Genomic DNA, 72,089 nt, shown 5'->3' with positions numbered 1-72,089 from the left:
TTTTGAGAAGTCTCTTATGAATCTCCGGTATAAACCGGCATGCCCGAGGAATCTCCTGATTGCCTTGACTGAGGTGGGAGGTGGCAGTTTTGCTATCACGTCAACTTTAGCACGATCTACCTCGATTCCTTTACTTGATACCCAGTGTCCCAAGACTATGCCCTCTTGTACCATGAAATGGCACTTCTCCCAATTAAGAACCAGGTTAGGCTCAATACATCGTTTCAACACTCGGGTCAGATTTATAAGGCACTCGTCGAACAAGTTCCCCACTACTGAGAAATCATCCATGAACACCTCCATTATGTCTTAGACCATGTCAGTGAATATGGCCATCATGCACCTTTAGAATATGGCGGGAGCATTGCATAGGCCAAAAGGCATATTCCGAAAAGCATAAATGTCATAAGGGCAAGTGAAGAAGGTCTTCTCTCTGTCCTCTAGTGCAATGGAAATTTGATTGTACCCAGAGTACCCATCCAGAAAACAGAAGTGAGACCTCCCTACCAATTTGTCTAGCATCTGATCAATGAAGGGAAGTGGGAAGTGGTCTTTCCGGGTGGCCATATTCAATTTTCTGTAGTCCATGCAAATTCTCCAGCCTGTGACGATTCTTGTAGAGATCAGCTCATTGTTATCATTTTTTACCACCGTCATGCCACCCTTCTTAGGCACACATTGCACCAGGCTAACCCAGTTGCTATCAGAGATTGGGAAAATAATTCCCTCATCCAACCAATTTATCACTTCTTTCTTCACCACTTCCTTTATGTTGGGGTTCAGCCTTCTTTGGTGTTCCCTGGAAGGTTTGTATTCCTCTTCCAGCAGAATTTTATGCATACAATAGGCTGGGTGGATCCCCTTTATGTCTGCCACGGTCCATCCAATGGCAGACTTACACTCCTTGAGCACCTGCAAAAGTTGTTGTGCCTGTACATCTAACAAACTAGATGAGATAATAATAGGTAATGTGGAGTTAGGCCCTAGGAATTCATACCTGAGATGGGCAGGCAGTGGCTTTAATTCCAGCTTTGGTTGTTCTTCTATGGATGGCTTGACTAGAGGAGTTCCTCTATTTTCTAAATGCAGGGGCTCGAATTCAAGAGTTCTATCCCAAAACCCTCTACCCTTTAAAGTCAACACCCATTCTGCGAGTTCTTCCCCCTTCACCTCATCCAAAGTTACCAAACATGCAGCAAGGGGGTCCTCAATAGTTAGCGTCTCATCATAAGCTTCTACGATTACATCTACGGCATCAATAAGAGAACAATTGGCGAAATCACTTGGTCGCCTCATAGATTTTTGCACATTGAATGTTATCTCCTCATCGTTCAACCTCATCTTGAGCTCCCTAGTCTCACAATAAATGAGAGTTATCCCAGTGGCCAAGAACGGCCTTCCCAAAATTATGGGAATTTCTTCATCTACCTTGCAATCTAGAATCACAAAATCTGCAGGGAACACAAATTTCCCTACCTGGATCAACACATCATCCAAGATACCAGAGGGTCTTTTCACGGTCTTGTCAGCCAGCTGCAACAACATAGAAGTGGGTCTAGCTCTTCTAATCCCCAACCTCTTATAGATCGCCAGGGGCATGAGATTTATGCTAGCCCCCAAATCACAAAGTGCTTTGGCGAAAGCAAAGTTACCAATGGTGCAGGGAATTGTGAAACTCCCTGGGTCAGATAACTTCTCAGCAATTGGTCTAGTCACCATCGCACTGCAGGTCTGAGTAAGAGTCACTGTTGCCAAGTCTTGGAAATCAAATTTTTGGGACATCAAGTCCTTCATCATTTTTGCATAACCAGGCATCTCCTTCAAAGCATCAATTAATGGAATGTTTACCTGGATTTGTTTCAGCATCTCCAAGAATTTCTTGTATTGCTCCTCTTTTTGGTACTTAGCCAGCCTCTGAGGGAATGGTGCATGGGGTCTCTTCTTCCCACTAATGTGGGTATTTTCTTTGTCAGCTACCACCTCAACTATCGGTTCCTAGCTGTCTCAACTTCTTTTTCAGCCTCAATCTGGGTGTTATGTTCTTACTGGGCAAGTTGTACTGTCACCTATGTCAGTCTCGTTAACTCATCTAGCTTAATGGGCACTGGTACAAGTGTCTCAGCCTATCTGCTTTCTCGAGCCCTCTCTTGCTCTAAGTCTAAGTCTCTGTCATTACGTAGACTCACTGCCATCAGCTGCTTCGGGCCTTGATCTTTTGGATTTATCTGAGTGTCTGCAGGTGGTGTCCTATGAGGACGAGTATTCAAAGACATTGAAATCTGGCCCATCTGCACTTCAATATTCTTGATAGCTGACTCATGTGCATCTACTCTTTCACTGATTTTTGCATTTGACCCAATAACCTGTTACATTATTGCCTCGAGTCTAGCAAACCCATCTTTATGTCTTCCACCATGCTATTGCTGAGGAGAATGATACCCCTGCTGCTGATTTTGATTATTATATCCTTGTGGCCTTTGATAAGGCGCCATATTATTGTGAGGTCTCATACCTCCCATGTTTCCATTGTTGAGTTGTGGCTGGACTGTCCTGTACGAAAGATTTTGTTGGCCCCAAGTTTGACCACCCTGTCTCTGGCCTCCATAATTAGACACATAATTCATGTCCTCATGGTAGTGATGATAATCAATTTCTGCATTCCACTGGTTACCAATTGGTTGACTAATGCAAGATGTGCATAAGCCCCCATTGGTAGTATCTACAATGTGTATCTGCTGCTTCTGCTCTGACTCTTCCACCTTTTTGGTGAGTATACTCATCTGTGTCATTAACGTGGCCATGTTTTTAGCAAGAGTGTTGGATGGATCTAAGGGCATTGAGTGAACTACTGGAGTGATAGGTGCATTCCTGGTTGTCCATCCCGAATTCTGTGCCATCTTGTCAAGCAGACTCTAGCTTTCTCTCCATGTTTTGCTCAAAAATGCTCCACCAGCTGAAGCATCAACATTACCCTTCATGCCATTTGCCAAACCCATGTAAAACCGCTACCCCAACATCTGATATGGAATACCGTGGTGCGGACATATAACCAACATCCCTTTGAATCGTTCCCATGTTTCTTGTAGTGTCTCTATTGGTCTCTGTCTGAAACTCAGAATTTCATCAATTTGTTAAGCAGTCTTGTTGGGTGGATGAAACTTGTTCACAAATTGCTTGACCAACTCCTCCCAAGTCGTTATGGAATTAATGGGAAGTGAGTTTAGCCAGGTTTGGGCAGCTCCCGTCACTGAGAATGGAAACAACAACAACTTTATTGCTTCCTGAGTTACGTTGGGCTGCCTTTGAGTTTTGCAAATTGATAGGAAATTCTTCAAGTGTTGTTGAGGATCTTCGATTTGTGACCCCGAGAATAGTCCCTTGTTTTGCAACAAGTGCAGCATGTTGTTTGAGATTTGAAACGATTTAGCCTGTATCTGCGGGACTAAAATCGTTGTGGCCAAGTTCTCTGCTGTGGGTTGTGCCTAGTCATATAGCGCAGCCTCTGGCACAAGAGGTGCCACCGGTGCTAATGGCGCAGCTAGGTCTACTACGTGATCCCCCATGTCTGGTTCAAATTGTTCAGTTGTTTGTTGTTGTTGTTTGTTTTTCTGGTTGGCCCGATTCAAGGTCTTGAAAACTTTCACGGGATCTGATAATGCTTCAAATACTTCACCAGTTCTCGATGAGTTTCTAGGCATGCATTTGTACAACCAAGTCAACAAACAGTAAAATTTCAATGTATAGATTGGATATAGAGAAAACTGACTACACTAAGATTTTTGTACTTCTTTCAATTGTAATTGATAACACCGTTAGTTCCCCGGAAACGGCGCCAAAATTTGATCACGCCCAACTATACCTTATAAAAAGGACAAACGGACGTCGCAAATGTAATCTGAGTATTTCGCCCAGAGTCGAACCCACCAGGAATTAACCTATCAATTACTCTTGTCAGACTCACTAAATTCTATGTAATCAACTTCCCAAACGTTTTGAATCACAATTGAGGATATTTTTACTAACTATGACAGACTGCAATTAAGTAAATAAAGACTAACTATGATTAAGTTGTAAACAATTAAGAGAAGGATCTAAGGTTGTGATTTCCCTATTGATGGAATCCCTTCCGGTTATGTTTCATATAGATTTGCCTAACCGTCTCTATCGATCATGAGCACTCTTATTATCGTAAATCTCTCCCGAGTAATCACGACAATTTACTAGACGCACTCTCCCGAGTTACGCTAGCTGGCTTTTAATACAGCTCACTTTAGATCGCACCCAAAGCTTCGTTATTCCTAATTTCGCCTTTAAACCCTCGGTTATTGATCCCTCATATACTTTGGGAGTGGTGTTATTCAACAATTACCTAAATATGCACTCTCTCCCGAGTAATACATACTAAATAGGCACAGCTAATTGAGGATCATATCACTTAACTACAACAAGAACATAGTTGACACAAATAGAGATTAAACTAAACAAACTATATTAACATAACAAGAAGTTCATCCTTCAATAGGTTCCATCAAAACCTTAGACTAAATATTTAGCTACTCATACTAGTGTTCATCTTAACAAAAGCCAAATTCATCACAAATGGTAAAATACAAAAAGGGAGAAAGGAAAAACTCTATGTTGAAGTCTCCTCATTGCCTCTTGCTTTCCTCTCTTGAACTCAACTATCCAAACCTTGATAATCTTCCTTTGGGCGAGCTGGACCTCTTTTAGGTTTTGTGGAATTGCCCCCAAACTTCCAAGTTTACCCTTGAACTTTATTTTTCTGAAACTGGGCTAGCGCGGTCGCGCTAATGACCGCGCATATGGCCTACCATCCTGCCTTGAACTCCTAGGCTAGCGCGGTCGCGCTAGTGGACGCGCTAGTCTGGGTCATCATTTCAGCCTTTATTTCTCTCTTCTTTCCACGTACTCAGCTCTGAAGGGCTTCCCTTGCTTCAATCTAGCTCCAATTACAGTTCTAAGTCCTCATACATGCAACTCGCTCCTGCAAAACATGAAATTCGCAATTAGAGCCAATTTATCATCATTTAACTATCCTATAACAGTGAAATATAGTCAAGCTAGGGCATAAACAGTCGCCAAATTACATGAATCTAGCCTATTATCAAAAGACGACGGAGTTTGGGGATGAGCAACTTGAAGAGTCTGTCACCTTTTTTTTCATTGTATTTCAATGTATCTCGCTGTATTTTCATGTATTTTATTGTATTCACTATCTTTTTTTTTCATTGTATTTCAATGTATCTCGCTGTATTCCATGTATATCATTGTATTCACTGTCTCGTTGTATTCCATGAATGTATTCATATTTTTTTTAAGTAATATAATTTATGTATATATGCATTCAAATGTATCTGCAGTATGTATTCATATGTTTTTGCACTATAAATAAATCTCGAATTTTATTGGTTGAAAACAGAAACACCCACGAACGATATCAACAGAAAAGGGAAGGATTAGAAACTCAGCGATTGCTCTGTTTTATTGTAGTTGGGAAAAATATTCAGCACATTTCGCGTCAAATACAGATTATGGGTGATGTAATTGAGTTAGTCGAGTTATATTAGGAGTCTATTGTGTTAATTGATTCACTTTCCATTTAAAAACAACTGAATAAACCACGATTTGCGCTATTTACGTTACTGTATTCACAAATACATATCGTGAATACAGTCGAATACAATAATTGTCTAGCTGGAATCACCTGTTTCACGTCGAGTTTTGCTACTGTATTAATGAATACAGTAGCTTAAATACATCGAATACACTCTAAAAAAACTAAAAACATAACTATAGAAAGTAATATAGTAAATGATAGCTACAACTAGCTAATAACCACTAAACAATAGTGGTTTGTGAAAATTTCTCTAAAAGATTAGGGTTTGTTTGAAGTGACCCCACATTCATGCTCTTAGTAAACATGTGCTTACAACTCCATTATAAGAGGATTAAGAATTCAGAAAGACAAAAAAGACATAGAATTTTATCAATTAATTAGGTGTCATCCATTTTGACCAATATTTTTTGAATTATGTAATGTGTTCATGTCTTTCCTTTGACTCCTCACAATTCTTAAAACCTGCAAAAATAAGCACACTGACAAAAGACAAGACAATTACTTTTCATTATATGTAGTTTTTTGAACTAAGCCTGTTAATCGGGCCGGGCTGACCCATTTTCAGCCCGATTCAGCTGCTACTATTCATAATTGGGCGGATTGAGATGGGTTGGCAGGAGGGGCGGGTTGTGGATGTTCATGTTCTGGTTAACGGTGCACCAAACCTGCTAAGTCTGTGACCCGTTAACGGGTTGTTAACGGGCTGCAACCCGTTATGAGCTCGTTTACCGTTGCTGAATTTTTTTTAAAAAAAATATTTGGACCATTGCCGACGGTCAAATTGAGAAATGACCGTTGGGGAACGGCCAAATTTTGCAGAAATGGCCATTTCGGCCTCCCCCATTAAAAAAATAGCCCTCCCACCCCTAATAATTAAAAAAATTACATTTTTAACCTTTTAAAACCTATAAATAGTCCTGCTTCTTCTTTATTTTTTTCTCACAATTCACTCTCTTTTTAGTTACTACTCTAATTCTCTCTTGATATTATTGTTCTTAAATTCTCAATTCAAGACTTCAAGTTAAATCATGCCCCGTACTTCTAGAGTGCGCTCATATGTTTACACTTTGAGGTGGTAGAAGAAAATGAAGAAGCTCAGAAAGTAAAGTGCAAGAACAGTGGTCTAGTCTTAAATCTTCGTCCAAAGTGTGGCACGGGCTCTTTAAGGAGGCATATCAAGAGTTGTCTTGAACGTACTCCACAAATTCGTATTTAAGTTGATTTGAGACAATTTGTGTTATTTTAAAATTATTAGACGTATTTATGCTTAATGTTTTAGTTTGTTAGATTAATTTAAATTTTGAAGTATTATTAATTTATTATGCATGAAAATTTAGTTTTACTCTTTTTTCGTTCAATTTTATAAATAATTTGCCTATTGGCCTTATTTGTAGCCACTTACTTTCTAATTTCAATTTTATAATTTTAAAATACAAATTTCAAATTTAAAACTTAAAACTTAAAACTTTAAACTTCAAAGTTTAATTCTAAGCCTTAAAAGTTTGCAAATATTTAAGTATCAATAATATTGAATAAGAAAAATAAAATTTAAAAAGTAGCCCGGTCCGTCCGAACCCGCTAGGGACCGAACCCGAACAGGCCCTAAAAAACCAGAAATTTCCAAACCCGCCCCCAGCCCGCTAAACAGCCCGCCCGCTAACCAAACGGGCTGGAGTTTTTCCCGTTCAGCCCGTCTCAGCCTGCCCGATAAACACCTATAGTTTTTTCCCACCAAATAAGGACAATCTCTACATTCCAGAAAGAATCTCTTTACTATTTTTTTACTAATAAGCCCATAATTTAATATTGGCATGGTCCCATTAATGTTCACTTTTTAAATATAATTTCTTAGTTTTGAGGATTATTTATCTTACCGTAAAATCTATATCCTTATTATTCTTTTTGATTAGTACTAATTAAGTACTTATCTTTTTACATTTCAAATATTGTCAATACTAAGTGAATATTTTGTAATAAGGTATAATAGTTCTAATTTCAAGATACACAAGAATCTGTACTACTTTAAAAATCAGATGCATTATTAATAGCAAAAAAAATTATAAGAGAACTTTAATCTGATTGACTTTTAAAAAAGTATAAATGACTAAATTTTTTGAACTGTTTTTCTTCTGATAATTTGCTATACTATCCATTATGAACTAATCATGTCTTCTTTCAAATAAAGGCAAAACCTCTATTAAAAAGGACAACAAATAAAAGATACCTTGAAAAAATAAAAATGTCATATTTAAAACTACACGAGAAATTTAATCAATTCTTGAAACACCAAATATATTTTAATAGGGATATTAACATTTGTGGCGCCTTTGTTATTGGTAAAATTTAATTTTAACTCATGTAGTATCTGAATAAGCATATTTAGCATTCAATTCATAAAAATATATGTTTTGGTTCCTCTATATAGAAAATATGTTACATTAAAACTATTTTTACAACTATATTATCATTAAATATGGAGTCATGGCACAAATTTAAAGTGAAAGATGGATTGTCAAATGAAAATTCACAAGTAGCAAGATCAAAAGTGCACATTCAATTGATTGAAAGTTGAATTTTCTTAGCCAGAAACATCACAAGTAATCAACACTAGAATTTATGGATGGTTGAGTGACTAAAAATACAAACTTCCCTATCTTATAGCCCATATTGCCGAGCTTTTTTTCCGGTTAAAAGTAATATTTTTATTCTAAAATTAAGGTATTTGATCAAAATTTTAGAAGAAAAATAATGTTTTTAAGTAGAAGCAGAAAAAATAGTTTTTCCGCAAAAAAGTAGTTTTAAGAAAAACGCACCTAAAACGCTTTTTAAAATTTTGTCCAAACATTAATTACTGTTCAACAACACTCGACTGAGTTGGTTGGGTGAGTGATTTTCCATATGGGAGACCTGGGATCGATTCCCCTCACGAGTAGCCTCCTTAGATCTCGTTGTGTCAGGCTTACGGGTGCTTATCGGGCGGATCAAGCAAATATTCATGCTTAATGGTTCGGCTTATCGGTATCGGTTTATAAATGTAGTAAACCGTTAGCCAACCAATAGGACGTCTCGGATTAACGATTATTGGCTAAATCAATTAAACAATAATAAAGAAGTAGAGAACTAGAGATAAGGAAAAATTTAGGTCTAGATTTATTTATATTATATTTCTTAATCCAAATGACATGCAGTATCTAATACAAGATGAGTAACAACTTGTTTGGATGGCTGTTACCTATTGTATCGTATCGTATTATTGCTTTAAATACAATATTTATTTTAATTGTTACTTAAATTTTATTGTATCGTATCGTTAAATCTATCATTACATAACGATAAAATGTGCCACTTTATGTAACGATCGATTTAGTGTGGTCACGTCGTTTCCTTGTGTTTTTATTGTATCGTATCGTTAAATCTATCATAACGTAACGATGAAATATGTCACTTTATGTAACGACCGATTTGGTGTGGTCGCATCGTTTCCTTGTGTTTTTCTCACAATCTCATCCTTCATTATTATTAAATAATTTTATTTAATTATTTACCATACCTTTTTATATATCGTATCAATTTTTCTTTATAATATTGCAAGTTTATTCATCATATTACTGGTACATGATACCATAAAACGACGGCAAAACGACACAATCCATCCAAATATTGTATTCATCAAACGATACAGTACAGTACAATACAATACGATATGATACATTATGAAACGCTATGTAACAACCATCAAAACAAACCATAAATATGTGGTATGGATAAAAAAATCGTCAACTTAACTAAAAGAAGAAAAAAATATTATTACGAGGAAAACAAGTTAGTTAACTAGTACACAAACAAATCTCTTTCTTATCTCAAAGAAAAATCCATGTGACATGCAATCCACGTCTGGCCAAATCCATGTTTGAACTTTGAAGAGCTGACTGCTGAGTGAGACGATTGCTGCTAGTATTGAATTGAGAAATTACGGATTTAGGGTTTCAAGTAGTATATATAGGAGTATATATAAAGATAAAAATTCTTAACGGGTTAACAGTTTATCCAATAAAGAAATTGAGTAATTCACCCCCAAATCGTTAAATTATTAATCATAAAATTTTAATCTGTTCACCAGCCATTACCCCGATAACTCAATATCAATAAGCCAATAAAGCAATTTTACAGTTCAGTTAATTGTTATGGTTCGGTTTTGAATAGCCATAATCGAGCTTGCCTAATGCGATTTATATCTCCTGTATGAGTTGCGAGCTATTGCATAGTGAGCAAGTTACCCCGCGGGTTATGGAAATTTACCAAAAAAAACTAATTAATCAAATACAAGCTGCTTTTTACTAATTTGAGAATAGTACTTTTCAAAATAAACTAAGAGCCCGTTTGGATGGGTTTGTTAAGTGACTTTTAAGCCGAAAACCATAAGTTAAGAATTTTAACTTTTGGATTTTAGCTTATTTTTGTCATTTTAGCTTAAAAATAAGTGCTTAAAATCACTTTTTTACTTTATTCAAACATTACAAAATGGCTTAAAAACACTTTTGACTTAAAAGCACCTAAAATAAGCACATCCAAACGGGCTCTAATTTTGAAAGCTTGGCCAAATATGGTATTATTAATAGGAATTTTTACCTCCTATAACAAATGTTGATACATTATTTATTTTAAATAATACAATAATCTGTCCAGTTCTAATCTCATATTTCACTCTATGAATACAGTTGAATACACTCAAATATAACAACTAATTAATTGGACTTTCCTGATTCATGCCTATTTTTGCTACTGTATTTATGAATACAATAGCTTAAATATATTAAATACATCTTATAACCATAAAAAAAGTATCTATAATCCATAATATAGCAAATAGTAGTAGGCAAAATACATAAGTTACCCCCTGAATTATGGACGAAATCCCTGTTACACACTTTTTGCAGACGAAAATTACCTTACGCACTGAACCTTTTCAAAGTGTGCCTAATACACACTACTTTGCCTACGTGGCCAGCGCGTGTTTTACCAACAAAATAAGGCGTGTGAATAAATAAAAATATATATATGATGTTTTATTTGAACGATTCAGATCTAACAAACTTTATCTAACGGGTCAAATTGATTTTCCTTTTTCTTTTCTTTCTTTTATTCCTTTTTCTTTTACTTTGTTTTGTTCATTCTTCAACGAAACAAAAGGTTCTCCCATGTTTGTCTTCAACAATCCCCCGTATCTCCAGAACGGCCTTTGTTTGTTTTCTTGTGAAGAGTCCAATAATGAAGCTTGATGGTCTATGAAATTTTAAAGGTAGAGAGATAGTATTTTTTGGAAGAGAGATATTTTAGGTTTCTGCAAATTAATGGAGATTGATTGATGAGAAGGTGAATCTATGGTCGATGTTGTCTTTAATTAGAGCATTCACTGCTCTTAGTTTAGCCACCGCCTTGGCCACCAACGGCAGTCCTCCTCTGCCCTCTATGGTGGTTCTTGCCATCCTTGATTTTTATGAAGAATAAAATGAAATTTAAAGATTTTAGCGGAAAGATAATAAGTTCGACAGTAAATGTGTAGGCCTTCTTACTTAAAGAAGTTAATCCAGATTATTATTATGGGATTCTTTTAGAGTGAAAGAAAAATAATTTTAATGGAGATATGAGGTTAGAGATGATGCTGTGCTGGTAGTAGAGAACTTCACATAGCTGATTTTTGATTGAAGAATAGTGGTCGGAGATGGAAGGTAAGATTTGATGGTGGTTGATCGAAGAGAAGGCAACCATGGTGATGGATTTAATGAAGAAGATGGGATCTAATTATAATTTAAACTTTTTTTTAATAAGTTAATGACACGTGTCACTATTTGATTGGAGCGTGAAATTACACATGTTTTGGAAAATTGGTCAAGAAAAAAATAATGTGTATTAGACACACTTCTAAAAGATTGGATGTGTAAAAAGTTGCCCATGGTCGAGAAATGTATAACAAGGATTTGGGTGCAAGGTCAATGGATAAACTATGTATTTTGCCATAATAATATTTATAGATGGCTCTCTCAATATAATCCGCTTGTTTTGGTGTTTTGCCGTTTCCTCTTACTTCCCCCAAAACCCAAACCCAAAAAGAAAAAACCCTTCTCTTTTGTTCCCGCTTTGTCTCTCTCTCTCTATATACCTGTCTCTATCTTCACTGCTATCTATGCGCACACAGATAAATAGATAGATATAAACAGTAGAAGCAAAGGATTATTAGGGTTTATTGTTTTACTGTTTGGGGTTTATCTTTATCACTCTGTTGTGTGAATACTAACAACAGTAGTTGAAGCGGTGACTGTGAAATGCGCCAAAAGGATGCAGAAATTGTTAAGCAGAAACCCATCATTACAATTACCCCCTCCAATCCTATCCCTTAACGTTCTTTCTTACCCCATAACCATAGGGTTTTACAAAAACCCACTTTCTGCTAACCCAAAACTCAGCCCTAAAACAATGGCTTCTTCTTCTTCTTCAGCCGCCCTCCACCATTTCACTAATCCATTTTCCGGAGGTTTTCGGAATATTTCTACTGATTCTAAGTCGGTTGTTCCTAGGGTTAATAGTTGCCGCATGTGTAGGTGTTCTCTTGATACTACTGCGCCGGTGAGGGCTTGGGTTGTGCTGAAGCAGAGTAGGACTAGTGCCGCCTGGTTCGGCATCCTGGCTGCTTCGGCTTCGGACAAGGGTGTTCCGGTGACTTCCGGTGAAGAGGAGAAGGATTTAGAAAATGGGGTTGTTGAGGAGAATGTTGTTAATGGTTCTTCAGAGGAAGAGGAGAAGACGGGGGTGGGTAGGTTGGCGAGGCGGCAGAGGGCGGGTGTTGGGGGAGGAGGAGGTGGAGGTGGAGGAGGGGTTCTTGCTAGTCCAGATTTGCTAACAATACCGGGTGTTGGGCCAAGGAATTTGAGGAAGTTGGTGCAGAAGGGTTTTATGGGTGTTGATCAGCTCAAGCAGCTCTACAGAGATAAGGTAATACGGTTAAGCTGCTGAGAAGCCAAATATCTAATGATGCTTGCCTTGTGCTTATATTTTGTGGTTGGTTCCTTAAGTGTATAGTGTTCTCCTTTGAAATGTTAAAAAATTAAGATGTTTAACTTCATTGATGAGGTTAAATTGAAGGTTCTTTTAGTTTGTTGTATAGGCTTGCATGCTGGTTTCGGAATAAGTGTGGGATTTATTCTGAAGGTGCTTTTGTATGACTGAGAAAATTTATCCGGAAATTTTGTCTATCATGAAGTCATTTTTTGGTGTTCAGTTATTGGAATTATATTTTCTAAAAAAAATAATTTCTATAAAGGGGAAGAGTGGCTTCCCTCACTTGTGGGCGGAGATCGTTTCCTTTGCGAATTATTTTCTATCAGTTGTTCTGCATGGCATAGACAGCCCTGTTTTGTGATGTTGTGATTTGCTAGGACTGCGTGTTTCTGAATGTCCAATCCAATTATTTTCTTTCACTTGACCAATTTGGATAGCCAATATGGTCTCTGTTTTGCAGTTATTATTGGGCTGTATTGGAATTACAGGCTGAAGTACTTAGCTTAAAAGAAAGTATGTACTAATATTTAATGTGCGGGTGATGTGAAGGAAACTGTGCAGCTTGTTTGATTGTAAATTTGATGTGCTTTGTTATAATAAGGCCTTCTTTTGGCTTCTCTGCAGTTCTTTGGAAAATCCAATGAGAAGATGGTTGAGTTCTTGCAAAGCTCAGTCGGAATCATTCACAGAAACCATGCTGAGAGTATCACCACATTTATCAAAAAGAGCGTGGATGAAGAGTTGAAGGAGAAGAACCCAGATTCTGATGTGAAGTCAGCACAAAAGAAACGACTTACTTTCTGTGTTGAGGGAAACATTAGTGTTGGAAAAACAACCTTTCTGCAGAGAATAGCTAATGAGACACTTGAATTACAAGATCTTGTTGAAATAGTTCCTGAGCCTATTGACAAGTGGCAGGATATTGGACCAGATCACTTTAACATATTAGATGCATTCTATGCGGAGCCACAACGATATGCTTACACATTTCAGAACTATGTTTTTGTTACAAGAGTTATGCAGGAGAGAGAATCATCTGGTGGTATCAGGCCCCTCAGGTTGATGGAGAGAAGTGTGTTCAGTGACAGGATGGTAATTTTCTAACCTTACTAAGCTTGTAAAGATGCTCATTGATTGGCATCTTCTTGCTTGATCTTTGATTGTCTGGCTGTAGCTTAACCCCTAGGACAATGTATGTTTTAGGCCATTACAGTTGCACAGTTCCACATCTTTTAATGGGTAGGCACTTCATCAAGACTGACATGGAAGTATAGACTTGCCATATAAATATACATATTCTGATTAATCTTTAATGACAGTGGACAGTACACACAAATACTCCATCTATTTAACAAGACTTGCTGGTGTTTGGAGCACGATGATCGAACCATCTAATATTCAGGGTGGATTTGAACATCAATCCCTTAGGTTCTTTTTTTGTGGTAGGAAATTTACATATTTATAAACTACATCAAGGTACTGTAAATCATCCTCATAGGGAAAAAATTAAGGTACCATCAATCACTATATTAAATCATCCTTATTGGGAAAAAAAATTTAAGGTACCATCAATCACTATATTGTAATTAAATGCCTAAAAAGATATTTGAAGTAGTCGAGGTGACAATATTTTTGACCCAAACGGAAATGCTGTATAAAATCATAGAGAGAGACAGTATTTGACAAATATCTGATTTACGTGCTATGCTTAAGAACTTGCACTGGGAGTTGATTTTCGCACCATACACACCTACTATACTTAACCGATCCGAACTAATGTGAAATTGAGGCATTGTTGTTGTTGTTGTTGTTTTTTTTTTCTTTGTTGTATGCAATGTACTATCCCTGATTATTACAAGGGCTACTGTATGATGCCTAATTTTTTGATAAAGGTCTTTGTAAGAGCTGTTCATGAAGCAAACTGGATGAATGAGATGGAGATCAGCATTTATGACTCATGGTTTGACCCAGTTGTTTCAACTTTGCCTGGACTGATTCCTGATGGATTTATTTACCTTAGAGCAAGCCCTGATACATGTCACAAGAGAATGATGTTGCGTAAGAGAGAAGAGGAAGGTGGAGTTTCCTTGGAATATCTACGAGACTTGCATGAAAAGCATGAAAGCTGGCTTTTCCCATTTGAAAGCGGAAATCATGGGGTATTGTCTGTTAGTCAGCTACCCCTAAACTTTGATAAATCTGTTCCCCCAGAAATAAGGGACCGTGTTTTTTATCTAGAGGGCAATCACATGCACCCAAGTATTCAAAAGGTACTTCCCCATGAATGTAACTTCAGTTCATGGACATCCGTTTCTTTTTCTTTCTGATAAAGCAGTTCCTGTACATTTTTGTGACATACAGCATTGTGTTTAACTGTCTGTTTTGATGCAGGTTCCTGCTTTGGTTCTTGACTGCGAGCCTAACATTGACTTTAACAGAGATGTTGATGCAAAGAGGGAGTATGTGAACTTTCCTTTATTTTCTGTAAATGTTTATAAAATATCTCTTTCACTTAACAGTATACTCACTAAGAGGATATCATCTTTTTTTGTTATGAAAATATAGAAAAAAGGACACCGTCTTTCCCTGCAGTTTAATTTAGCATGTCTATTGAGGCAAACAGTTTCTTTTTTAGCAGTTGCCAACTGCTGTTTATGTAACTCATGTTAGTGCTGACCATTTTATCGTTCTTCACACCTTAGTTGCTGTTCAATATTAACATAATGTGTTCAAGTGTTACCTAGATCACCGAGCTGCGGATTTAATGTTGGTTGTTGGATCCAGCAAATATCAGAAACAGTTTAATCCCTGTTTAATCTTTTAATAAGCCATACATGTCAAGTACTCTTAAGATGTTTCTGTAGGGTGGATGATGGGTATATCAATGATTGACAACAGCAGCAACTTGTAGGGTTATTGCGCAACAGGGGACTTGACGTGGATTAAAAATAGGCAGGACAGTTGTGAGGAATGCAGACAGTGCAAGAGGGCTGGTTTCTCTTTCCCTGAGAAGTAGGGCTAGAGGAATCCTTTTTTTTGGGGGGGGGGAGGGAGGGTGTATTACCTTTCTTACACTCAATAGGGTCTTGCATCCTTTAACATTCGATCACTAAAAAAGAGGACGAAAGAGAGTATATCTTCGATCCTGCAAAACTTATCCCCAGAAAAAGGATTTCTGTCCTCTGAGGAGTTCTCCTTCATAGTATTCTGGAATCTGATATTCTACATCTAACAAATTCGTACAGATAATTGTTGCTTTCTGATGTCTTTAGTCCTTGATGTGTCGGAGTGTATTATAGACACCTAAAAACTTGTTAAAGCAATACTGCACCGAACCATTAAATAATACTTTTTTAAGCTCGTAAGTTCTTCTAATAGCTGACTTTAACACATCTTTTTGGAGTGCTGTCGTAAGTTTGTGTTTTCCTGTGCTGTGTTTCTGTACTATTGTTTACCCCATCCTTGTCTTTCTTTTGCTTCGTATGTGAGCTACAATGGTCTTTATGTTTTATTTAACCGTCATCCTATTTGAAGGTATGCTCGCCAAGTTGCTGATTTTTTCGAATTCGTAAAGAAAAAGAAAGAAGATACACCAGAAGCTGGAGAAGAAATACCAAAGGGTAATCAAGCACCACTTTTGCTGCCTCAAAATGGAGGTTTGTGGGTACCTGATGGCAAGTTCTCAGAATCGGCACTAAAATCCTTGGATTTCAGACGAAACATGTCGTTCATGTCTCACTAGCGCACACTGCTCCTACTTGCAAAATCCAGATGTTGCTGAACGGAATGTGTTTATTTTCTCCTTGTAAAAATATGTGTTTGACTACTCAAGTTTTTAACCTGCAGTAGTGTAGGAGTAGGTTGTATGTGGATGTTGCTAGGATGCTGTTTAAAGCTTTGTTTTGTGGGAAGGCAGTGGAGTTGCTTCTTTTCCTTTGCAGGTTTGAGATTTGAGTGCATATCCAGGCTAACATGGCTCTCTATATGCAGCAAAGTAATTATGGATTTGAAATTTAAGTAATGCCATTAAGTCAGGTTTCCTAATTATTTGTAGCATTTTGAAACTATTCTACTCGGAAGATAGATATTTTTCAACTTTGTCCAACATTTTCCCTATTATCTCGTAATATTTTAATTGTAAGTTTTGTAACACCGATGTCACGAGGTCCTCATTGCTTCTGGACTGAACCTGCCTATTCTATTCATTTTGGTGGACTAAAGGAAAATTTTGAGAAGTGCTGAACCCAGTAAAGGAACAATTAGAGGGTTTCTTAGGAAATGTTAAATAGTAAAAGTTTTTTCCTAGTAATCTCAGTCGCTTTTACGTTCTTTTTTTTTTTGGTTATTTTGCTGTGGAATAATCTACCTCTTAATAGCCTGCTTGGCCAAGCTTTTCCAACTTCAAAAATATTTTTCCCAAAAATAAGTACTTTTTTTTAAATGAAGTTGAGATATTTGACAAGCGTTTAGAAGAAAAAAAAAGTACTTTTAAGTAGAAGCAGAAGCAGTTTTGGAGAAGCAGAAAAAAATAGCTTTACATCAAAGTATTTTTTTGAAAACCACTTTTGAAAAAATACACTTAGAAGTATTTTTTGAAAACCACTTTTGAAAAAATACACTTAGAAGTATTTTTTTAAAAGTTTGGCTAAACGCTAATTGCTGCTGAAAAATACTTTTCAAATTAATTAGCTGAACACAAACTGTTTTTCACCAAAAGTACTTTATTGAAAAATACTTTTCAAAATAAACTAATTTTAGAAGCTTGGCCAAACAAGCTATAAACAAGGAACAACAAAGAACCAACAATTAAACACCCTTAGGGGTCGTTTGGTTTGAAAACAACTTATGCTGAGATTAATTATATTGAGATTAGTTATCTTGGTAATATTTTTTTTATTGACTGTTTGGTATGTTGTATTACTTCTGTGAACTGAGATAACTTATCCTGGGATTACTATTCTATCCTCTGACGGGTATCAGTTATCCTGGTACTATATTTAATCGTGGAATAACTTATTACAGGATTAGTAACTAAACAAGGGATAATGTGGTATTAAATTTTTATTCCAAAATTATTTTTGCTTATCCATTGTACCAAACATCCCCTAAGATATTTTGTGAGATAAAGCAGCTGAACTCTTCATTGCCTTTCGCCTACGTGCAATTTTATGCAAATTGCAGATCAGGAATGCAGATGCATTATCATAGAGCAAACCAGATTTCATAGCACAAAAGCTGAAAGTATACCAATTGAGTACAATAAAAGCATAGGTTGAAACGGAGAGGTATGTAGGATTTAAATTGGCGTAATGACTTCCTGACCACTTAAACTTATAGGGCTTTTGAAAGTTGATATACGGACTTTGAATTTTCTCATTTGAACACTCCAACTCATGATTCCCTTAACTAATAAACACATTTGACCTTTGAGCCTACACGCGTATATTACACATACACAAACATGTCCATCCAGTCAGCAAATGACCAATGGAATTATTACACGTCAAGGGCGCGAAAACAAACCTCAACTGATTAGGGTCCCCCCTCTTTTAATCAATAGATCGACCAAAAAGACGCTCATTTCGTCTTTTTCCTCTCTCTAACCAACCCTGCCCTCTTAACCCTAGGTTAGTAATGGCCTGAAAAATCAGTCACCCCTTCCAAAATCGATCATAATCACTTACCCATTATAGTGTTTTCATTTATTATCTATTAATATCGTTCTGATCGAGTTTCGTTTGGTCTGTGCTTTCGATTCCAGTCACATTATAGGATTTGAAGGTTAGTTTATCTCTTTTCTCTTTTGTCATCTAATTTCTTATGAAATAATGTGTGCAGTGTGTGATAGTCAAAGCTACTTTTGTCTGCATACACAAATTGTCTGTTGTTATTTGGGATTTTATATTATGGTTTTGGGGAAAACAATCGAATATTCACTTTACTTTAGGGATTTTGTCTTTTTCATGACTGATCTGGCATTTAGGGTTAAAAAATTAGGGGTTTTTTGCATATCAAAATATTCTTGTCTCCCACTTTGATAAAGTTTATGGATTTTAGGGTTAAAGTGTATCTTACTTGGCCCTTTTTTTTATATAGGTTTCAATGACTGTCTATGTGAAATTACAGTTTGATCATCTAGGGTGGTTAGTGGCTGACACATTTATGAGCTATGTAAATGGGCAAATTTGGCCAGTTGTTCTTCGGGCTGACATTGATGAATTGCATATAATTCATTTTAATGAGTGGACTAAGGATATGGTGTACTTAACAATAGATAAATATGCATGTAAAATAAACCAAAAAGGAGAATTTAGATTTCTGAAATATGATGCTGATGCGTTAACTTTGGTAAAGACCTTAAGGATGGGGATTTTATTGATGTGTATATATGTCACACAATTAATACACCATGTGTTGAATTGGATCTAGATGAAATTTTAAGTAGTGGTGGTATAAATGTGGATCCCACCAATGTTCATCCATGTGGCTTTAATAAAATGCCACACGGGCAAACATGTGATGTTAATGTCAGGGTAATACACTCACCTAACAATGATATAAATAGGGGTAATGACACTCATGGGAAGGGTAAAGAGAGGGTTGCTGTTATAGAAAAGAATATAGAAGAGTCTAGTGAAGATGAAGGTGAGTTCTACAAGTTTTATTTAGCAACTGATTTTGAGGGTGATGCTAAGGGCGATGAGGGTGATGAGGGAAGTATTGAGAGTGAGGATGGTGATTATGAGGCTATTTCTGATGATGATGATGATGATGATACAGATAAGTCATTATATGATGTCGATGAGGATATTATTGGAGAGACAAGTGACCTAGAACCTGAAGTTGTTGCTGCTAGACAGGCTAAAGTGAATGAAAAGAGTAGTAAATTAAGATCTAGTAAAGTTAATACTGATGAGATACCTAGTGGACCTGTAGGTATAGATCCTGATTTTAAAGACAGGTATAAAAATAGGGGTTCCAAATATGCTGGGAAGTTGGGAGGGGATGAGTAATATTTGGACAGTTCAGATTCAGGTAGTGAGGATACAGATGATGAAGTAGTTAAAGAAGATGGGGTGCATAACCCTCAACCAAGAAGATACATCAGCAGGGTATACTTTGATCCTACTTGCAAGAAAATTTATTTCCGATAGAAAATGGTTTTTGAAAGTGTTAAACAGTTCAGAACTGCTTTGCAAGATTATTTTGAACAAAGAAAAGTTCAAATTAAGTTGAAGCCTAATGAGCAACATAGGGTTAGGGAAAAATGTGTGAACTCAACAAGATGTAGATGGCATATTTTGGGAAGCTTGGAGGGACACACAGGGAATTTTATTGTCAGCAGCTACTATCATGTTCATAAGTGTTTCAGAGCAACCAGAAACAAGATGGCTAATACAGCATGGGTAGCTAAACATTTCAAGGACAAGATTATCAACCAACCTGAAATAAAGCTTAGGAAGTTGCAAGATTTGATTTGGATAAAGTATGGTGTGTATATGGGAAATTCCATATGTGCCAAGGCTAGACATCAGGTCATGTGTAAGTATTTAGGTGATTACAAGCAGGATTTTGCTAGAATATATGATTATGCTAACATGCTGAGGTCTACAAACCCTGGCAGCATTGTTGTTGTGAAGACTTCAAAGGATACCTGGTAAAGAGGTGTTTATGGGGATATGCATTTGTCTACATGCTTGCAAAGTAGGTTGGTTGGAAGGATGTAGAAATGTTATTGGTTTTGATGGAGTATTTTTGAAGGGTGTGTAAAGGTGAGCTACTATCATGTATTGGTAAAGATGGTAACAACCAAATGCACCATGTTGCCTGGGCAGTGGTTGAAAAGGAGACAAAAAACATATGGTCATGATTTTTTAGGTGCCCGATGCATGATTTGCAGCTCACAAAATCCCAAGGTGAAGGGCTGACCATCATTTCTGATATGCAGAAGGTATATATTTCACCCATATTCTTCCTATAATTACTTTATATATGTTTATGATATTTTAACTCTTTTTCTTGTTGCTTAAGGGACTTTTCAATCTGTGGTTGAGTTGATGCCAAATGCTGAGCACAGAATGTGTGCAAGACACATATGGGGCAACTTGAAACAAAAGTGAAGAAAGAAGGAAGAAGTTCTGGGCCTACACAAGAGCTTTATTTGAAGCATATTTGAAGGCTAAGATAGATGAGTTGGAAAAATTGGGTGATAGTAAGATCATTAAGGATTTACTGAGATACTCCAAACAATGTTGGTGTAGAGCATTCTTTAAAGATTGGAGTAAATGTGATTCTGTGGACAACAATATGTGTGAGACTTTTAACAGTTGGATCATGTCTGCTAGGTACAAGTCTATCATAACCATGTTAGAAGAGATTAGAGTGAAGGTGATTGAGAGGATGACTATCATGAGAGAATTTGCAACAAGGTGGATTTCTGATGTATCTCCTATGGCAATGGGGTACATAGAGGAACAATCTCAATATTCAATTAAGCATGAATTTAAATGGAATGGGGACACTGGGTATGAGATACAACATGGGGTTTACAAATATATTGTTGACTTTTTCAATGATACATGCACATGCAGATCATGGCAGCTCAAAGGAATACTATGCTCCTATGCAATACGTGCAATGTTTTTAAGAGATTTGAGCTTGCTGACTATGTTGTTCACTGATACAGGAAAGAAACATACTTGAAGGGTTTCAGTTGTTACATACAGCCAGTAACCAACATGGAGATGTGGCCATTAACTCAGAATCACACTGCCGAGCCTCCTGTAATTACTAAGATTCCCAATAGGCCTAAGAAAAATAGAAAAAGAGCTCAAGATGAACTTACAAAGAAGTTTGGTAAGAGATCAAGTAAAGGGGCACTAATGACATGCTCTCATTGTAAGACAGTAGGCCATAACAAGAAGGGGTGTCCTATCCTGGTAAACGATCAGATAATGCAGTCATTTTTTTTCTGATTGTGACTTGTATTTTGGTTGTTTCTATAACTCATTTTATTTTTTTGGAAATTTCAGAAAGGACAAGGATCTAGAACTGCAGGTACAATTAAATGCTAATGCTACTCAACCATCTCAGGTTGCTCAAAGAACAACTCAACTATCAGTTGCTGCAAGTGATTCTGGAACTGCTTGGATTAGAAATACTCAACCATCAGCTGTTGCAAATGGATCTGGAACTGCTGCTACCAGAAATACTAAACCATCAGTCATTGCAAGTGCATCTAGGGGTGTGCATTCGAATCGGTTTATCAATAAATCAAATCGATTATTTGTTATCGATTTCGATTTCGAAATTTTTCTTATCGAGTTATCAATTTCGATTTTGTCCTCTTCGGTTATCGGTTTATCGATAAACCAATAAGATATACAAAAAAAAATTTACCCTTATTCTATAATAGCCTTTCCTTTTCCCTAAGTCCCTAACCCTATTATTTCATCTACCACATTTAAGAAATGATCATATTTAAAGCTCAAGGGAATAAAGTTCAAATTAATGGAAAATAGAATTAGTCGTGATGATGTATTTTTTGATACAGTTGGAGTGTTGGTGGCATACATTTGATCCCTTACTTTAGTTTCGTTGCATGTGCTTGTTGACACAATTTTTATGTTATAAACGGTGTTCGTCTTATTTTAGCTTATTTTTGTCTATATTAGTTAGGCGTGTTTATAGCAATATACTTTCCGTGGAATCCCGCAAATTTTCTTATTGGTGTAATCGATAACCGAATTGATAAGCCCCAAAAATCGATAAATCGAAATCGAAAAAATCGAAACCTTGTTGAAACGATAACGATAAGCATATGTATAAATCGATAATCGATAAGTAATTATCGATAAGGGTCAAAATCGAATGAACACCTTTAAGTGCATCTGTAAGTATTCATTTTTTACTTTAGTTAAGTTGTATTAGGACCATAATTTTTGAATTATTAGACAGTACTTTATCTTATATGAGGATACTAAAAGTATGAGATCAAGGACTTCTGAGAATATTTTATCTATTGTTAGAGGAAGGCCAAGAGCTATCGGACTTCAAGGAAGACCAAGAACTACCGAATTTGGAATTTTTTTAATGATTCAGGAACAATGATAGAAAGGGTTTGTGATTTGGATTTGGATTTGGATTTTTATTTAGATATTAGTAGTTTGGGTGTTAATTTGACTTCCTATGCAATGTGGATCAAGAGACAGGGTACTTTCTGCTCCTACAAAAATAGTGGATGTTAAGCAGACCAATATTGATCTTGGATACAGTGCACCTGGACTAAGGTGGCAAGGAAGAAATGATATAACACAAAGGCAACTTCAACAACAGTTGAGGAGAAGACAAACTCAAGCAAGCCTTAGCTAACCTCAAGTCCATTCCTCATCTCAGCCAAGCCAGTCTCCATGTCCAAACTTGAGCCAATTTCAGCAAAACATCAACCAATCTCAACCATAATGATCTGCTGAATGTTTGTTTTGTGATAGCTTAAGATTGTTAGTTGCAGAACTAAATTTGTAGGTTAACTATGGATGTTTAACTATGACTTTTATTTTGGCACAATGTTTAAACTGTTTCTGCTACTAAATAATTTTCAATAGCTAATTTTGCCAACCAAGAAAGTTGTTCGAACTTGGTTGTTTATATATGTCTGCTTGTTTATGTTAAAATTGCTTTTCATTCCACAAAAATATATCATACATTTTGTCATTATCATTGTACATAGGGTTATGAAGACACTGATTAGTACTAACTAGACGAAGAAGGAAATTACAATTATTAGTGCTAATACAACAACTAGTTAAAATGATCTTCACCCTCTTCCTACGCTATGGTCGATCTCTCACTCTAATTCTTGATAATAGACCTAAAATCACTTGTTTATAGTGATCTGGAAGAGATGGGTCAAACCACCTAATAAGATTACAAGAATTTTTTCGACCATGATTTGAGCATCCATAAAACCTTCTTTCTGGATTTGTTGGCTTACAAGTGATGCAAAACTTAGCTTCAACTCCACAATGACAAAATACAGGACTTTACATCATTTTCACAGTCTGAAAAAAGAAAAAATAAATAAATAAAGCTTCAGATTTTAGAAAAATGAAGGAATGGAGCTTCAAATTCTATATAATAGAGGGATAATGTATTTTACAATGAATGAATAAGAACACACTAAAATAGACACCATTTTGGACCGTTGGGCGTTGGGAAGAGGGCTCTCACGCTCCTAAACGTCGTGTTCCTCACGCAACAGGCTGATTAGGACCAATTGACGCCACATGAACATGGTCAACGGTCAAATGGATTTATAAATTAAGGGAATCATGAGTTTGAGTGTTCAAATGAGAAAAATCCAAAGTTCATGTATCGGCTTTCAAAAGCCCTACAAGTCTAATTGGACAGGAAGCCATTATAAATTGGATGAGATTATACTCTTGCACCCATTACGCTATTAAAATTAAGAGTTCAACTTTTAATATTTTTGAGATTTTAATGATATTTTAAACGTTTATATTTACATTCCATGTCTAAAGACTCTAAACTATACACTGACTTGTTTCTTGATTTTCTGTAATTTGGTATTAAATTTAAAAACATAAATCGACATATTTGATTTGATTTGGTTAAACAAAAATGAAGAGAAACCGAGACTAAAATGTGCGTGTGGTGTGTGTTGGTTTATAGATTTTTGTAGTAATTTTATATATTTTTCGAACAAAATTAGAAGCCAATAGATTAAAGAGAAACTACCAGTTATGTCAGCCCATAAGTAATTTAGTACAAAAATTAGTCAATTCAGAAAATACTACCAATATTAGCCAATAAACTATTTGAAGTTAAAAAAAATCAAATTTTTGCTTTCTTTTGACTGGGTGTTGTTGGAATAGATTGAGCACATCTTGAAGAGTCTGAATCTAAGTTTTGGGATGATTTGGTGGAGTTTTGAGGTGGTTTGAATTGAAAATTGGAAGTGGAATATGAACATGAAAAAAGATGATGTGTATCACACTATAATCATTTGTGTACCACATACATATCATATATGTATCAAATGTGTATCACATGTATCTCCATATATGTATGTGAAATATATGCGTGATACATGTTTGATATATATGTTGCATGAAAAAAGTTAACTCGATTTTAACTAAGAATTTTGATATCAAATCAATCCAAATTACCTCCAAACTTCCTCCAATATTGTATATTGATTCATCTACATATTTTCAATGAATTTCAATCATATCCATTGAAAAAAGCCCTTTTTTCTTAGGTTTTGAAATTTTGTATTTTTTTCTTTGTGTTTCATCACCTTGTTTGCTACCTCATCCATTAAATTTCATTTTCGCCTTGCATCTAATGTTGTTGACCACGTTTAAAAATATGGAAGGAGATCTTGCGTGTGATTCTTGGAGAGAAAGAATCCTTTATTTACGTGGATTTTCAATTTTTGTATGCGCTTGGCTAAACTTTGTAAATCTAAATTTATGACTAGAGGTTGATAAGTTTGAGCTTCTTTTGGACATTTCTGTAAGATTCTTTAAATTAAAACCGACAAACAAACAAAAATAGAAACTAATAAATTATCATAAGAGTCTGTTTGGAAGGACACCTTGTATATGAATTAGTTAGTGCAACTACTATCCAACCTAGTAATTATTATACAATACATAAGTTACATAAACATATATGTTTGCCACAACGTAATTACAATATAATTTTATGTGTCATGTTGGAGGGCACAAGTGAAATTACATAGTTAAATATTTTTATTTTAAATTAAAGTTAATAATATAAATGATTATTTTTTAAAGATAAGTGAATATACCTTAATGCGTGACAAATATATATATATATATGCATACAAGAAATATTAGATTTTATTTATTGCCGTATTAGATATTTAAAATACATATTATAAAAATATACATTTTGTAATTATAAATTTGACAAATAAGAATAAAAAAAAATTAAAACTCTCATCTTAGGATTATACAATGTATCATCAGCTCTCGTTTGAGAATTGGAGAGCTAATTGTTACACTCAATTATACCAATTCCATGCTGATCTGACTCTAAACAAATTGATGCCATTTAGTGGTTTAATTTTTTTTCCTTTTTTTTTTGGGGGGGGGGGGGGGGGGGGGGGACTATATATATAACAAAACATCTACTTGAGAAATCACAGGCAAGTATTCAACCATGCGCATATGCTTCACACAGCCACAAAACTTGGACTAGGGACACAATATCTTTGAAATTATATACAGCAAAATGTTTCCATATTCCTTGCATTTACATACACCTCATTTGCGTCATGACTGACTTTCCTGTAACTATTAAATGATGCGGATAATAAATACTTTCTTTTCCCTTTATATAACTGATCATTCGTGCCGTAACACCAACTTAACAATCGAGACAGAAAAACTAAATTCCCAGATCAAATGAAGGAGAGCTTCCGCCATCAGGAATTTGTGTAATAGGTATTGAATTCACTGTATTCTGAACCAAGGACTGTGATTTATTTCTAAGCATTCTAGTAGCCTCTTCTTCCACTGCATCAAGATCGATACTTCGTGTAAAAGGTATTGAAGTCACTGCATTCTGAACCAAGGACTGTGATTTATTTCTAAGAATTCTAGCAGCCTCTGCTTCCATTGCATCAAGATCGATACTTTGAAAGAACTGGTCATCATCAAATGGATCACCAACTTCATTCTTTGCTGCTTCTTCCAAAAGATGTGAGTTTACACCAACAGCTTTAGAATGACGAGAGAACTCGTCGTGTAAATTGACAACGGGCAGTGAAGTTGCCTGATAATAGCTTAACTTTCTTTTCCGGCTCTCTAACTTGCTATTGTTTTCTCTCAAAGAGCAAGTGGTTGAGCATGGTACTGCTTCTGGTGCGATTCTGTTAATAATTTGCTGAAAGTTCGAGGAATTTCTCGTTATTGACTTTGGGTCAGTTTGAGGTATGTGATGATTTTCTGTCCCAGATGAGCTCTTGCTTTCATCTGTTCTGCTAGTTGGAACCACAGAATCAGGAGTATAATCGGTTGAAAGGTTTGGAATCGGTGACTGAGTGAGCAATGAACGCCTGTGATTAAAGATTGGCTTAGGTCCAGACATCAAGGCAAGCAGCCGTGATCATCAGATGATCTATGACTTCATAAAAATATTACTAAAAGGGAATCTATCTCCCTGATAAAAATGGTACTTTGTCAATAATGAAGCAATTTAATGTAACATTCAAGAAAGTGCTAGAAGAATATATTCGTTAATTCTTCACAACATTTAAAGCACTTCGCATGAATGATCACACGCATTTGCTCCATCTGAAATAGATTGATCTTTTCTCTTTCTTCAGTTTACAACATTCAAGAAAGAGGGAAGGACAAGAAATGATATATGTATAGCTGAAGATTCAGTAAGTATATGCACAAATATATCATGGAGTGCAATTAACAGTTTAAAACATAAAGAATCAGCATCCAAGCTTTCTTGAGTCACAAAATCTTCTCTAAACAAAGTCAGATATCGAGCTCATGCCCCTGTATCCGTGTGAACATAGTTTTGCTTCCTAACATGATACATGTTTCAGGTGCCATTACCTTCAATTAAGGTGGATTATGATTAAGCAAATCTGAATCTATGTTGCGCGGATTCTCCAAAATGCTGCCACGCCTGTGTCAAATCCTCTAAAAATACACTACTTTTGAAGGATCCAACACGCTCCCGACGACATTTTCGGAGAGTCGGAGCAACATAGATCTGAATGATTTTTCTAGTCCTAGATTTTAGCCTAGCTATTTAAATCATCATTTTCTCTACTTAGTGTTGCGTATTCGCTCTCATCCAAAACAGCCAAATGAAATAATCAGTTTAGTCATTAAATTTAGTAATTAGGGAAGCGGCTAGAGCGGTGTTAGGATCAAGAAGGGATATTCTGGTGGACACAAATGGGACTGGTGGTAGAATGGGGAGGTCCAAGGAAAAGCGGAAGCCAAGAAAGCGGCGTATTTGAATGGAAAGCATAGATAAGGAGAAGAAGAGGACGAATAGGAAGTGGTAAAAGAAAGCAAAGAAAGAGGCGAAGATAGCAATTACGACGGCTAAAATTGCAGCATTTGGACTTCTGTATGAGGAGCTTAGGGGCAAAGGCGAGGACAAGAAACTGTTTAGGTTAGCAAAGATGAGGGAGAGGAAGACCTGTGACTTGGACCAAGTGAAGTGCATCAAAGACGAAGAAGGCAAAGTATCTGTGGAAGAGGCACATATTAGACGAAGATGACATGCATGCTTCCATAAACTATTGAACGAGGAGAGAGACAGGAACATTGTGCTTGGTGAGTCAGAGCACTCCGAGAATCGGCGAGATTTTGGACATTGTAGGCGTATTAAGATTTAGGAAATAGAGGGGACGATGCGTAAGATGAGCAGAGGTAGAGCAATTGGGTCAGACAAAATCCCTATAAAATTTTAGAGGAATGCGGCCGAGCAGGCTTGGAATGGCTTACCAAGTTATTTAATGTCATTTTCAGGACGAAGAAGATGCCCGAAGAATGGATACTAGAATAAGGGTGATATCTAAAATTGCAACAACTACAGGGGTATCAAGTTGTTGAGTAAGTATGAAAGTTTGGGAGAAGGTGGTGGAAGTGAGGATGACGAGAAGTGTGTCTATTTCCGAGAACCAGTTTGGATTCATGTTGGGGCGGTCGACTACGAAAATCATTCATCTTGCGAGGAGATTGGTGTAGCAGTATGGGGAGAGGAAAGATGACTTGTATATGGTATTCATTAACCTTGAAAAAAGCTTAGGATAAAGTCCAGAAAGAGGTTTTATGGAGATGTCTGGAGGTTAGCCGTGTGCCGGTAATGTATACTAGGATGATTAAGGACATGTATGAGGGTGCTAAGACCCAGTGAGGATTGTGAGAGGGGACTCGAAACACTTCCCAGTTATGATGGGGTTGTACCAAGGATCAGCTCTTAGCCCGTTTTTATTTGCCTTGGCGATAGATGTGTTGATACGACATATTCGAGGGGAGGTGCCATGGTGCATGTTATTCGCATATGACATAGTACTGATTGACGAGATGTGAGGTGGGGTTAACGCATGGTTGGAGCTTTGGAGATAGACCCTAGAGTCTAAAGGTTTCAAGTTAAGCAGGACCAAAACAGAATACTTGGAATCCAAGTTCAGTGATGGGACTTATGAAGCGGATGCGGACGTGAATCTTGATACACAAATCATCCCCAAGAGAGGTAGTTTCAAGTATCTTGGGTTTAATTCAAGGGGACGGGGAGATTGACGAGGATATGACACATCATACTGGAACGGGATGGATGAAATTGAGGCTCGCATCTAGTATTTTGTGCGATAAGAATGTGCCACCAAGACTTAAGGGCAAGTTCTACTAAGTGGCGGTTAGACCGATTATATTATATGGGGCTAAGAGTTGGTCAATCAAGAGCTCTCATGTCCAGAGGAAGAAAGTAGCAGAAACGAGGATGATGAAATGGATATGTGGGCATACCAGGAGATGAGAATAGAAATGAAGTTATTCGGGACAAGGTGGGAGTGGCCCCCCGTGGAGGACAAAATGCGAAAATCGAGGTTGTGATAGTTCGAGCACGTGAAAAGGAGAAGTATAGATGCCCCTGTTAGAAGTTGTGAGAGGCTGACCATGACAAGTCTGAGGAGAGGTAGAGGTAGGCCAAAGTAGTACTAGGAAGAGGTGATTAAGCAGGACATGGCGCTGCTTCACTTATCGAGTACATAATCCTTGATAGGAAGGTGTGGAAGTTGAGATTAGGGAAAAAAGTTGGTCGGTAGTCGAGAGTTTATCCTATCCTTACCAGTAGTATTAGTACTATTCTTGTATTATCATATTCTTAGATATCTATTACTATATGTTGTTTTGTTTGCTTCAGTTATCTTATCATTCTGTTGTTAATGTTTGTTGCTACTGCTTCCTATTTTTTCCTTTTCTTGAGCCGAGGGTCTATCGGAAACAGCCTCTCTACCTTCATCAGGTAGGAGTAGATCTACGTACACACTACCCTACCGAAATCCTACTTGTGGGATTACACTGGGTTTGTTGTTGTTGTTGTTGTTGTTGTTGCACTTCGGATTTCTGAACCAAAACCATTATGAGCATCATTAAATTCCTAGCGAACTACAAGAATCCCCCAGAAATGCTGATGATAGAGAATGTCAGATTGAAGTTTGAGTACTTTATCACCAGCTATCAAATTATAAATTTCAGCCAAGAAGTTCGTCGCCACATCCTTCAAAACTTCACATATTGAAGTGTTTTGTTTCATTGAAGTCCATGTTGCTGATATGTTCTTAAGCACAAAAACATCAGTGCTTATAATCTCTTCTTAATTCTGAAGTAAGAACTGCAAATTATTTATAACTTGAGTAAAAGAAATTATGTTCCAATACAGAGCGCAGGAACATCAGTCCCAAGCAGGTAGAAACTGCACACATTGAATAACCTGACCTTTCAACTGAGCTTGTTCCATTTCCATTTACTTGTAGTTAAGCTATTTTGAAAGTCGGTCATATGAGATGCTTAGTCTCATCATGCATTCACCCCCTAATATTCTTACACTGATTTGTTTGTTTAAACCTAATGATCAGATAACACCATTTTAGTTCAAAATAGGACAGTTTCACTCCCAAAAATGAAGAGCGGATATTTTATCACTTTAAATTTTCAAAGGAATCAATATTAAAAACACCCAGAAAAGGGAGAAAACATGTAAAATGAAACAGAAAATAAAGAGATAAACTTAATAAAAACCTGTAAATCGCTATCATATCAACTTCACCAGCCTCGGCTTGACTATCTGCCGCTGTTGGATTTATCTTGTCATCTATGAAACTATCATCATATGAACTGTAATCCTGCTTATCCTCCTCATCATCGGATACTGAAACTTCTGAAGACACCCTGTGTAAGAACCATTATTTTAGAAGCATATCAGGAGAAGTGCATGAGGCAGATGAAATTCATTATAAGTATAAAAATTGACTAGTAACCGATCTATGATGGTTATTTTGTTTTGGGCCATTAATTGCAGTAAGGATACTCTAAACATCAATGGGCTGCAGAACAAACTCAATGGGCATTGGACATGTCAATTGCGCCATTAATTATGCAATCTTTTTCATAATCTAAGATGTAACACTAGCCCTGTTGCATGTTCTGGTGCATCTTAGTCATGTAGAAAAGTTATGTTTTAACACTAATCTTTCTTTTCCTTTCTGTAAAGTAAAAGGGCATATTAGTATTTAGAAAACTTTCAGAGCACAAAACAAAATTGTGGAAAAGTATAGGAGATGAATATAGGAATGCGCAAACATAAATTTGGTGTAAGAAACTTTATCAAGACGCCCCGTTTCCACTCCCTATTCCCTAAAAAACAAGTTTGAAGCTCTACCCCTAATTCTATAATGCATGTGTCTAGGATGATAAAATAAAAACTAAATAAATCACAAAGGAAAAGGAAAGGTTTTCTGACAGGTTGCTATAATGAACGTGAAATAGAGGTCTCAGGCTGTCTGTTCATCAAAGACGATGATGGTGAAAACCTATCACCAATCATAAGTTATCTTCTGACGTTACCTCTGGAGCAACATCACATTTACTTCATCATACTGCAAGTTTCTGTCTGTCTTTTACAGCTTTAATATCTTACACCCTGAAAACCACGTTCTAAGGCTGTTCATATTTTAAGTCACCAAAATAATCCTTTTCCCATTTGTTTACAGCACTTGTGTGATAAGAATGTGCCGCGGAGACTTAAAGGTAAGTTCTATAAGGTTGTAGTTAGACCGACTATGTTATATGGAGCAGAGTGTTGGCCGGTCAAAAACTCTCATACCTAAAAGCTAAAAGTAGCTGAGATGAGGATGTTGAGGTGGATGTGTGGGCATACCCGGTTGGATAAGATTAGGAATGAAGTTATTCGGGAAAAGGTGGGAGTGGCCCTGGAGGATAAGATACGGGAGGCGAGGTTGAGATGGTTCGGGCATGCTAAGAGGAGAAATATATAAGCCCCAGTTAGAAGGTGCGAGCGGTTAGCCTCGGTGGGTAGTACGAGGGGTAGAGGTAGGCGTAAGAAGTCTTGGGGAGAGATTATTAGGCGGGACATGGCGCAGCTGGAGCTGACTGAGGACATGGCCCTAGACAAGAGGGTGTGGAGGTCAAAGATTAGGGTAGAAGGTTCGTAGGTAGTCGAGCGTTTCTCTTTGTCTTACTCAGTTCGCTAGCTTTTAGTGTTAGTATGATATTTTTTATTCATAGATGGCTATTACTACCTAGAGTTTGACTGCATTCTTGGATTCGATCTTGTCTCATCTTGTTGTTATTCCTAGTTGTTGCGATTACCTTTTCTTTTTCAGTCGTTCTCTAGCTGAGGGTCTATCGGAAACAATCTCTCTGCCCTTCTAGGGGTAGGGGTAAGGCTGCGTACCTCTTACCCTTCCCATACCCAACTCTTGGGATACTACTGGGTTTGCTGTTGTTGTTGTTGTTGTTTATTTGACTCGGTTTCTTGTGAATTTCATAACAAGGTCTCGGAGAGGATGTTGGCAATGCTAAAAAGTCTGGAGGTCTCTATTTCTCGGAGGATGGAAACAATTCAGTTAACAAAAATCTATTTGTTTGAACTCCATTTTTATTGAGAATAAGGTTATGCTTTGGCATTATAGACTTGGTCATCCTAGTTTTTATTATTTGAAGCTTTTGTTTCAGTGTGAATTTCGTAAAATGGCAAAACATCGACGCTCTATTTTTCCCTCTCATAAATATCATGCCTCAAAACCATTTAATCTTATCCATAATGATGTTTGAGACCATCTAGGGTTTTGACAAATAATGGAAAACGATGGTTTGTGAGTTTTATTGATGATCACACTAAGCTAAGCTGGGTTTATCATTTAAAAGAAAAAATAGAGGTAAAAAATGTATTCGAGATTTTTTATGCTATGATTGAAACATAATTTCAAGAGAAAATCCATATTTTTAGGAGTGATAATAGCAGGGAGTTTTTAATGAGCAATTAGGAACTTTTTTTGTTAAATAAAGGAATAATTCATCAAAGTTCATGCCCTGATACGCCCCAAAAAAATGTGGTTGTCGAGAGAAAGAATAAACACTTATTGGAAGTATAAACACTTATTGGAAGTAACTAGAGCCCTATTGTTTACTACTAGAGTTCCACAATATTTATGGGAAGAAGCTCTTTTGACAACCACCTATTTGATAAATAGGATGCCATCTAAAGCTCTTAGTTTTAGAACTCCCTTTAGCCTATTCAAAGATAAATTTACTACATCTAGGCTAACTACTGATTTGCCATTAAAGTGTTTGGCTGTAGTGCTTTCGTTCACAACCATGATCATAATAAGAGCAAACTAGAACCTCGTTCAAGAAAATGTGTTTTTATAGGCTATGCTCCAAATCAAAAAGGGTATAAGTGTTATGATACGAATACAACAAAGATTGTGGTTACTATGGATGTTACTTTTTTTTTGAATCCCAACCTTTTCTTGGCACTCATCTTCGGGGAGAGAAGTTTGTAGAAGAATATTTGTTTTGCAATAATGAAGGAATGAGTCAAAATAAAAAAGAACTGGGTTACCTGATAAACATGGTATTGGCGGTGAAGCAGAGTACAAACCTATGGCTCATGGAATCTGTGAGATGATTTGGCTTAAGAAAATAATGGAGGAACTTAGAAGATTGTGACAATAAAGCTGCCATAAACATTTCCCACAATCCATTCAACATGATAAAACAAAACATATTGAGGTGGATAGGCATTTCATCAAGGAGAAACTCGAAGAAGGAAGCCTATGCTTCCCATTTGTGCCAACTGATCAACAGACATCAGATATTTTTACTAAGGGGTTGTTTAAACCAAGATTTGAAAGTCTTGTAAGAAAGTTAGGCATGTCAGATATCTACATGTCAGCTTGAGGGGGAGTGTTGATTTGTAATATCTGATTATGGTTATATATGATCAAATCAAATCAGATATGTCGATTTGTATTATCTGATTATTGATCATATAAGATCAAGATAAGCTAAGTTAGGAAAGTTTCAGATTTTTAGGGATTAGATTAGATTAGAAATACCCCTTTGTCTGGAATCAGAAGATTATTTCCTTTTTTATTGATTTGTTTTCTCCTAAAAATGTGTACTCTTTGAAAGAATAAAACATACTATCCCGATACCAAAACTAACAAATGCTATTACGTATTTGAGGGCCATATTGCCCGTAATAGTATTCTAGCAAGTCAGAAGAATGGAAGATAAGTACTTGTTGACACTATATGTATCCCATTAACCCATAATTTATGCAGTCTTGTTGACACAAGGCATGATAGCCATAGCCCATAAACCATGCACTGAGTGCAGGTGCAGAATCTAGATGATACCACAGGAAATTGCTAACCATACTTTCCTTAGTACTTGGATAGTAGCTATTCAACAGTAGGTACCATTCTTGAGGATAGAAGAATATCTCAGTTTCATCCTAAACAATATCTCCTGCACAGGTTAAGAATTTCATGCAATTTTTCAGGGGGAGTAATATACTTCTCAATATCCTTATGTGCTACTTATCTTAAGATCTGTTGTTAGAAACTTACTTTTTCCCTATGATATTTGAGGAACTTCTACATCTCCCTCTTCCAGAGTGAACAACAGTCAGATAGGGAAAAAGACAAAACTGGGAAAAGTATTATGAGACTGAGGGAGGAATAAGACATAAAAGAAAGGAATGCCCTGTAGAGACACAATAAACAAAGAAGAGGAGCAAAGAGCTCAAGATTTCAATTGAGACATCAGTTTTTCACACCCCCAAGACTCAAAAAGAACGAAACAGCTAAGTACCCCGTTCTTATGAAGAGTGAATACGAAAGAATAAGAACAAATTCAATTAAGTTCCATTGCTCCTTGGTGAAATCAAATGAAGACAATACAACTTATAGTACCAGATTATACCATGGTCGAGTACTACCACCAGCAAGGCCAGCATATTGACTATGCAATCCATCTATGTGTTTATTTCATGAAGTGAGCTAACTAGCACCAATTAATAGGAGCATGAGATTTCCAGTTCTCTAAGAATGAACTTACTCAGCTTCCTCTTCAATGAAGTCTGTCACAATGTTTGGCTGCCGTTTCTCACCTGATGGCAATAGCAGATACATCAATATCCTTTTTTTTTTATCAACATAAACATACTTCCCAAATGACATAGAATACAAAATCCTTTAAAAGGTTGTAGGAAAATGAATAGCTAATTGAAACCCACTAGCATTGAAATCCAGGAATGATTAGCAGCAAGCATGCTTTTTTTTTTTTGCTAGAAAAGTAAAACATCCAAGTTACCTATAGCTCTTCCGTGCTTGAAACCAGTATGACTGTCAGTGCCACAAGGAGCTGTTCGTTTTCGGGAAGTACCAGTTTTTTGCTTGTCTGGAGGTTTTCTTCTAGGAAGATCACCGTGTTTGCGCAATCTTCTAAACTTCGGTTTTTGTCCAACACTCTCTGATTTGTCTGTAGAGCCAAGTTGCCAGTCTTTGCTACAGCTTTTGCTTGATAAGTTTGCCATAGGAGTTTGATTATCTTCAGCAATTAGACAAGTGTACTTGCAACTTCTCGGTTCATTACTCTGAATGTTTTGTATAGGAGTTGACATTGCATTATCTTTTCCAAAGGTGCTAATGCCACCTGCAGTCTTTTCATTCTGTTCTGACGATTCTTTTGGTGTTGAAACAAGGTCTTTAACCATGAACTGTGCACCTTTATCCTTTAATACCCCTGCAAAAGAAAAGATAAAACTTTTATAGTAACAAAAAGATACTGTAAAAAAAATATAAGCGCGTAGTTCTATAAAAGACTTTGTGTAAGGAAAAGAAAGAGACCATCAGTTATAGGAGATTCAGTTATAGGAGATTCCGGGACAAACTCGATATCACTAAAGTTGGTTAGACGTGGACTAAGCTCCATATCTCCAAACTCTTTGTCTGGCTCATCATCTACTATTGACGTCCCACAAATTTGAACTTCCAGACTCTCACTGATGCTCTTACCTTCTGGTTTTACCTTGTGATCTGGACTTTGAAAATTCTTCTCGCAGAGATCAAATATCTTCTGTTGCTGTGCATTAGACACACAGATTCTTGATGCTTCCAAATTAATTTTTTCTGCACTTGTCTGAGTAGCAGAAAAGTCTTTTACTCCATCAGTCTTTTCCTCCAGCTCATTCGCTGAAACCTTACCATGAAGGGAATCTTTTTTTCGCAGGTTGAACTTTTCAAATAATCTGGTGTTTGTAAACTTAGAAACCAAAGTTTCTTTTAAAAAAAGTTGGGCAACAGATGAGACTATAACCCTCCCCTGATCATCAACACTTACAAACTCCGAGCCAAATAGGAAGGCATGTGCATGAGAGCTTTCCCCTTGAAATATGTCCAGTAAAAGCGTCTTTTTACTATTTGGACTTTGCAGGGGTACAGACTCCTTCTGTTGTTCTGTTTTACAGTAATCTTCAGCAGAACAGCCTGTATGAATCTGAATAATATTAGCTATGAAAACAACATATATCTTTTTTTTGAGAATGGTAACACTAAAGTACAACATACATCTGAATTCTTTTTCTGGACTATTCTTGTTTCTCTTCTATTTTCTTTTGTTTGATGTAGAAAACATCAGAAAATAAACAATGCTCTTAAATTATAAGAAGCAGGATCGAGGAAAAATTAGCATAGTTTTTCAGTGTTATTTGGCCTTCTCGCCTCTAATTCACCCAGCAAAGAGAAACATGAGCTTGTTCATGAAAACATACCAATGGTAGCTTCAGCTGTTTGGATAACGCCTTAACATATTACAGACATGGATTATGCATGGACAATGAAGAACAGCCAGCTAGTTAATAGCAATATTTCATGTGTTAAAGATCATTATAGCACCAGAACCAGATTCTAAATAATCGAGGAACAAAAGAAGAGCTAGAATTTTTTTTTTTTTGGTTACATTGTAGGGGGAAAAAATAGGGAGGGATTACAAGGTGGGAAATCGAACTCTCACCAATAAGGTGAAAGTTCAGGTAGCCAACCAACTAAGCTACTAAGATTCCCCGAGCTAGTCTATGAGAGGATTGAAGATATCCTTTTTTATAAGTAGGTTGAAGAGGACACTTTTATTTATAAGTGGATTGAAGAGGATAATCACAACCACCTTTGCAAAAGAAACAGATACGCAAACAGACTTAAAATGCTTTTGGAAGTTAATGTTAATTCGTAGATAAAACGCAAACAATAGGTTGAATAACTTCAATGTTTCGTACACTGAAATTAACCCCAGGTTTAAATGGAATATGTAAAATTGTGATCGAACAGATAGTGCAGACTGGACCACAATTCTTCTCCATACTGGCACCATAATTCAGAATAATTTTTTTTTTTTTTTGGGGGGGGTGGGGGGGGGGTGGGGGGTTGTTTCTTGCGCAGCTTTCGCTAGAAGAAATCTGTCTTTATTTTATTGGCATAAATAACAAAAGTGCAACCTCCATCTTTTCCACGTATCCATTAAATTATAATGGATACTAAGACAACAAGGTGCTATTATATTGAAATTGGCTGGAGATAATCTGCTGCACCATGTAAAACTGGTGGAAAATTGTTGAAAAGACGTCATATGGAAGGGCAAATTAACATATCACGGCATTATTTGTACTAAATTGAATCGTTGAATATGAATTCCATTTAATGAAAAGAAACATATAATTTCGGTCAGACTCAGTGGTAATGTAGAGCCAGTGAAGTAATAGATTATCAAACATCAATCAGTAAAATGTTCAAAATGCTGATAGTTTTGGTGATGAAGCTATAGAGTATGTGTATATTACCTTTCAGATTTTCTTCACATGGTTTGGTGGCTTCAACTTTCATAGATAAATTTTCAAAAGTTTCATCCTGAGCCATCAAAGAGAAGTGATTCAATTTTCAGTTATTCTACAAATAATAAAGTTAAGCAAATATCAGCATAAGAACCTCATTGATAGAAGCTTTGATATCTCGAGGAAAAGATATTTCTTGCAAATGTTGCATGGCATCTATTAGCATCACTGTTCTAAATGAATGCGCCACTCTGTGCACTTTGGAAGGAAATGCCTGAGAATGACGGAAGGCAATAAGTGATGGCCTCCATGCGTCCCGAGTCTCCTGACCAGAAAACTTGAAATATTTCGCAAGCAAGTTTGCTTCTTCATCACTTAATTTGTTCAGCAATGCAGACACTTGAATGGGGCTAACATCTTTTATGTTCTTTCCACGAGGAACAAACTGTGGAATTGATAGCTTGAGGAACTGGACTTTTGGTTTAAAAATATGTGGAATCTACAATAGACAAATATAAAGACTTAAGAAGGTATAGTTTCCTTGAAGCTGATGAGAAAATCTGTTGATATGATGTACCATCCTTGGACTGGAATAAAATGAAAAGCGAATTCGCCCATTTCTCATGTCTTTGATAATGGCCTTGCCGCTTGTTTGCTTTTGTAAGTAACCTTTTAACTCTCTTCCTTCGTGAGCTAAAACTAGTAGAACTTCATTAAGGAAATCTATTGAAATAAAGACAAAAACTGGGTTCCAGGAACTGAATATGCAAGTACAGAGAAAAAAGTTTGGTCTTAAAGAATTTCAAAAGAAGAAGAAAAGGAAAATCCTAACAAGATGAAAAGGATATCAACTCGTCCTTCATGTTTCCTTCCAGTTCTGCCCATGCGTTGAATCATTCTCAAAGGTGATATGTTAGCATCAAAGCATATGACAAGATCTACTTCCATGATATCCAGACCTTCTTCACCAATTGATGTTGCAACAATGACATTGTATTCACCAGTCCGAAATTTCTACATGAAAAAGTCAACTCAAGCAAGGTCGATTGTCTAGTGACAATAAGAGGAGAGCAAAAGAATTACCTCCAAAACAGCCTGTTGATTCTTTTGCGATTGGCCTTTTGATGCTTTGCCTGCAAAGGAAGTTCATGAAATAATACTATGAGAACTGCAGATCCTTAGAACTAAAAATGAAAGAAATAAATAACTATAACATAAAAATATGAAGATATTCTTCCTCCAGTTTAGTGATGAGACTACCAATGTGAAACCAGTCTGAGGACTGAAGATAATAAGTGTTTCACATGGTAAGCGAGATATGAGCACCAAAAACAGGAAACAAGAGTTGTCAAAGGCAAAAAGCACAAAAAAGCGCAAAGGCTTTGATGGAGCTTTAAGCGTAAAGTGCAATTAAAGCATGGGCTTGCGACCAAGGCCCTAATGAGGAATACGTGTGTGCGTATGTTATGCACACAAAAAAATCATTATAAAGACAAAACAATTTACTTGAACAAAAGAATCGAAAAAACTATAATTAAGAGAAATATATGAGGTAAAATACTGTCAACCATATGATTTATAGCCCGTTTGGCCGAGCTGCAAAAATCAGCTTATTTTGAGAAGTGCTTTTTTTCAAAAGTGCTTTTCTCAAAAGTACTTTTGGTGAAAAGCAGTTTGTGTTTGGCTAATTAGTTTGAAAAGCACTTCTGAGCAGCAATTAGTGTTTGGCCAAGCTTTAAAAAACTGCTTCTAAGTGTATTTTTCTCAAAAAAGTGCTTTGGGAGAGAAGATACTTTTTTCTGCTTCTCCAAAACTGCTTATGCTTCTCCTCAAAAGCACTTTTTTTCCTTCCAAAAGCTTGGCCAAACACCTCAATTTTTGGCCAAAAGTGCTTTTTGGCCCAAAAAAAGCACTTTTGGCCAAAAAGAAGCTTGGCCAAACAGGCTATTAGATGCAAAAATGCAATTTTCCGACTTGTTTTCTTCTTCTTTTTTTTTTGAAAAAGGTAACATAGTTGTATATTGATATAAGACTTCACTAAAATTGTGAAGCCACCCATAATTACAAAAAAGGGTGCCCTAGCAAAAAGTAGGCACTCCTAGTCCTCCTTCATCTTCTTCTTATAAGGACTCTAATACATCTAAAATGGATTCATGATCCTCCAAAAGCTGACCTTTACACCAAAAATAAAAAAGAGCAAAATATTTCATCTTAATCTTCTGAATGTTGCTAAACTTATCTTCAAAACATCTTTGGTTCCTCTCTTCCCAAACTGTCCACCATATGCATGCTAGGACAATCCTCCATCTCTCCCCTTCTCTAGAAAGTGTGCCCATTTTACTCCAGCTTGCCAGAATATCAAGGACTCTTCCTGGCATTGCCCATTGAATTCCCCTCAGACTGATGAAGATTCTCCATATCTTAGTGGTGAACTTGCAATGCAAAAAAAGATAGTGAATTGTCTCTGCCTCCTCTTCACATAGATAACATTTGGAACATAATTGGAATCCTCTTCTAGTTAGATTGTCATGAGTTAGCACTGTTTCTCTTGCCAGTAACCATGTGAAGCATGTCACCTTGTATTGGATTTTAACTTTCCAGATCATCTTCTATGGCCAGCATTCCACCTGATTATTGGTCTGGTTAAACTCCTTGTAAGCATTTTTAACCGAGAACTTCCCTTGACTATTGCCTTGCCAATTGATCATGTCTTGATCTTGGTTTGAGCAGATGCCACTGAACTGCTGCAAAGAACTGTAGAATTCCACAACTCGGTCAATCTCCCAATCATTTAACAGTCTTCTGAATGTGAGGTTCCAACCTTGGTTTGACCATACCTCTTCTATAGTTGCATTCTGTTGTTGACATAAATTGAAAATTTCAGGGAAGAGCCCCTTTAGAGGTCCTTGTCCTAGCCAATTGTCCTCCCATAGTGAGATCTTCCTACCATTTCCAAATTTGAACTTTGCCTTATTGATTAATTTTGGGCATAGGTTCCTAATTGATCTCCACAGACTGACTCCATATCGCCTCCTTACTGTTTTGGTTGTCCAGCTTCCTTCCTTTCCATATTTTTCCCTAATCACTTATGTCCACAATGTTTGTTCATCTGCTGCAAACTTCCACAACCACTTCATCATCAGGCTCTGATTCTGGATTTTCAGATTTTTGATCCCCAAACCCCCTGATTTTTAGTTTGTAATTAGATCACCCCACTTAACCAGGTGGAACTTCTTTTTCTCACAATTACCTTCCCATAGAAAGTTTCTTCTAAGGGCATCAATTCTGTTCACTACACTAGCTGACATTGGGAATAAAGACATCATATATGTAGGCATGGCATCTAGAACAGAATTAATCAAGATCAATCTCTCTCCCATTGACAGATATTGGTTCTTCCAGTTTGTCAATTTCTTTTCACATTTCTCCAATACATTATTTCATATTCCTTTTGATTTACTCTTGGCTCCCAAAGGCATTCCCAAGTATACTGTAGGCAAAACCCCCACCTTCCCCCCCCCCCAAAACATTTGCCAGACTTTGTATATCCATTACCTTATTAACCGGATAAATAAGGCTTTTTTACCAGTTAATGTGCAATCCAGAAGTGGCTTCAAACAGGATGAATACCACTCTTAGGACTTTCATTTGCTCTCTTTCTGCTTCACAGAAAACCAAAGTATCATCTGCATATTGTAAATGGGAAATCCTTTTATTGTTGTCTGTTCTATTGGTCATTTTAAATCTCCTTATCCAGTTGTTTGTCTATGCTTTCTTCAGTATTTCATTCAGTCCCTCCATGGCTAAGATAAATAGAAAAGGGGAGAGAAGGTCCCCTTGCTTTAGCCCCCTTTGTGGGAAAAATCCAACTGGAGCTCCATTAATAAGGACTGAGAAGCTCACAGTAGTTATGCAGTTTGTTATCCAGCTAGTCCACCTCCTTCCAAATCCCATCCTTCTTAGAATTTCTAGAAGGTACTTCCAGTTCAAATGATCATATGCCTTCTCTATATCCAGCTTACATAGGATCTCAGGTTCTTTGCTTGAAGTACTTGTGTCTATGCACTCATTAGCTATTAGAACATCATCAATGATCTGTCTTCCCCTAATGAATGCCATTTGTTGATGATCCACCAGCTTTTGACCACCTTCTTATGTCTTTCAGTTAATAGCTTGGAGATAATCTTGTAAATGCTATTGATCAAACTTATTGGTCTGAAATCTTTTAACTCTTTTGCCCCTGCCTTCTTAGGAATCAATCCTACAAAGGTAGCATTCATACTTTTTTCAAATACTCCTTGCTCATAAAAGTTTTGGATTGCTGCTACAACTTCCTTTTTTACCACATCCCAACAATTGTTGAAGCAAGCCATTGAAAATCCATCTGGTCCTGGTGCTTTGTCCCATGCGCATGCCTTAACATTGTCCCATATTTCCTGTTCTCCAAATGGGCTTTGCAACATTAAATTGTCCTCCTCTGTGATCATTTGGTTGATGTTATTGGGTCCTATTGGTCTCCATTCTTCTTCTGTGTACAACTTCTTATAGTATCTGATAACCTCCCTTTTGATGTCTTCTGGAGACTGTAAAGTTTCCCCTTCTACCAACAGTTGATCTATGTTATTGTATCTTCTATGAGCATTAGCTATTCTGTGAAAGAACTTGGTGTTCCTGTCTCCCTCTATTAACCATAGAGCCCTGGACCTTTGCCTCCATGCTACTTCTTCATTACTAGCAATCTCCTCAAACTCCAAGGATAATAAGTTCTTTGAGAGGATCTCTTCTTTAGTCAGGCTCCTATGATTATGAATTCCTTCCAGTTCTGCAAGTTGGCTGAGGACACTTGCCTTCTGCAAAGCTAGGTTGCCTTGCAAGGTTCTACTTCATTCTTTGAGCTTGTTCTTTAGAGCTTGGAGTTTGGAGACCAGTATAAAGTCTGGCCTCCCTTCACAGTTAAAAGAATTCCACCATTCTTCAATTCTTTCTTTAAATCTCTCAGTTTATAACCACCAGTTTTCAAACTTGAAATATGATTTGACTGGTTCCCAGCTTCCACATTTGAGCATCAATGGAAAGTGATCTGATTTCTCCCTTTGCATCACATGTTGTTTGATGCTTCTAAAATCTTCATTCCATTCAGTGGAAATCAAAAATCTATCCAGTCTAGCTGCAATAACATGTTTGTCCCCTTTCTTCCAAGTGTATTCCCCCTTGCTAACTGAATATCTACCAACGCCATATCTTCAATGAAATTTGAGAAATCCATCATTCCTCTTGAAATTCTGGTGCAATTCTTTTTTTCCAAAGGATATCTCACAGTGTTAAAATCCCCACACACCACCCATGGACCAAAAAAGAGGCCCCTTGCCCCTGCCAAATCCCACCACACTTCTTCCCTTTTCCTTCTATCATTAGGAGCATATACAGCTGATATATGCCATATATAATCCTGAGATTTGCCTAAAAATTTACATGTAAGAGTATGTGAGGTGAGGTGAGGACTGTCCAAGACCATATAAGGAGACCAAGATACCCATAACCCACCGATGTAGGACACAACTCAACATCTCCCCCCCCTCCCACCTAGGCCTGCAACTAGAGCGTGGACAATATAAATGGGGGCCCAACATCTATAACAATAAATTGGGATGGGCATGGCTCTGAATCACTGGACGAGTAAGTTGTCCTAAAGAAGTTTTGTCAAAAAGTGGCCGGAATGGCTCACATGTGCCGGAAAAGTAGCTCGTCGGAACCCTAATTCTGACGGCGCGTGGAGGAGCGTGAGGAACTTTCTGTCGAACAAAATGGTAGTGTTGGTTTTTGTACGACACTTATCGATAAGGAGATAACACAAATCAATTTTGAGTCGTCAACCGAAAAGATGCACGGTGACCGACTTTTTGTTCCGATAGGACTGGAATTTCTAGGGTTTGGTCGTACAAGGGTTTCGAATCCCATGGTGGTACTAGTATATGTACAGTACCACTATAGCAGTGATGAACCATGGGAACAAAACGAAGCTGCCGGAAAATTGCACGGCGATGAGATCTTTCTTCCCGGATGTCACTGGAATGACGCACAACGATAATTTTCTCACTGAAGCTCTGATACCATGATAAGAATGGACCTTGGGCCTAACTCAACCCCAAAAGCTAGCTTGTGAGGTGAAGACTGTCCAAGACCATATAATGTGACCAAGATACCCATGACCCACCGATGTGGGACATAACTCAACAACTATAATTCCCCCTCTAGTCCCACTAGCCTCCAATTGAGTATATTTCACCCACCTGTGACCCCAAAGTTCTCTAACAATCTCCCTAATATCCCCTTCAATTTTAGATTCTTGAAGACAAACTATATCTGCTTTCCACTCTAGTAACTAGCTTTTAATAACTCTCCTTTTCCTTACCCTATTCAGCCCCCTCACATTCCATGATAATATGTTTACTAACATTAAATCTGACTGATAATGATTCCCCCTACTTCTTGTCACATTGCTCTTGAAATTACTTCCTAGTCCTAGGCCTTTTAATTCTTTGATTCCCTTTTTCTTTGGTGTCTAGTTCACTGGTGATACTTCTTTCCCTTTATTTACTTGTCTTTTGCTGTCAATTTTCATGAACAATTCCAAAGCTTCTCTTTCGCAACCATTGAAGTCCAACCCAAATTCTTTACTGAGTTTTATGATGTTCTGGTGCACTCAAATAAATGCTTCAAACTCTAGGTCTTCTTCAAGCTCTAGAGACTGTTGGTTTAGAGGCACTGCTTCTTCTATTGCCCATGCATCACACCTATCTGTAACTGCTTCTTGTATTTGCATGTTGCTGCACTTCTCTGTTTCTACTGATGTTCCTTCATTCCTGCCTCGGTTACTGTTTCATTATCCTCGATCAGCACCATCTGATTTCTTCCTTCTTCCTCTTCTTCCTTTCCCTTTTCTTGCTCTCCTTCTTATGTTATTTCATTGTTGATTTTGTCTCTTAAATCCTTCGCCAGCACTAGAATGTGGTCTTCCTTAAGAGGCTCGAACTGGATGGCTTTTAATTCTTCATTAAAGGGGTCAGTTCTGGACCTTGCTGTGGGCTTATTAAAAACCTTTTCTTCAGAAATTGTTTGGGCCAATAAATCAGGGCCCATTTTCTTTAAAGCAGCAGTCTATTTGGCCTTGTTATAAGAGTTTAAAAAGTCACATGACATGTCACGTGAGGTACTAGGTTTAGACGAAGTAACCTCGTGTCATGTCATTACTTTATAACCTCGAGCCCCTCCCTCTGTACTTTTGTTGCACTCTATTACCCGCTGGTTCAAGCCTTTATCTTCTCCATTTTCACCAGTGGTGGTTCTCGTCGGCGATTCACACCAAATCTGCATTTCGAAGACCATTCCTTCAAATTCCACCTTCATCATTTTAGGGATTGAAGAACCATCTCATTTGACCTTTATTCTTGCCCATTTCAAGTGGTTTTTTAATTCCGTTTACTCCTCTGTTTCAACTCAACCGCCACAGACATCTCCGATTTCTTTGAACATTGTTTGAGACCAAAGATGGAGGGGAAGCCCCACTATCCTTATCCATGCGTGCGTTATTTTTGCAAAAGTTGGAATTGTTCCCAACGTTGGACACCACCATTGAAGCTTCACTTTGAGTTTCTTCCAGAACCATTCTATTTTCAGAACTTGGTCGGTTGTTGCTTTTGATGGGAATTCAAAGAGGAATATGTGCTTGTCCATCTCGTATATGTTGATTTCCTTTATTTGCTTCCAAGAATTAGAGGCACATTTTCGAACCTCCGATAAAGTTGCCATTTCTGGGCTACCTTCTGGAAAGAACCCTACCAAATACCTACCCAGCAGCTCACTGTGCTTATAATTTCCAGATATATGAATGATGCCTCCATCTTCATTAACTCTTGCATCATTTATTTCTCTACCTACCCATTTATGGCTCCTGACAATGTTGGAATATTGGAGTCCTTCAACCTCTATAAGCATTAAAGACATTTCTCCTCACCCCCCCCCGGTAAATGAACCTTTCTATCTTCATTGCAATATCTAGCCATTCAATACCCTGCATTGAATGCTACCTCTGGAACAATAATGACCGATCTTCCCCTACCTATTACCCTAATGATGTCAATATAACGACCATACCTGTTGAAATTTCTTGCACAGTATGTCTCTGATGTTTGATCTTTGCCTTTTCACCTTTTCACATAATTCCCTTTCACCTTTGACGCTTCTTTCATGTTTCACATAACCAAAACATTATTTTTCTGTTAAATGTAGTCCTTCTGATTAGGTTCCTTCCATGTTCTATCCATTCAAACCATTCTTCAGCACTTGTTGTACGTCTCTCTATCTCGTATGATTTGAACTCCACCGCAAAGTATATAATGTTTTCCTTCATACTAATGCTGATTTGGATAAAATAAAATCTAGTTTACTCAATGAAACAGTAGGATATATTTGGATTTTAAGAAAGAAGAGGATGTTCCGGCAAGATCAGGACGCCGAAAAGTTTCTCTACAATCCTAGAAAGTAGGAGAGAGAGTGTCCTAGGGGACTGTGCCTGGGAGCATTTAGTTGAACAAACAACAAATGAGATGTCCGACTTGTTTTCTGATACTAAATTTCTAATTTCTTATATACCTAAAGTTGAACAAACAACAAATGAGATGTCCGACTTGTTTTCTGATACTAAATTTCTAATTTCTTATATACCTAATCACTAAAAAATTCGCTCATAAAGTTTTGTTAACAATTAATATAATTACATCGCCAGATACTTATCATCTAGTGTTGCCCTCTTAAAGACGATCCATGGGCTATTAGGCATTTGCCTTAGTACCTCGGTTCATGTACCGAAGGGCCCTATCTGAGCGTCACCTAACTTCGGCACTAAACGCATCTCAAGTGAGCCTTTTACAACACTGAGGCTACAAACTTTGTCATAAAGATTAAAGCACAGAAACTAAATTTCGCTCACACTTATCATAGCTTATTTTGGCTACATCATGCATTCCGGCAGCATATAACGTCATTCTGTTACTCTTCTGTTTTGAAGGGGAGGGAAAGAGAATTAGTTATACTGCATAGCTGTATCATCAAGCTTAGAGGACTCATTCTTAAATTCTGTAGCTCAAGCATATTGGTTGTGGGCCTTGCACCAAAGCTCACACCACTACCAAAAGATGCAGTTCTATCATGTAGTAACTTGTAGCACACAGGAAAATAGCAATAAATATGTGGTACTTTAGAGCAGATGTTTAGAAAATTGTAATTATGATAGAAGACCAACTTATACCATCAAAAATAGCAGCCACTGCTATGTAAAACCTTGAATTCCAGCAGACATGGTAATAATAACAAACACATAAGGAGAAATTACCAGTCCACCTCTTAACGTTATTGACATGAACAGTCTGACAGCATTTTTCGAAGAGGAAATATCCGTTGTCTAACGAAGAAAAAGATGAAGTACCAATGCAGTAGGAAGTTGATCCACTGAAATGTATAGGGCAGGGTTACCTGAGCTTTGGCCAATGAACTCAGTAGCTTTAACAAAATCTGGTAAACTCCTCAAAGCAAGCAATATGTCACTGCAACCAAAATCAGGCCTTCAGAATTCAAAAGTAAAAAGAATCCAACTGCTGCAATCAAGTAATTGAAGTGTGAGAATGGATCTGATGTAGGCTTCACCTGACACTTTGTCTAAAATTTGAGAAAACAATAACCCTTGAACTTTTAGGATCATTGTTATCTGCAACAGATGGACAAATATCAAAGAAAATACGAAAACAGGAGTGCTATATTTACTATGAGCAAGTCCAGAGTCCAAACGAGAAATTATGAAAAAGATAAAAGAAAATCCTAAATAATTAACTACCATCGGCTTGATTATGATAAATTCCAGCATCATAAAAAACTACATCTTCTATCAAATTTAAGGAGGTAGAAGCCCTAGAACTATAGTTGACTATATGAAGAAGGACTATGAAAAATAAGGTCCGCGAATTGGTAATAACATTATAAAACTATTAGTTACTTAGTATCTGATATTACAAGGACCCCACACTTTCCATAGCATAGACTAAAGCCAATCTCTGTCAATTGACAATCTGCACTTGAAATGACATTTCCTCTTGCTAATTTAGAGCCCACTCAGAAAAGGTTGAGTGAGATACCTATTCGCTGCATTCCAAATATAAATCGCTAGCCAATATTTGACTGTACTCTAGTTTGCACCATAAGCTACAAATGAACTTCAAATCCACAATAGCAAACAATAATGCTTCATATTCACTTCTGTCAGTCAACTTGACTTTGGTTTGTCATTTTCTAGTGGGCAAATATACCCCCGAAGCTGATACTCCACCAAAACATGTGCATAAGACATTCATGGTTCGTCTTTTAACGTGAAAATCAATGTTCATTAAAGAATTATTACAAAATCATATATCTATGGCCTAAATTTCTTCTATGGTTGTTTTGGCGACCTTAAGGCTCCCGCTCAGGGAACAAAGTTATCAGCAGACAACATTTATCTTTTGATGACATAAGACAACCACACCTCAGTCCCAAACATGTTTGGGGTTTATCTTTTATTGACATGGTTCAACAATTTTACGAACAGCTAAGACTGTAACAAAAGAAACAAGTTAAAATGTTGGCTTTGTGAAAGAGGGAAATGGAGGAAGAATGTACTACTACTAGCCCACCTAGAAGTCCCTAGGACTAAACAACAAAGTTAAGTTTGAAAAATATGCCAAAGAAGTAACAAAAGCTTAATTAGAAACAATGAAACTAGCTCATAATTCTCCAAAAACTTGAAGGATAATAGTTGATTATGTGTCTGTCACTAGATTTGCCTCTTTCTATTGTGGTTACTATGACATGGAAAAATATACAACTTCCAACAAGCTTCCTAAATCAATTTGCAGATTTAAAAAAATCAAATGTCATACCCAAACTCCCGAACCTATTGATGAAAATCAAATTTCATTTATAAAATATGAACCGGAAACCCATTAAAACAAGCTTTAAAGCCATTTTGCGTGCATGTATGGACAAACAGGGTGCTCATTGAACAATTAAAATGAACAAATACTTAAAGAAACAGAACACTGCGATGTGTAACATACTGAAATGATTGGTGAGTATTTCCAGCATTTTTGATAACTTAGGACTAGGAGCACCATGAGATACAACTTGCTGCATTAAATGCTTTGCTTTCAAAAGAATTTCATTTCTGCTCATATGTCGTCCAAATAACCTGTAAATGACACGTACATATTAAGAAAACGGACAAGAAATTTTCAGAAAGAAGAGGTAGAAGTTGTACAAAACTGGTGAAAATAACTGCATGACACGTATATGATAATATCTTGGATGCAGCTGGTCAATGGAATAACGTCACATTATATAAGAAATACATTGGGGCGGTATGTTATTTGGAGGATGCTATTGTAAAAAACCCACTTATTGGTTTGCAGTTTTTCTTCAAGCATCTCACATGTAGATTTTATTCCATGGCTCGAGAGCAGTTTCAGTAAATGGTAAAGTGTTACAAGAACTCCATGTAATCCGTCAATATCTTGAAACTTCACTTGAGGTAAATTTTGAGGTGGAGCTTCACGAAATCTTGACCGTGATTCAAGTACTTGGTGTGGGCTTAACTGTAAATTGGACAAGACAAACAAACCTTAAGAATCAAGTATATATATATAGACTTACATAAAAGATTAAAAAACAAAGAACAAGTGTGTATATATAGAACCTAGTGATTGTGCATTCCAATTTAAGTAGTAGTGGCAACAGTAACATGAAATAGCTGAAATGGAAGAAGAGCTCATCCCATATGTATATATGAACATGGTTACCATGATTTGTCAAGCCCCTAGAAGAATAAAAGACTGTATAATCTTCAGAAATTGGAAAACGTAATAAACCAGCAAACCAATAGTTCAATTTTACTATCCATATACTAACCCCTGCTCCTCCAATGTATTCTCAACGTCTTTGTGTAAACGTGATTTTGCTTAAAGAGTATATAGGACCCCTTGTCTTATATGTTACTAATGATCTATTATTTCACAGATGGAAAGTGGTCCTTATCTGTTTAGAGTAGAAACCTCTAGAATTATACTAATACAATCTGGTACTAGAGCTTACACGCCCCTAACATTTGAATTTAGTGAAAAGATATCAAGATTTTTAAGACAGAAATTTACAATTAAATTTTTGTGGCAATTATACACTACTAACTGTGAGAAGGCACGGGAGAAAATATGATATGTATTGATATATTGTGTGTTTAATACAATACAAGAGGTCCTTATTTATAGTTATACTATACAAGGACATACTACTCCTATTCCAATGTGGGACAAGACTACATATCTAACACTCCCCCTCAAGCCGGTGCATACACATCATATGTACCGAGCTTGTTACACATGTAACTAATACGAGAACCAGTAAGAGACTTAGTGAAAATATCTGCTAGTTGATCATTCGACTTTACAAACTTTGTAACAATATCTCCTGAAAGTATTTTTTCTCTGACAAAGTGACAGTCGATCTCAATGTGTTTAGTCCTCTCATGGAACACCGGATTTGACGCAATATGAAGAGCAGCTTGGTTATCATACACTAGTTCCATCCTGCTGATTTCTCCGAACTTTAACTCCTTGACCAACTGCTTGACCCAAACTAACTCACACGTTGCCATAGTCATGGCCCGATATTCCGCTTCGGCGCTAGATCGAGCAACTACATTTTGTTTCTCGCTCTTCCATGAGACCAAATTACCTCCCACTAGAACACTATCCAGATGTAGATCGTCTATCAGAAGGTGATCCTGCCTAATCAGCATCTGTGTACCCAACAATCTGCTCGTGGTCTCGATCCTCGAATAGTAATCCTTTGCCTGGAGCAGACTTTATATACCGAAGAATACGAACAACTGCATCCCAGTGACTATCACAGGGAGAATTCATAAACTGACTTACAACACTCACCGGAAAAGAAATGTCAGGTCTAGTAACTGTGAGGTAATTCAATTTTCCAACCACCTATATCTCGTAGGGTCTCTAAGAGGCTTCCCCTGTCCACGCAGAAGCTTGGCATTCGGATCCATAGGAGAGTCAATAGATCTGCAACCCATCATTCCAGTCTCCTCAAGAATGTCTAAGGCATACTTCCGCTATGAAATAACGATACCTGAGCTAGACTGAGCGACCTCAATACCTAGAAAATACTTCAGTCTGCCCAGATCCTTAGTTTGGAAGTGCTGAAAGAGATGTTGCTTCAATTAGTAATACCATCCTGATCGTTGCCAGTAATAACAATATCATCAACATAAACCACCAGATAAATACACAGATTCGGAGCAGAATGCTGATAAAACACAGAGTGATCAGCCTCACTACGAGTCATGCCGAACTCCTGAATAATTGTGCTGAACTTACCAAACCAGGCTCGAGGGGATTATTTCAAACCATAGAGTGACCTGCGCAATCTGCATATACAACCACTAAACTCCCCCTGAGCAACAAAACCAGGTGGTTGTTTCATATAAACTTCCTCGTCAAGATCACCGTGGAAAAAAGCATTCTTAATGTCTAACTGATAAAGAGGCCAATGACGTACAACAACCATGGACAAAAAAAGACGAACAGATGCTACTTTAGCCACGGGAGAGAAAGTATCACTATAATCAAGCCCAAAAATCTGAGTATATCCTTTTGCAACAAGACGAGCCTTAAGCCGATCAACCTGGTCATCCGGGCCGACTTTGACTGCATAACCCCAACGACAACCAACAATAGACTTACCTGCAGGAAGAGGAACAAGCTCCCAAGTACCACTCGCATGTAAAGCAGACATCTCGTCAATCATAGCCGTCGCCATTCAGGATGAGATAGTGCCTCACCTGTAGACTTAGGAATAGAAACAGTGGACAAAGAAGATATAAAAACAAAATGAGGTGACGACAGACGATGATAACTTAGACCAGCATAGTGGGGATTAGGATTAAGTGTGGACCGTACACCTTTGCGGAGTGCAATTGGTTGACTAAGAGGAGACAAGTCCGCAGTAGGTGCAAAATCTGATGCAGGACGTGAATCACCTGGGCCTAATGCTGGATGTGGACGGCGATGATAAGTCAAGAGTGGCGGAGCTGCAGAAGGTTGAACTGGATTATGTGGAGGAATTGGACCTATAGGTGGTGGAACTGGAGCTATAGATGGTGGAACGGGAGCTATAGGTGGTGGAGCTGGAGATGTAGAGGAAGATGGATGGGAGATAGTGACTAAATCTCCAAAAGAAGAGATTGGTAGTACCTCAGAAATATCTAAGTGATTACCTGGACCTGTGAAGTATGATTGGGTTTCAAAGAAGGTAACATCAGCAGACATAAGGTACCGCTGGAGGTGAGGAGAATAATATCGATACCCCTTTTACGTTCTCGAGAAACCAAGAAATACGCACTTAAGAACACGGGGAGCTAACTTATCTGTTCCTGGAGTAAGGTTATGGACAAAACAAGTGCTTCCAAAGACACAGGGTGGAAGAGAGAACAAAGGTAAGTGGGGAAACATAACAGAGAATGGAACTTGGTTCTGGATAGCTGAAGATAGCATACGATTAATAAGATAACAAGATGTAAGAACTGCATCCCCCCAAAAACGCAACGGAGCATGAGATTGTATGAGTAGGGTACGAGCAGTTTCAATAAGATGTCTATTCTTTCTTTCAGCTACCCCATTTTGTTGAGATGTGTACGGACAAGATGTTTGATGAATAATCCCATGAGATTTCATAAACTGCTGAAATGGGAAAGACAAATACTCTCGGGCATTATCACTACGAAATGTGCGAATAGAAACCCCAAATTGAGTTTGAATTTCAGCGTGAAAGGTCTAAAAAATAGAAAACAACTCAGATCGATTTTTTATCAAAAATATCCAGGTGCACCTAGAATAGTCATCAATGAAACTAACAAAGTAGCGGAATCCTAAGGTAGAACTGACCCGACTAGGACCCCAAACATCTGAATGGACTAAAGTAAAAGGTGACTCTGCTCGATTATCAATACGTCGAGGAAAATGAGAGCGAGTATGCTTACCGAGCTAACAAGACTCACACTCTAGAGCTGACAAGTGAGATAAACCAGGTACCATTTTCTGAAGTTTTGACAAACTAGGATGTCCCAACCGTTTATGTAATAAATTTGGTGAATCAGTAAGAGGACAAGTTGTTGAAGGAAGACAAGATGTGAGTCCATGTGATTTAGCAAGGACAAGGTAATAAAGTCCATTTGATTCACGCCCGGTACCAATGATCCACCCTGTACTGCGTTCCTGTATAAAAACATGGTCATCAAGAAATAAAACGGCACATTTAAGTGATTTAGCTAGGCGACTAACAGCTATGAGATTAAAAGGACTATTAGGGACATAAAGAACTGAATCTAAAGGTAAAGAACGAATTGAGCTTGTTTGACCTATTGCAGTTGCCATGGTTTGAGACCCATTGGCCATTGTGACTCTTGGAAGAGATTGAGAATACGAAATAGTAGTGAAAAGAGATTTGTTACCAGAAATATGATCTGATGCACCTGAATCAATGACCCAAGACTCAGAGGATGAAGATTGAGAGACACAAGTCAAGCTATTACTTGTCTGAACAACGGAAGCTATCTCAGAAGATGTCCGCTTACCTGCTTTGTACTGAAGAAACTCAAAATAATCCACTAAAGAAACCATCCGACTATTTGAAGCATCGGTTCCCATGTCGCTACAATTAATAGTAGTAGGGTTAACTTGAAATAGTGAAAATTAGTAACTCTTGGGAAAACTGAAGAAATTGCTGAGAAAACACTGTTTACAGCAGGAAAACAGAACATTGTTCTGCGGCGGAAATCACTGTTCACTCCAGAAATACTGTAACTCTAGGAAAGTTCGAAAAGTTACTGTAGCTACCGGAAAAAATTCAAAGTGATCGGAATAAAATAAAAACAGTAGGGGTAGGATCGGAATTAACAGACGACCCAACTGTTCTGCAGGAACCTTTTCAAAAAATGGCCGGAAGTCCACTTTTGAAATCACTATTCACGCCGAAAAAATATAAAAGTGGTCGAAATTTGGTGTAACCTGGATGGGTAGGCTAGGAATTGCAAGGGGAACAATCTGTCTTGAAGAGTCATCGCAAAAAAATGGGGGGAAGGTGGCCCACGCGACGTCGGAACATCGCCGGAAAATTTTCTTCGGACAGCTACAGTACCGCCGGAGATTTTCACTGAGGTTTGGTCGTCGGACAGTGACTACTCTTGTGGTAGTGTTAGATTTTTTGCACAACACTGACCGAGATAAAGTAGACACAAAACAACTTTGAAAGTCGCCGGAAAAAAGGTTATGATGACTGATTTCACTTCCCGGAATCGCTGGAATTTATGCACAGCGATAAATCTCTCACGATAGCTCATACCATGTGAGAAGGAACGGGCGAAAATATGATATATATTGATATATTGTGTGCTCAATACAATACAAGAGGTCCTTATTTATAGCTATACTATACAAAAACATACTACTCCTATTTCAATGTGGGACAAGACTACATATCTAACACTAACTAATGACATTAAATCAAATTTAGAACTTAAAATTTTATTTTCAACTCTTTAACAAAATAAAATAGACATTTTACTTTTGCAGCTACTAACTATGCCAAAGTACACTATACGGGCCTTAGCATCAAACAATTTTTTCAAGTCTTGCAGGATAGGAGCCACATGGAGGCATTAGCATCTCTTCAACAATAGATTGTATCACTATAATCCACTGAGAAATGCAAATACGTAAGAAAAACATAACCAGAACAAAAATAGGAAGAAAGCGTGGAAAGAGGATAATGACAGACTTCATTGAACAACTATCCTATACCTGAACTTCGCTGACTGACTAGTCAGAACAGCACATCCCCAAAAATGTAGCAAACAACTACATCATAGTCAAAAGAAAACATCTAAAGAATTTTCAAGTAATAGTAGCCATACTGTCCGGTAGTCTCTATTCAGTAGTAGCCCATATGCATTAAGCCGATTCACTAATGGGCATATGACTTTCAAGAGGAGTTCACCAACTTCATCAGCATCTTTGCCCATGGGAACCTGAAAGCATGATTTGAAAATTTTTGAACATAAACAACGGAAAAAAAGGTTCAGCAAAGAGCCCAAGGGAGATATATTTAGACCGTTATCTGTTCAATCTTTCGAGCATGCACATATGGGAGCACATCTGGGTCAGTTTCATTTCGATATTCAAGTGTTGATATTTGCAAGTTATCGATCACGTTCTGAACTGCCTGCCGTTTAGCTAACATATGGAAGATCCCAGTAAGAAGGGTGACATAAGACATGAAACCAATTTAAATTCCAACAAAGTCCAGCAGATAATTAGTAACTTACACCCAGGTGTTGCAGTTAATGCTAATATCCTGACTTGGACATTACATGCCATCAACTACAAATAAATCAAAAAAGTTGAATTTTCACCAACCAAATGGAGATAAATTGAGGAATTGATATGGAAATTCGACATATTTTATAGAAAGTTTAACAGGAAATGGCATGATAATCTAATACTACCTCTAAATGTTTCCCTTATATTTGGACACCGGATTAAAAATGTACATCAAAATGGAGCTTGAAAAAATAAAATAAGCATTTGCACTTGGAACTAAGAGAAGCCTGCCCAGTTAGAAATGGACCAAGGAGTGGGCCAAGGATTTGACTTTAGCAAGAAAAAGGCAGAACAAGAATCTGAGGTAGAATGCTGAATTAGGTATGTAAAGCTGGCACTAGACCAACAATGGGTTTCAACTTCTACATAAAGCAAAAAAGCAACTAAATTATTTCCGCAATTCCTTTCTTTCAGTTATCACAATGACAGATTCGACCAAATAGAGCAACTGTCACAGTAGTTCACAAGTTTGATGTATAGATGTTTTCAAAATTTTATTTTACATTTTGGGAGCGTGATGAACTTTTTGGTCCCATACTCTTGAATATCTATAGATTTGTCTTCTTGATTTTCTATATTCCGAGTACATGGGTGATTACCCTATCGAAAATCTTGGTGTAAAATGTCTCTCGCAACCGACATAGAATCATACTGCATCTCCTCTATTTCATCCACACTTGAGGAATCAAATCCATGATACTTTTTTTACTAAGACGGTACCATCTTGGTGGTGTAATTCATGAATAAAACTACTGTAGTTGCTAAAAAGTTACATCGATGACTTCAGATTTTCTGATTTCCTCTTTCTATTAAAAAAGGATTCATGCTGCTCCACATCATTGTAATAATTACTTGTGGAGGTGCAGAATTCCAAATTGTTGATAAACTGTCCAGATTTTAGAAGCTTACATGCGGTGAAAGGGTGAAACATCAAAAAGGGGAGCCGGTGATCACCTTTCTCTTTGTCTCACCTCCCGAAGAATAGGTATCGCATGCATCTCTAAATAGTAAATAGTCCACACAGAGAGAATGTTGAACATATTTCACAGTTATATAGATTTTTTTAGATATACTGATTATCAACAGAAAGGAGAGAACAACTATAAACAGGTACCAGGTTAAATTCACGTGGCAAAGCAACTCATAAAGTTACAAAATAGTCTCATGTTGACAGATACATTAAGAATCATATCAGAAAGCTAGAACATAAAAACAAACTGAATGACAAACCTGGCGAGCTACTACACAATAAGAGTAATTTCCACTTGCGCGATGAGCCTCGTCGATTACCAAGCAAACTAGATGTCTCATGAAGCATATTCCTGTGATTTTACAGATATAATTTCATAAACGTTCAATATGGTCTAAGAACGGAAATTTCAAAGTTATGAGGTTTACAATTCTCATAATCAAAAGGAAATACATTCAAATGTGCATGCAACCTCTAGTCATTAAATACTTCTTCAAATTAATTCATTCAAACTCATATGGTTGATGTGCTAGCAAAAACTTTTGAACATAACTCCCATTCAGGCACTATAAAAGAACTAAAACCAAAAGCTACACCAACAGCATTTATTTGCTGTGTTAGATCTATCTGGGGCGTGAGCTATTGGCTATTACAATCATATATTAAACTCCGACCATTGAAAAACAATCCCTTGTGTACACCATATTCTATATTCCGAAACAACACAAGATAAGCTCTATTTAAACTCAAGATGGAATAGCAATCAAGTTTGCCAATAAAGCATGCAGTGACTTGTGAACTAGGAAAAGGCACCATAAGCATTAACTAGACTATAGATATCCCAACCTCTAAAGAATGAAGTTGACTCATTTGGTAGCCCCTTGTTAGTTTGGTAGTTAAATAGTAGTAAATAACCCTAATCCCATATGTATTAGGAGTAGGAAATGTATTATATATATAGGGCTCATTGTATCATTGTCAATATATGTGAATAATATCATAGTTTCTCCTTTTCACGTGGTATCAGATCACTCGTGAGAGATTTACAATGTGCATAAATTCCAGCGATTCCGGGAAGAGAAATCAGTCACCGGAAGTCTTTTTCCGACGACTTTTTCAAGGTTGTTTGCGTCTGCGTTGTCTCTGTCAGTGTTGTGCAAAATCCAACACTACCACTAGAGTCACCACTGTCCGGCGACCAAACCCCAGTAAAAATCTCCGGCAGCAGCCTCCTCACGCACCCCCACGCGCCACCAGAAGCTCACGCGTGAGCTCACGTGCCGGCGCTTACAGCCACTTCCGGCCATTTTTTGAAAAAGTTTCTTCATAACAGTTGGGTCGTCTACCAATTCCGACCTCACCCATATTGTTTTCGTTTTATTCTGACCACTTTGAGTTTTTTCCGGTGATTACACTGATTTTTCCCGGCAGCTATAGTAATTTTCCGGCAAAAACAGTGTCTCCTTCGTCTGTTTCAGCGAGTTTTCAATTGATTCTTTCTGTTATTTGGTGATAATTTCATAGACCTCTCTTCAATCCAACGACGTCTTTGGGAGTTGATGCTTTCGGGTCTAAAAACCCGAGCTCTGGCAGTTCCGGTGTTATGATTACCTCAGAACCTTTAATGGGAAGTTCAAACTACTTAGTTTGGGCTTCGTCTGTCGAGTTGGGGTGTAAAGGTCAAGGTATTCAAGATCATTTAATCAAGAAGTCTAGCGAAGGAGATGAAAAGGCCAAAGCACTTTGGGAGAAGATCGATGCTCAATTATGCAGTATTCTGTGGCGATCTATTGATTCCAAGTTGATGCCCTTGTTTCGTCCATTCCAAACATGTTATTTGGTTTGGGAAAAGGCTCGCACTTTATACACTAATGACATATCTCGTTTCTATGATGTGATATCGCGGATGACAAAGTTAAAGAAACATGAATTAGATATGTCTACTTACTTGGGACAAGTACAAACAGTAATGGAGGAATTTGAGAAGTTGATGTCAGTTTCTGCTAGTGTTGAAAAGCAACAAGAGCAGCGACAAAAGATGTTTCTAGTTCTTACTCTTGCTGGACTTCCTAATGATCTTGACTCAGTACGCGATCAGATTTTGGCTAGTCCGACTGTCCCCACAGTTGATGAATTATTCTCGATTACTTCGCCTTGCTGCAGCACCAAGTCACCCAGTGATCTCATCACAGACACTTGACTCGTCTGTTCTTGCATCCCAGATAGTGAACAATCGGGCATCTCAAACTATGGAGTATAGACGAGGAAGAGGTCGTTTTGGAAGATCTAGACCCAAGTGCTCTTATTGTCATAAACTTGGACACACTTGTGACGTGTGCTATTCTTTACATGATCGTCCACCCAAAAATACTTATGTTGCTCAGACCGAGACTATAGGTAACCAAGGATTTTCTTTATCTGAAGGGGAATATAATGAGTTCCTTCAGTATCGAGCAAGTAAGCAGACATCTCCACCAGCAGCCTCTATTGCTCAGACTGACACTTCTGTTGCTGGTAATTCTTTTGCTTGTATTTCCCAATCTAGTACTCTTGGACCATGGGTCGTGGACTCGGGCACTTCTGATCATATCTATGTAATAAATCCCTTTTGTCAAATATTGTGTATTCACAGTCTCTTCCCACTAGTACTTTAGCCAATGGGTCTCAAACTAAAGCAAATAGAGTTGGACAAGCTAATCCCCTACCCTCTGTCACTCTAGATTTCGTTCTTTATGTCCATGGTTGTCCTTTTAGTCTTGCATTTGTTAGTCGTTTGGCTCGTGCCCTCCATTGTGGTATATATTTTATTGATGATTCTATTATTATGCAGGACCGCAGTACGGGACAGACGATTGGAACAGGGCTTGAATCAGAAGGCCTTTACTACCTTAACTCACTCAATTCCTCCAAGGCATGTCTAGTTACAAATCCTCCAGACCTAATTCACAAACGTTTAGGACATCTAAGTTTATCCAAGTTTCAGAAGATGGTGCCTAGTTTGTCTAGTTTATCTAGATTAGATTGTGAGTCGTGTCAGCTCGGGAAACATACCCGAGCCTCCTTTCCTCGTAGTATTGAGAGTCATGCGGAGTCTGTTTTTTCTTTCGTTCATTCTGATATATGGGGTCCTAGTAGTGTCAGTTCAACCTTGGGATTTCGTTATTTTGTTAGTTTCATTGATGATTATTCAAGATGTACTTGGCTTTTCTTAATGAAAGATCGTTATGGGTTATTTTCTATATTCCGGAATTTTTGTGCTGAAATCAAAAATCAATTTGGTGTTTCTACTCGCACTTTTCGTAGTGATAATGCCTTAGAATATTTATCCTCTCAATTTCAGCAATTTATGACTTCTCAAGGAATTATTCATCAGGCCTCTTGTCCTTAAACCCCTCAGCAAAATAGGGTTGCAGAGAGAAAGAATAGGCACCTCATTGAGACTGCTCACACACTTCTCACTGAATCTCATGTTCCGTTGCGTTTTTGGGGCGATGCAGTTCTCAAAGCTTGTTATTTGGTTCATCGGATGCCTTCATCTCCCATCCAGAATTAGATTCTGTATTCAGTATTGTTTCCCAGTCACCCTTATACTCTCTTCCCCCTCGTGTTTTTGGGAGCACTTGTTTCGTTCATAACTTAGCCCCTGGGAAAGATAAGTAGCTCTTTGTGCTCTCAAGTGTATCGTCCTTGGTTATTCTCGTGTTTAGAAGGGATATCATTGTTACTCACCTGACCTTCGTAGGTACCTTATGTCAACTTACGTCACATTTTTGAGTCTAAACCTTTCTTTACCTCTTCTGACCACTTCGATATATCTGAGGTCTTACATATACCGACCTTTGAGGTGTTTACTATAGCTCCTCTTTCACCTTCCGCCACAGATGTCTTACTCATTCCAACCGTTGGGGAGTCTAGTATGGCTCCTCCTAGATCCCCAGCCACAGAAACACCACTCTTGACTTATCATCGTCGTCCGCGCCCAGCATCAGGCTCAGTTGATTCACGTCCTATACCTGACCCTGCTCCTACTGCGGACTTGTCTCTTCCTAGTACACCGATTGCACTTCGGAAAGGTATACGAACCACACTTAATCCTAATCCCCATTATGTCGGTTTAAGTTATCATCATATGTCATCACCCTATTATGCTTTTATATCGTTCTTTGTCCTCTGTTTCCATCCCTAAGTTTATAGGTGAAGCATTGTCTCATCCAGGATGTTGACAGGCTATGATTGACGAAATGTCTTCTTTACATACGAGTGGTACTTGGGAGCTCGTTCCTCTTCCTTCATGCAAATCTACTGTTGGTTGTCGTTGGGTGTATGCAATCAAGGTTGGTCCGGATGGCAAGGTTGATAGTCTTAAGGCCCGTCTTGTTGCCAAGGGATATAATCAGATATTTGGGCTCGATTACAGTGATACATTCTCTCTCGTGGCTAAGATAGCATCAGTTCGCCCTTTTCTATCCATGGCTGATGTTCGCCATTGGCCTCTCTATCAGCTGGACATTAAGAAAGCTTTTTTACATGGTGACCTTGAGAATAAAGTTTATATGGAGCAACCACCTGGGTTTGTTACTCAGGGGGAGTCTCGTGGCCTTGTATGTCACTTGCGCCGGTCACTTTATGGTTTAAAGCAATCTCCTCGAGCCTGGTTTGGTAAGTTTAGCACAGTTATCCAGGAGTTTGGCATGACACGAAGTGAAGCTGATCACTCTATGTTTTACCGGCGTTCTGCTTCGAGTCTTTGTATTTATCTGGTGGTCTATGTTGACGATATTGTTATTACCGACAATGATCGGGATGGTATTACTAAATTGAACCAACATCTCTTTCAACACTTTCAGACAAAGGATCTGGGCAAACTAAAGTATTTTCTGGGTATTGAGGTCGCTTAGTCTAGCTCAGATATTGTGATATCACAACGGAAGTATGCCTTAGACATTCTTGAGGAGACAGGAATGACAGGTTGTAGACCGATTGACACTCCGATGGATCCGAATTCTAAACTTCTGCCAGGACAAGGGAGCCGCTAAGCAATCCTGCAAGATATAGGCGGTTGGTTGGTAAATTAAATTATCTCACAGTGACTAGACCTGACATTTCCTTTCTTGTGAGCGTTGTAAGTCAGTTTATGGATTCTCCCTGTGATAGTCATTGGGATGCAGTTGCCCGCATTCTTCGGTATATAAAATCAGCTCCAAGCAAAGGGTTATTGTTTGAGGATCGAGGCCATGAGCAGATCGTTGGATACTCAGATGTTGATTGGGCAGGATCACCTTCTGACAGACGTTCTAGTCTGGATATTGTGTTTTAGTAGGAGGCAATTTGGTGTCTTGGAAGAGCAAGAAACAGAATGTAGTTGATCGATCTAGTGCAGAAGCAGAACATCGAGCAATGGCTATGGCAACATGTGAGCTAATTTGGAACAAACAATTGCTCAAGAAGTTGAAATTTGGTGAAATCGGCTAGCTGGAACTTGTGAGCGATAATCAAGCTGCCCTTCATATTGCATCAAATCTGGTGATCCATGAGAGGACTAAACACATTGAGATTGATTGTCACTTCGTCAGAGAAAAGATACTCTTAGGAGATATTGCTACAAAATTTGTGAAGTCGAATGATCAACTTGTTGATATTTTCACCAAGTCTCTCACTGGTCCTCGTATTAGTTATATATGTAACAAGCTCGGTACATATAATTTATATGCACCAGCTTGAAGGGAAGTGTTAATTTGGTAGTTAAATAGTAGTAAATAACCCTAATCTCATATGTATTAGGAGTAGGACATGTATTATATATATCTATATATGGCTCATTGTATCATTGTCAATATATGTTAATAATATCATATTTTCTCCCGGTGCTTTCTCACACCCCTAAAGAATGAAATCACCTCCATGATGGACACCAATGACAATACATGCTATGCACAATAATCATGGAACTAAAAATATCAGGAAGGAACAGCCAATGACCATACTGATGAATAGGAAAATCCATAATCAGATGCAAGCCAAATAGTTTTTTTGGGGGGGGAGGGGGATAAAGTAATAATTTGATTAAAAACAAAGGGCAAGAAGATGCCCTATACACAACGTAAACAGAAAAGATAGAAAACCCTACAAAAAGATATGGTTTTCTATAGATGTCATTCAACCATCTATACATAAATGAACCTCGTGGGTGCACCAAAAAGCAATAAGTGAAGAAAGGCTATTCCTCAAAAGTACAAGATCTTTCTCTACTCCATCAAAGGCTCTCCTATTCCTCTCTTTCCATACGATCCACATAAGTGCTAGGGGAGCAACAACCCATGTCATGTGTCTTCTCTTCCGTCTTCTAAAACCCAGCTAAAATTGTTTCTATTATGCTGCCCGGCATCACCCACTCCATGCCATACCATCTCAAAATTTTCCACCACAAGTAAGATGTTATACAACAATGTAAAAGGAGGTAATTCACATTCTCTCCTGATTCTTTAAACATGAAGCATTAGCTAACATAAGTAATCTTCCTCGTCCTCAAATTCTCCGCCGTCAAAATCACTCGTCTCATAGCTAGCCAAGTGAAGAAACCTACCATTCTCGTTACTTATGGAATCTATACCGAATTATGTGGAAAGGATGGCTCCTCTCTCATCAGAAGCTACTCATAATAGGACTTAATGGAAAAAACGTTATTTTTCCCGCCTCCAATCTCCATGCATCATGTCTATCCTGTGACATTTTTTTATTGTGAAACAATACGAGCAAGTTTGATATTCCTCTACCTCCCAGTCTTGCAAGTTCCTCCTAAATCTCAAGTCCCATTGCATTTCTCCCCCTTATAAGCTCCACAATCGTAAGACTGGCATCTTCTTTTGGCTTGAAATATTGTATGTTCAGATACGTGACTCTCAATGTGTTGCTCTCGCACCACCTGTGATCTCAAAAACTTATCTTCTTCCCATCACCCACCCTGAATGATATATTTCAATTAAAAAATTTCCACCCTTTTATAATATTTCTTCATAACCTGCACCCAAAAGGAAGTGACATTTTAAGTCCTCCACCCCCCTTCCAACACCTCATACTTCTCTGCAATTACCCCTTCCAAAAAGCCTCCACCTCTACCCCAAATCTCCGTAGTCACTTTGTCACTAACGCCTTGTTGAAAACTCTTAGATTTTTTATCCCAAGTCTACACAACACTTCGGTGTAGCAGTGTTTTGGATAGCGTGCGGCGATAAATAGCAACGAGGGTCCGCTTCACTGAGGCGAGAGGCGAGCAGCGAAGCGCTTGCCTTTTTGCTGTGAAGCGACAATTTATACAAAAAAATAAAATATTCTATATATAACTAAAAACTCAAATAGCAACAATATATTAATAAATATATCAATTTTCAAAAATTAAAAACTCAATATATAGCTATAGTAGATTCATACTAACAAGCAAAAGGAAGAAAAAACAGAGTAACAGCGATTAAAAACAGAGCCCAAAACTAAAAGAAAGAAGAGAGAACAGAGAAGAAAGAAGGAAAAAAAAATTGGACAGAGTCACAGAACTGAAACTCGAAGAAAGAAGAAATGAGAAGAAGAAAGAAGAAAAGAGATGAAGAGAAGCATACCTGATGAAGAAAGAAGAAAGAAAAGAGCTGGTCTGTTATAGGTTTGTTGTCGACTTGAAGGAGAAAGAGTAAAGAAATCGCGAGCCCTAATTTTTTGTTTTAACAGACCGCTGCTACTGCCTTCTTCTTTACTTTTTTGCAAAAAGCGACGCTACAGGTCGCCACACGCTACAAAGGCAGAGGCATGGTAACAATAGTGTACTGATAGTGTTGAAAACGCTACGCCACACTGTAAAATAGTGATGGCAGCTCGCCTCGCCTCATGCTATTAGCGCTGAGGCGAGCGCTATTTACAACACTGCGGTGTGGTAACAATCTCTCAATTAACCAAGTGAGTTCCTCTCCCCACTTGAGCCATGCCATAGAAAATCTCTCTGAAGTTTTCTAACTTCCTAGTAACGCCAATCGGAGCCTGTAACACGGACATGAAATAAGTAAGAATACCCAATAGTGTACTCTTAGTTAACAATTCATTTTTCCTTTTGGATAAGTACCTCTTTTGCCAACCTGCGAGCCTTTTGTCTACCCTCTCTATTACCGGGTTCCAAACCGCTAGGTTTTTGTTAGATGCACCTAGCGGTAAGCCCAAGCAAGTAGTTGAAGAACCCCGGTCATACAATTCCTGACATGTGCTAGGACCTCCATATTCTCTGCACCCCACTGAAATAATCTCGCATTCTCTAAGGTTGATCTTTAGGCTCGACACCAATGGGAACTGTATCAGCACTTGTCTCATATAAGACAACTAGGCTCTATCAACATCACAAAACACTAAAGTATCATCTGCAAATAATAGATGAGATATCCTTACAATACTTTGACCACTCGTCGCTGCAGAAAAACCACTTAAGTAACCCCCTACTACAGCTTTATCCATCATTCTACTCAATGCTTCCATCATTAAAATGAAAAATATATACGAAGTAGGTCGTTCTGTCTCATTCTTCTCATGCAACCAAAGAACCCGCATGGATTACCATTCATGAGGACAGAGAACTTGGCAGTTGAAATGCAAAACTTGATTTATTTCCATGTTGCCCCAAATCCCATCCTCAACATAATGAAATCAAGGAACTCCCAATTAACATGATCATAGGCTTTCTCAAAATCCAATTTACACAAAATCCTCGGTTCCCCTTTCTTTCTTCTCGAATCAACCAGTTCATTAGCCACCAATGTTGCATCTAGAATTTGTTTACCTTCCATAAAAGCATTTTGCGAAGTAGATATTGTCTCATCCAATACCTATCTTATAAATGCTCCCTACTAGAACAATAGGTCTATAAACCTTTATACTCGATGCTTCCTATCTTTTCGGAATGATGACAACGAAAGAGGCATTGAAACTTTTTTCGAACTCCCCCGTACTCTAGAAAGCTGCAATAGTTTCTAACACTACTAGAAAAATACTAAGGTGAAACCGTCTGGTCCTAGAGCTTTATCCCCTACACAACTTTCAACTGTCTTCTTCACCTAGTATTCTCTAATAGTCTTCTTTAACCATCCACTTTTCTATTCCCCTATATGTTTAAACTCAAAACCCCTTAGAATAGCCCTCCAATCTGCCTCCTCCATAAATAATTGTTCATTAGAAACCACGATAGCTCACCTACCTCCAGACCCTCATGCACCACCCTATTTATCTCTACTGAGTCTATGAGTTTCTCCTCCCATTAGCCACCGCAACCTTGTGGAAACATTTGTATTCAAGTCCCCTCCTCCAAACATAACACCCTCGATTTTTGCCTCCAACTAATCTTATGAGCTATAGCCAAAGAAGCTAGCTCTTTTTAACTCCTCCCTCACCTTTTCCCTATTCACCAACCTTGTCTTCCTTTCTACCATCTCTAACTCCCTGACCTCGTGAATGACCTTTTTTATCTTCACCTCTACCCTGCCAAATCTCTTAAGCATCTTTAGTTTCCTTGCAAGTCGGAAAGACGAGTTCCCTATCACTACATAACTACTCCACCACCCTGCCACTCTTTCCCTATGTCCGACGCCTTCAACCATATATTTTCAAATCTAAAAGGATCTCTCGCCCTCCTTCCTCCCCCCCCCCTCCCATCTAGCATAATAGGTGAATGGTCTAATGTCAATCTAGGGAAAGGAACCAGAATTACATTCAGATTCATTTAGGGGTGGGCATCGGTTGGTTCGGTTCGGTTCTGTTGTGAATGTTATCGGTTCGGCATATAGGTTATCGGTTTATAAATATACTAAACCGATAACCGAACCGATAAGATATCGATTATCGGGTATCGTTTAACGATCCTTACTGGTTCGGTTATTGGTTTACCCGATAAGAATAAAATATATCCAAAAATTTCATGTTTTTATTACAGAAATCGTGATCATAATGTTAAGAGAAAGAAACTGAATTTTTGCTCTTAAGAAAAGAGGGATTAAATTTCAACTTCTTGCATATGAAAATCCCAATGAATGATCTCAATTTTCAAAGTTATAAGTTAGTAGGAGTAAGGAATAAGACATTCAACAATCTAATCTTACTAACTATCTCACTGCGGGCAGGCATAACTCACAGAAAAATAATAAAATGCTAATCTTGTAAATACTAAAGAATCACTGCAACAAAAGAAACAAATAGCAAAACTAAAAATCTAAACAATTAATTATTTAAAGTTTACAACTAAAAATTTTAACTGAAGAATTAAGATGAGAAATTCAGAAAAGTTTAAAACTTATTCTAAGGATTAAGGTGAGAAGATTAAGAGTAACTGCCGAGAGAATTAAGAGAATGAGAGAATGAAGTAATAAGGTGGCTTTATATACAGTGGGTAAAATTATATTTTTGTTAAAGCTTATTCGGTTATCGATTAAACCTTAACAAAATTGGGCAAACTGAGACTCGAACCAATAACCCAATAGTCAAATAATATTAAACTGTTATCAAATTATTTACCTAATAACCCGATATCGATAACCCAATAGCATTTTATCGATTCGGGCTATCGGTTATACCCGATATATACCCAGCCCTAGATTCATCTCATCCCAAAAATTGGACACCAAGAATCTGTCAAGTCTTGATCTAGAAAAAGAGTCTTCCGATCTAGACTGAGAGAATCTAGCAACTGTTAAAGGAAGGTAAACAAGAAACTGGTTATCGATAAACTCCAAAAACTCCTCCATAGCCCTCGTAAACCCCCTGCTCCCCTCCCTCTCCCGGCTATGGTCCCCTTCCCTCCCCCGACTATCAGATAGTATTGAGATCCCCTCCCACCAACCATGGAATGTCCCACTCTCCCATATATTAGTCATCTCTTCCCAAAATACCGCCTTCAAGCCCTCCCTAGGAGCACACTCCCCTGAAATCCCACTTCACCACATTCCAATAATTTTGAAATCTCACTGATATACATAACTCACCCTTCTTAGTTTCCATAACTTCATTTTTTTTCTCATCCCATAATAAAAGTATCCCCCTGCGAACACCCTAGATGGGATAGCATCATGTTTCACCCACTTTCCACCCCAAATACTCCTCACAACACCATTTGTCACGTTTTCCATTTTTTCTCCAAAACACAAACAATATCCATCCCACATTCCCTAAGACATACCGTTATGATCATTGTTGCTAGGGTCATTCATGCCCCTCTTGCCAGGGTCATTCAAGCAGTTATTAAACTGTTAAAAGCCGTGAAGCAAATAACAAATTTTTGTGTGTTATCAAACCTGAACGAGATATGCTCAAAGTGGTCATTGTCAAGTAAACATACTTAAACTTATTACAGCTTAACAACTTCAATGTCTGATGCCTCTTCTACGTTTTCTTTTTGCATATTTAGATAGTATCTAAGCAGAATAATTCTGTTTGGGCCAAGCATTAACCTATATTCATTCTTGTTCGAACCTAGAATGCTTAATATAATAGTGTCCTCAAGCTTCTGGTAAATAATTACATCTGATTTTTCTTCAAAACAAGAAAGGCGTAATCACGGTGTTAGTTAAATAGCTATTATCTACAGAAAGTGTAGAGTTATTAAGTGAAAATACCTCCAAAAGTATGTCAAAAAATACAAATTATATAAATTCAGTTTTAGACGTGCTTTCAACACCTCTGTTAAGAGTGATTACGGTTGTTGACCCGAAAGTGATCCAATTATACAATATAAGTGACACTTTCCTCTAGCATGTACATTCACATCCAGAAATTCAAATAAGTCACCGCAGTTAAGTTCTATTTCCTCTCATGAAAGCACAAATCATGTGGAAGGGGTAAACCTTGAATACGCGAAAACTATATAACACTTTTAAAATTGTATCAGCACCAGAGTGAAGAACGTCACCAGAATGTATATCCTTCTCCAGCACTTGTGGAGTAACAAAGAAAACTCGTCTCTCTTTCCATAAGCTCGCTCTTCTCGACGGATTTGTTTGACCTGTCAGATCAATTGTGCACTCCTGTAATCAATTTAGCAACAAATGTCTTAAAATATAAATAACAGTACATTTGCTCTTTTAGGACACAGGATTAGAAAAACAACATAGAAATAATAGAAAACAGAACAAACTTCTAGCTTACTTGTGGAATATCTACAAACTTATGCAATGCTTCCACCTGCTGCAAAACAAGTGGGCGTGAAGGAGCTGCAAAAACAATTTTCCCTGCCATTGGGACACCATCCAGAACAGTTAATCCAAAGGTTTGGATTAAAATATCTTCTCAGCCGATATATATATATATATATATATATATAAAAAAAAAACAGGACCATCATTAGTAAGTGAAGGGCTCATCAGGATTCAGGCATCTTAAAACTCAAAACAAAATTTCCTTTGTTCACAAACTTGAAAATGCATAAAATGAAGTATCTAGCCTAATAATGTTGCTGCATAATATTTCACAGTTGTTAGCACAAGATGTGCACTCAAAATACAAGAACTATGAACAGTACAATGAAAAGTCAAAGCAAAATATAACAAGTAGAATTAGCTGCTGACAGAGGTCCATTTAAATCAAAATGATCATTGGCAATGGTAAGAGCTTAACAATTGAAGTCTATGAATCAAAATGCTCGAAGTTCATTGTGATGTATATATATCATGACTAAGTTCTTAACACTTATTTCAAAACAAATCTTTTTGTTCTTTGTTATACAGGGTGCAAGAGAGTTGAAATTGTAAAAGATGTCATCAAGAGAAAGAGGACAGAGTGAAGAGAGAGCATGGAGACCTAAGTCTGCTATAGAACTACTCATATCACACTTGTTCAACTTCATTTGGCATCTGGATGAACGAGGTAGTGTTAGATCATGCGGAGGAATGCGAACATCCATCCCATGAACCGCCAGGGAGCCATGCATTTCTCCGGCTTGGGATCTTTCATGTCCAGTATCCCATTAGATCTACCAGCAACAGACTAGGGGCTCACTACATCCCATCTCACTGGGGGCAGAAAATGAATCTCCATCTCGCCCCTTTTGAGATTGGTTGGGATAGAAGGTTGAAGTCCATCTGAACTGCCCAATGAGTATAAGAGAAAAGCAAAGTACCAATGACACGCTACTAACCATTTCACGATTTAAACCATTATTTAAACTTCCCAGTTTATTCAACATTTTACTCTACATAAATGTAGAGGTTAATTTAGGTTGAGTTTATTGGGATGGGGGGAGTAAATTCTTATGTTCAAAGCACCTACTTGTCACTTTTTTATAGCTCAAAATTTCAGCAGATTCAGCTGAGATTAATCTTGCTTCTCAAAAACTAGCTCTTCAATGTGGAGACATGACGAGAGTAGTTACCGGAAATAGTGTGTGACAAGTTTAAAAGAATAAGAAATACGATAGATGTAGCACTGCATTACCTTCTGGAAACCATCTGAAATAATTATACATTACAACAGCAGCAATAAATGTCTTCCCAAGACCTGTGGGTAATGCCACTAAGGTATTGCTAAAAAGAGCAGTCTGGATGATAGAAAATTGATAATCACGACGATCGAAATTGACTGCAGGAAAAATAAAGTTAACTGAACATGAGTCTTCATTCCAAGAAACTACTACAATGCTTTATCTAAAAGATAGTGACAGTTACATCATAGAGCTTATGACTATCCATGCAAAAGTTTCATTCAAGCAGCATAACTCGTCAATATTGGCAATTTGCTTAAATATCATGTTAGAGAACAGAGATAGCATGCTTAAAATTTAACAAAAAGGTCTTAAAAGGAAAGAAGAAGAAAAATGCAGTTGCACATCACTAACAAAATTATAATTATTTCTCAAAAGCAACATACAATAATTTTCACCTTCTCCCACATTGCTAGTTTTGGTATAAGGATAACAATAGATTAACCAAGATCAAATATAATACATGGTTTTTCTCTTTTTTCCTTTCTTTTGATAATCGTAGGGCTCGACCAACATATATGGGCCTCGACTAATTCACTTGGCAGCCTACTACAGCCCACATGCACAGTTGGCAGGTCAACCTGCTCAACATGGATGAAAAGATACTACTGAGTATTATAGTTAAGATTCGAACATGGGATCTCCAAGTTGTACTTGTACACCTAAACCACTCAGTCGTCCCCTTGGGTCACAACAAATGGTACTCCCGCAGTCCCAATGTATGTGATGGTATTTCCTTTTTAGTTTGTCCTAAAAGAATGACACGATTCTATATTTAGAGACAATCTAACAATACACTTCTCATTTTATCCTTAATGAGATGATTTTTAGCCGCACAGATATTTATGGTTTAATTTAGACCACAAGTTTCAAAAATCTTCTTTCTTTACATAAATTGGAACATAGAGAGTATTTACTAATTCTTAAAAAGCCCAATCAACAACTAACTGCCAAACCTACGTCTACGATGAGAACAAACACATTCAGCTTTTACCTAAGTTTATTTTAATTGGAATGATAAATATTACAGTATCTCATTTGGGACATGTACATCAAGTCAAATGAAGAATCCGCGAAACATAAAGTAAAACACTCAAAAATGCTGGCACTTTTTGACTTCTAGAGAACATAAATATGTAAAAATATAAATTAAAACAAGATATTGATGAACTATAACCAAAAAAAAACAGTGAAAAAAAAAAAAGAACCTGGGAAAATCCAAGTTTTTGCAGCCTCCGGATCAATCTTCACATCATTAGGGCCCTGAGATGATTCACTGGGCCCACAAGATTCAAAATCATCTTCGTTCTTTTGTCCGAGCCCGTTTCGATTGTCCTGTTTGGTGGAATTTTGGAAAAATTTATCAAGTGTGGATTGTCTTGAAGAAGAAGGAGCAAAAGGGTACTTATGGGTTTCCTTAACTTGGTGATTTGAATGAGAAGTAGAAGCAAAATTAGAAGAAAATGGTCTGTTGGAAATTGCTGTTGCTTCTAAAGCCCCATCGATTTCTTTCACAGCTAAGTCCCAATCAAATTCCTGTAGGAAAATAGCATGAGGGTTAGTAGTTGAAAACAAAGGAAACACACACACACACACACAGAGAGAGAGAGAGAGAGCACGTCGTCGTCGTCGTCGATTGTGTGGATAACTGTGGATGAAGAAGGCATTGGGGAATGGAGAATAGTGTAATGGAGAAGGAAGCAACGGAGGGAAACTTATAAGGGCACTTTGAATGTGGGAAACTGGAAAATAGCGCCAGGGAATTTTCCCCAATTTTTCATTACTTAGAAAAATTCCTTCTATTTTGTATTGCATATTATATTTCGAGAAAACAACATTAAGGTATTAAAATATTAAATCAACGTGTAAAATTGGATTTCAACATTGGTTCAAATTTTAAACTTGTAAAGTTGTCAAAATAATTTTTGAAAATGTTTCAAATTTGTAAATTATGACCTCGAGAGCCATACTCTATTTTAAATTGTAACGACTCGACCGATGTTTTGAGCTCTAGACCGTCGTTCAACGTTCTGAGGCCTTGAGTAGCTTCACTTCATGTTTTATGACTTGTACGCATAGTTGGAATTGAATTTCGGGAAGTTCGGAGTAGATTCAAAAGGAAAATTCTCAATTCGGAAGCTTTAAGTTGGAAGAGTTGACGAAGCTTTTGACTTTGGAGTAAGCTACCTCGGAATCCATATTTGAAGGTTCCAATAGGTTCGTACGATGATTTCGGACTTGGGCATATGTTCTAGTTGAGTATCGGGTGGTCCAGGAGCATTTCGGCGCTTATTATGGAAAGTTGGCATTTTGAAAGTTTTAGAATTTCCTAAGTTTGTTTTGAAGTGGACTTTGGTATTATCGATATTCGTTTGGGGTTCCGGGCCTTGGAATAAGTTCATATCTTGATTTGTGACTTGTATGTAAACTTTGGCATCATTTCGGAATGTTTAAGTATGATTCGGA

At 37.5% G+C, this 72,089-nt stretch overlaps 3 protein-coding genes across 4 annotated transcripts; 2 read left to right on the top strand and 1 right to left on the bottom strand.

Annotated features, from left to right (window-relative positions):
- The first annotated feature begins 11,712 nt into the window (after positions 1 to 11,712).
- LOC104232209 (uncharacterized) lies at positions 11,713 to 16,738 on the top strand. Its single transcript, XM_009785352.2, has 5 exons — positions 11,713 to 12,628; positions 13,319 to 13,786; positions 14,587 to 14,964; positions 15,086 to 15,153; positions 16,229 to 16,738. Exons 1-5 carry the CDS (start codon positions 11,975 to 11,977, stop codon positions 16,434 to 16,436), a joined length of 1,776 nt encoding a protein of 591 aa, XP_009783654.1. The 5' UTR covers positions 11,713 to 11,974; the 3' UTR covers positions 16,437 to 16,738.
- A 3,113-nt stretch (positions 16,739 to 19,851) lies between these two features.
- LOC138886832 (uncharacterized) lies at positions 19,852 to 23,065 on the top strand. Its single transcript, XM_070168527.1, has 5 exons — positions 19,852 to 20,351; positions 21,022 to 21,219; positions 21,381 to 21,620; positions 21,727 to 21,954; positions 22,900 to 23,065. Exons 1-5 carry the CDS (start codon positions 19,852 to 19,854, stop codon positions 23,063 to 23,065), a joined length of 1,332 nt encoding a protein of 443 aa, XP_070024628.1.
- A 2,868-nt stretch (positions 23,066 to 25,933) lies between these two features.
- On the bottom strand, positions 25,934 to 71,377 carry LOC104232208 (DEAD-box ATP-dependent RNA helicase FANCM). Of its 2 annotated transcripts, XM_009785351.2 has the most exons (24): positions 71,243 to 71,377; positions 71,046 to 71,159; positions 70,832 to 70,958; positions 69,578 to 69,721; positions 68,294 to 68,376; positions 68,058 to 68,172; positions 56,395 to 56,486; positions 55,110 to 55,164; positions 54,896 to 55,017; positions 54,699 to 54,812; positions 49,115 to 49,311; positions 48,778 to 48,908; positions 47,336 to 47,396; positions 47,165 to 47,235; positions 38,717 to 38,766; positions 38,482 to 38,647; positions 38,211 to 38,335; positions 37,788 to 38,132; positions 37,643 to 37,709; positions 35,658 to 36,296; positions 35,122 to 35,553; positions 34,867 to 34,918; positions 30,520 to 30,669; positions 25,934 to 26,801 (listed from the first exon to the last, which is right to left on the bottom strand). In XM_009785351.2, the coding sequence occupies exons 1-24, from the start codon at positions 71,288 to 71,290 to the stop codon at positions 26,132 to 26,134; spliced, it is 4,170 nt and encodes a 1,389-aa protein (XP_009783653.1). In that variant the 5' UTR covers positions 71,291 to 71,377; the 3' UTR covers positions 25,934 to 26,131. The 2 variants fall into 2 exon arrangements, with proteins under 2 accessions (XP_009783653.1, XP_009783651.1); XM_009785349.2 differs by having other exon boundaries at positions 70,832 to 71,159.
- Between the last annotated feature and the right edge of the window lie 712 nt (positions 71,378 to 72,089).

The sequence above is a fragment of the Nicotiana sylvestris genome, chromosome 3 (genome assembly GCF_000393655.2).
Source record: "Nicotiana sylvestris chromosome 3, ASM39365v2, whole genome shotgun sequence".
Classification (NCBI taxonomy): Eukaryota; Viridiplantae; Streptophyta; class Magnoliopsida; order Solanales; family Solanaceae; genus Nicotiana; species Nicotiana sylvestris.
The sequence above is the reverse complement of the archived record's forward strand: the minus strand, read 5'-3'. Positions and strand labels throughout refer to the sequence as shown.

Bases quoted from the DNA above. Each gene is read 5' to 3' on its own strand.
- LOC104232209 (XM_009785352.2), top strand. From the start codon at position 11,975: ATGCAGAAATTGTTAAGCAGAAACCCATCATTACAATTACCCCCTCCA. The intron at 13,787-14,586 runs GTAATTTTCTAA...TTTTTGATAAAG, and splicing joins GTGTGTTCAGTGACAGGATG to GTCTTTGTAAGAGCTGTTCA. The intron at 14,965-15,085 runs GTACTTCCCCAT...GTTTTGATGCAG, and splicing joins TGCACCCAAGTATTCAAAAG to GTTCCTGCTTTGGTTCTTGA.
- LOC138886832 (XM_070168527.1), top strand. From the start codon at position 19,852: ATGGTTTTTGAAAGTGTTAAACAGTTCAGAACTGCTTTGCAAGATTAT. The intron at 21,220-21,380 runs GTATGAGATACA...TCACTGATACAG, and splicing joins AAATGGAATGGGGACACTGG to GAAAGAAACATACTTGAAGG. The intron at 21,955-22,899 runs GTTTATCAATAA...ATGTGGATCAAG, and splicing joins AGGGGTGTGCATTCGAATCG to AGACAGGGTACTTTCTGCTC.
- LOC104232208 (XM_009785349.2), bottom strand. From the start codon at position 71,290: ATGCCTTCTTCATCCACAGTTATCCACACAATCGACGACGACGACGAC. The intron at 69,722-70,831 runs GTTCTTTTTTTT...TTTTTCCTGCAG, and splicing joins AAAAACTTGGATTTTCCCAG to TCAATTTCGATCGTCGTGAT. The intron at 36,297-37,642 runs GTAATATACACA...AGATTCATACAG, and splicing joins ATGTGAAGAAAATCTGAAAG to GCTGTTCTGCTGAAGATTAC.